The sequence below is a fragment of the Arctopsyche grandis genome, chromosome 2 (genome assembly GCF_051622035.1).
Source record: "Arctopsyche grandis isolate Sample6627 chromosome 2, ASM5162203v2, whole genome shotgun sequence".
NCBI classification, from domain to species: Eukaryota; Metazoa; Arthropoda; class Insecta; order Trichoptera; family Hydropsychidae; genus Arctopsyche; species Arctopsyche grandis.
In genome coordinates, this window is record NC_135356.1 from 1226139 (window position 1) to 1287743 (window position 61605).

A 61605-nucleotide genomic window follows, 5' to 3' on the forward strand; every position below is an offset into this window, starting at 1 on the left:
ATGGTTAACTTACAAACATACTCCAGACTATACAATTTATCATCAGCATTTCACATTTGTATTGAACATATAGGAAAAATATTAACAAAATGTATAGCAGTACATTGGTATTCACTGATTAAAATAAATTTATTTATCTAAAGAAGCACAAAGATTAAATTAATAAAATTAATTTGGTGACATTATTTTGGTGAAAATCAATGTGAGCAAAATACTAAAACAAATGACATATATGTACGAAGTTTTCATGCGTACAATTATATCAATGTACCTACGTATGGAAAGTTACATGTTTTTATTAAATTTTTGATAAATCGAATAGACAGTGAACCGCGCAAAATTTTTACAACCAAATTTTAGTGCATCTTTATAAACTAATTCAATTATATAGGACCAAAAGGCTCAACTTCTGATATAACAGATTGGTGATATATCATGCAATTTTATTATACATATGTATATGTATATCATGCAATACATGTTGGAAAATGAGAATTCTGCAATCGAGAAATGCATTAATTGATCACATTTGATGTAACCGAAACGGCAACATTCGCAAATATGGCGATATATCTACTATTCAACTGAAAACAAGACAGGGAAACGTGTGCACATATACTCGATACACTTTGTCAATTTTCAAGAGGAGGACAAGACAACGTCGACTTCATAACTCTGGACAACTCCAGTATCCAGAGCAATTGGTATGTCGTGATATCACCTGCATCGGATGTTTATAAGTCATGAAAACATATGATGTCGAAAGAACTCGCAGTATTGTTTTACACGAATGAGGACGAAACGTTTCATTAAACTGAGAACGAGAGTACGTTTCAAGTTTAAAGATTGAAAATTGTCCGTTTTGTGGACGATTTATTCAATTTTGATTCATCTTGTAATGAAAAACTCGAAGAAATATAAACAGCTAACGTTTCTCTGGCTTGTTTCAATAATGGATCACTTTGAAATATTTGGAATCTATGGAATTTCACAGATCACGATTTGATCAAGCTTGTACGCATATTTCAACAAGCGAAGAGACAGAGACACGAGTGCACGTAAACCCGTTACACTTTGCTCCATTTTTAAGGACATTGCATATCCAATCGTATCAAAAGAGAAAAAGAAAGTGACCTTTAAGGATTGGCTGATTGCCCTTGTAGTAAATATCACAACAATAGGGCTACAGAATCTACTTTTAGCAGAAGAGATTCATTGTTATGTCGATAATTGTCCGATTTGAACGTTCGACGATGACGTTTGTTTTCGTCAGATTATTTTTGTAGTTGCATACGTATAATTCAACTACAACGCTTCGTTTACTTGATTGGACTTGTCTATCTATGTATCGATTTGGACTTATCTATCTTCGAAAAGTCGAAATTTAAATACAAAAATGGTGTACAAATACTGTCCCAAGTAAGCTTGAAGCCCAGACAGCTCCTTCGTTATGGTGGCTATATAGATCGAAGCTTCCATCGACTAGATTCAAATATGTATTGAATCTATTGGAAACGTAAATAATACTCATGTGATAACTATGAACACAATGAATTGGGTAACTTGCTACTATAGAGTTTGCACCCAGCTGCACTAATATTCCACTTTAGTGAAACTTACAGACATACATACATATGTATGTATATATTTATTTATAATTTTTTGGCCCATTATATTTGAGGACGATCATACCATGTCATTAAATATCCTAAGATATCGTTTGACAACCCAGAGGACAATGGAGTTGCGGGGGAGCAACGCGACCGAAAAGACAACTCGGTTTCGTTGAAACAGTTATTACTAGCATCAAAACGAAAGACGCACTAAATTAATAGTAAATCGCATATCACATTATAATTAAATGAGTACGACTAGAAAGTTTCAAGAGGAGAACAAGACAACGTCGACTTCATAACTCTGGAAAACTCCAGTATCCAGAGCAATTGGTATGTCGTGATATCACCTGCATCGGATGTTCATAAGTCATGAAAACAGGTGATGTCGAAACGACTCGCAGTATTGTTTTACACGAATGAGGATGACACGTATCCATTAAACTGAGAACGAGAGTACGTTTCAAGTTTAAAGATTGAAAATTGTCCGTTTTGTGGACGATTTATTCCATTTTGATTCATCTTGTAATGAAAAACTCGAAGAAATGTAAACAGCTAACGTTTCTCTGGCTTGTTTCAATAATGGATCACTTTGAAATATTTGGAATCTATGGAATTTCACAGATCACGATTTGATCAAGCTTGTACGCATATTTCAACAAGCGAGGAGACAGAGACACGAGTGCACGTAAACCCGTTACACTTTGCTCCATTTTTAAGGACATTGCATATCCAATCGTATCAAAAGAGAAAAAGAAAGTGACTTTTAAGGATTGGCTGATTGCCCTTGTAGAAAATATCACAACAATAGGGCTACAGAATCTACTTTTAGCAGAAGAGATTCATTGTTATGTCGATAATTGTCCGATTTGAACGTTCGACGATGACGTTTGTTTTCGTCAGATTATTTTTGTAGTTGCATACGTATAATTCAACTACAACGCTTCGTTTACTTAATTGGACTTGTCTATCTATGTATCGATTTGGACTTATCTATCTTCGAAAAGTCGAAATTTAATTACAAAAATGGTGTACAAATACTGTCCCAAGTAAGCTTGAAGCCCAGACAGCTCCTTCGTTATGGTGGCTATATAGATCGAAGCTTCCATCGACTAGATTCAAATATGTATTGAATCTATTGGAAACGTAAATAATACTCATGTGATAACTATAAACACAATGAATTGGGTAACTTGCTACTATAGAGTTTGCACCCAGCTGCACTAATATTCCACTTTAGTGAAACTTACAGACATACATACATATGTATGTATATATTTATTTATAATTTTTTGGCCCATTATATTTGAGGACGATCATACCATGTCATTAAATATCCTAAGATATCGTTCGACAACCCAGAGGACAATGGAGTTGCGGGGGAGCAACGCGACCGAAAATACAACTCGGTTTCGTTGAAACAGTTATTACTAGCATCAAAACGAAAGACGCACTAAATTAATAGTAAATCGCATATCACATTATAATTAAATGAGTACGACTAGAAAGTTTCAAGAGGAGAACAAGACAACGTCGACTTCATAACTCTGGAAAACTCCAGTATCCAGAGCAATTGGTATGTCGTGATATCACCTGCATCGGATGTTTATAAGTCATGAAAACAGGTGATGTCGAAACAACTCGCAGTATTGTTTTACACGAATGAGGATGACACGTATCCATTAAACTGAGAACGAGAGTACGTTTCAAGTTTAAAGATTGAAAATTGTCCGTTTTGTGGACGATTTATTCCATTTTGATTAATCTTGTAATGAAAAACTCGAAGAAATGTAAACAGCTAACGTTTCTCTGGCTTGTTTCAATAATGGATCACTTTGAAATATTTGGAAACTATGGAATTTCACAAATCACGATTTGATCAAGCTTGTACGCATATTTCAACAAGCGAGGAGACAGAGACACGAGTGCACGTAAACCCGTTACACTTTGCTCCATTTTTAAGGACATTGCATATCCAATCGTATCAAAAGAGAAAAAGAAAGTGACCTTTAAGGATTGGCTGATTGCCCTTGTAGTAAATATCACAACAATAGGGCTACAGAATCTACTTTTAGCAGAAGAGATTCATTGTTATGTCGATAATTGTCCGATTTGAACGTTCGACGATGACGTTTGTTTTCGTCAGAATATTTTTGTAGTTGCATACGTATAATTCAACTACAACGCTTCGTTTACTTGATTGGACTTGTCTATCTATGTATCGATTTGGACTTATCTATCTTCGAAAAGTCGAAATTTAATTACAAAAATGGTGTACAAATACTGTCCCAAGTAAGCTTGAAGCCCAGACAGCTCCTTCGTTATGGAGGCTATATAGATCGAAGCTTCCATCGACTAGATTCAAATATGTATTGAATCTATTGGAAACGTAAATAATACTCATGTGATAACTATGAACACAATGAATTGGGTAACTTGCTACTATAGAGTTTGCACCCAGCTGCACTAATATTCCACTTTAGTGAAACTTACAGACATACATACATATGTATCATATATATTAATTTATAATTTTTTGGCCCATTATATTTGAGGACGATCATACCATGTCATTAAATATCCTAAAATATCGTTCGACAACCCAGAGGTCAATGGAGTTGCGGGGGAGCAACGCGACCGAAAAGACAACTCGGTTTCGTTGAAACAGTTATTACTAGCATCAAAACGAAAGACGCACTAAATTAATAGTAAATCGCATATCACATTATAATTAAATGAGTACGACTAGAAAGTTTCAAGAGGAGAACAAGACAACGTCGACTTCATAACTCTGGAAAACTCCAGTATCCAGAGCAATTTTTATGTCGTGATATCACCTGCATCGGATGTTTATAAGTCATGAAAACAGATGATGTCGAAACGACTCGCAGTATTGTTTTACACGAATGAGGACGACACGTATCCATTAAACTGAGAACGAGAGTACGTTTCAAGTTTAAAGATTGAAAATTGTCCGTTTTGTGGACGATTTATTCCATTTTTATTCATCTTGTAATGAAAAACTCGAAGAAATGTAAACAGCTAACGTTTCTCTGGCTTGTTTCAATAATGGATCACTTTGAAATATTTGGAATCTATGGAATTTCACAGATCACGATTTGATCAAGCGTGTACGCATATTTCAACAAGCGAGGAGACAGAGACACGAGTGCACGTAAACCCGTTACACTTTGCTCCATTTTTAAGGACATTGCATATCCAATCGTATCAAAAGAGAAAAAGAAAGTGACCTTTAAGGATTGGCTGATTGCCCTTGTAGTAAATATCACAACAAAAGGGCTACAGAATCTACTTTTAGCAGAAGAGATTCATTGTTATGTCGATAATTGTCCGATTTGAACGTTCGACGATGACGTTTGTTTTCGTCAGATTATTTTTGTAGTTGCATACGTATAATTCAACTACAACGCTTCGTTAACTTGATTGGACTTGTCTATTTATGTATCGCATTGGACTTATCTATCTCCGAATAGTCGAAATTTAATTACAAAAATGGTGTACAAATACTGTCCCAAGTAAGCTTGAATAAAAAATTGCAAGCTGGAATAAAAGCACATAAATGTAATCGGCCTGAGGTGCCGATCTTAGTGCTTTCATATAATGTATTTTATTAAATCATATACATACATGTACACCCCATATTATTAATTTTATTACTAGCATCAAAACGAAAGACGCACTAAATTAATAGTAAATTGCATATCACATTATAATTAAATGAGTACGAATAGAAAGTTTCAAGAGGAGAACAAGACAACGTCGACTTCATAACTCTGGAAAACTCCAGTATCCAGAGCAATTGGTATGTCGTGATATCACCTGCATCGGATGTTTATAAGTCATGAAAACAGGTGATGTCGAAACGACTCGCAGTATTGTTTTACACGAATGAGGATGACACGTATCCATTAAACTGAGAACGAGAGTACGTTCTAAGTTTATAGATTGAAAATTGTCCGTTTTGTGGACGATTTATTCCATTTTGATTCATCTTGTAATGAAAAACTCGAAGAAATGTAAACAGCTAACGTTTCTCTGGCTTGTTTCAATAATGGATCACTTTGAAATATTTGGAATCTATGGAATTTCACAGATCACGATTTGATCAAGCTTGTACGCATATTTCAACAAGCGAGGAGACAGAGACACGAGTGCACGTAAACCAGTTACACTTTGCTCCATTTTTAAGGACATTGCATATCCAATCGTATCAAAAGAGAAAAAGAAAGTGACCTTTAAAGATTGGCTGATTGCCCTTGTAGTAAATATCACAACAATAGGGCTACAGAATCTACTTTTAGCAGAAGAGATTCATTGTTATGTCGATAATTGTCCGATATGAACGTTCGACGATGACGTTTGTTTTCGTCAGATTATTTTTGTAGTTGCATACGTATAATTCAACTACAACGCTTCGTTAACTTGATTGGACTTGTCTATTTATGTATCGCATTGGACTTATCTATCTTCGAAAAGTCGAAATTTAATTACAAAAATGGTGTACAAATACTGTCCCAAGTAAGCTTGAATAAAAAATTGCAAGCTGGAATAAAAGCACATAAATGTAATCGGCCTGAGATGCCGATCTTAGTGCTTTCATGTAATGTATTTTATTAAATCATATACATACATGTACACCCCATATTATTAATTTTATTACTAGCATCAAAACGAAAGACGCACTAAATTAATAGTAAATTGCATATCACATTATAATTAAATGAGAACGACTATAAAGTTTCTAGAGGAGAACAAGACAATGTCGACTTCATAACTCTGGAAAACTCCAGTATCCAGAGCAATTAGTATGTCGTGATATCACCTGCATCGGATGTTTATAAGTCATGAAAACAGATGATGTCGAAACGACTCGCAGTATTGTTTTACACGAATGAGGACGACACGTATCCATTAAACTGAGAACGAGAGTACGTTTCAAGTTTAAAGATTGAAAATTGTCCGTTTTTTGGACGATTTATTCAATTTTGATTCATCTTGTAATGAAAATCTCGAAGAAATATAAACAGCTAACGTTTCTCTGGCTTGTTTCAATAATGGATCACTTTGAAATATTTGGAATCTATGGAATTTCACAGATCACGATTTGATCAAGCGTGTACGCATATTTCAACAAGCGAGGAGACAGAGACACGAGTGCACGTAAACCCGTTACACTTTGCTCCATTTTTAAGGACATTGCATATCCAATCGTATCAAAAGAGAAAAAGAAAGTGACCTTTAAGGATTGGCTGATTGCCCTTGTAGTAAATATCACAACAATAGGGCTACAGAATCTACTTTTAGCAGAAGAGATTCATTGTTATGTCGATAATTGTCCGATTTGAACGTTCGACGATGACGTTTGTTTTCGTCAGATTATTTTTGTAGTTGCATACGTATAATTCAACTACAACGCTTCGTTTACTTGATTGGACTTGTCTATCTTTGTATCGATTTGGACTTATCTATCTTCGAAAAGTCGAAATTTAATTACAAAAATGGTGTAAAAATACTGTCCCAAGTAAGCTTGAAGCCCAGACAGCTCCTTCGTTATGGAGGCTATATAGATCGAAGCTTCCATCGACTAGATTCAAATATGTATTGAATCTATTGGAAACGTTAATAATACTCATGTGATAACTATGAACACAATGAATTGGGTAACTTGCTACTATAGAGTTTGCACCCAGCTGCACTAATATTCCACTTTAGTGAAACTTACAGACATACATACATATGTATGTATATATTTATTTATAATTTTTTGGCCCATTATATTTGAGGACGATCATACCATGTCATTAAATATCCTAAGATATCGTTCGACAACCCAGAGGACAATGGAGTTGCGGGGGAGCAACGCGACCGAAAAGACAACTCGGTTTCGTTGAAACAGTTATTACTAGCATCAAAACGAAAGACGCACTAAATTAATAGTAAATCGCATATCACATTATAATTAAATGAGTACGACTAGAAAGTTTCAAGAGGAGAACAAGACAACGTCGACTTCAAAACTCTGGAAAACTCCAGTATCCAGAGTAATTGGTATGTCGTGATATCACCTGCATCGGATGTTTATAAGTCATGAAAACAGGTGATGTCGAAACGACTCGCAGTATTGTTTTACACGAATGAGGACGACACGTATCCATTAAACTGAGAACGAGAGTACGTTTCAAGTTTAAAGATTGAAAATTGTCCGTTTTGTGGACGATTTATTCAATTTTGATTCATCTTGTAATGAAAAACTCGAAGAAATATAAACAGCTAACGTTTCTCTGGCTTGTTTCAATAATGGATCACTTTGAAATATTTGGAATCTATGGAATTTCACAGATCACGATTTGATCAAGCTTGTACGCATATTTCAACAAGCGAGGAGACAGAGACACGAGTGCACGTAAACCCGTTACACTTTGCTCCATTTTTAAGGACATTGCATATCCAATCGTATCAAAAGAGAAATAGAAAGTGACCTTTAAGGATTGGCTGATTGCCCTTGTAGTAAATATCACAACAATAGGGCTACAGAATCTACTTTTAGCAGAAGAGATTCATTGTTATGTCGATAATTGTCCGATTTGAACGTTCGACGATGACGTTTGTTTTCGTCAGATTATTTTTGTAGTTGCATACGTATAATTCAACTACAACGCTTCGTTTACTTGATTGGACTTGTCTATCTATGTATCGATTTGGACTTATCTATCTTCGAAAAGTCGAAATTTAATTACAAAAATGGTGTAAAAATACTGTCCCAAGTAAGCTTGAAGCCCAGACAGCTCCTTCGTTATGGAGGCTATATAGATCGAAGCTTCCATCGACTAGATTCAAATATGTATTGAATCTATTGGAAACGTTAATAATACTCATGTGATAACTATGAACACAATGAATTGGGTAACTTGCTACTATAGAGTTTGCACCCAGCTGCACTAATATTCCACTTTAGTGAAACTTACAGACATACATACATATGTATGTATATATTTATTTATAATTTTTTGGCCCATTATATTTGAGGACGATCATACCATGTCATTAAATATCCTAAGATATCGTTCGACAACCCAGAGGACAATGGAGTTGCGGGGGAGCAACGCGACCGAAAAGACAACTCGGTTTCGTTGAAACAGTTATTACTAGCATCAAAACGAAAGACGCACTAAATTAATAGTAAATCGCATATCACATTATAATTAAATGAGTACGACTAGAAAGTTTCAAGAGGAGAACAAGACAACGTCGACTTCAAAACTCTGGAAAACTCCAGTATCCAGAGTAATTGGTATGTCGTGATATCACCTGCATCGGATGTTTATAAGTCATGAAAACAGGTGATGTCGAAACGACTCGCAGTATTGTTTTACACGAATGAGGACGACACGTATCCATTAAACTGAGAACGAGAGTACGTTTCAAGTTTAAAGATTGAAAATTGTCCGTTTTGTGGACGATTTATTCAATTTTGATTCATCTTGTAATGAAAAACTCGAAGAAATATAAACAGCTAACGTTTCTCTGGCTTGTTTCAATAATGGATCACTTTGAAATATTTGGAATCTATGGAATTTCACAGATCACGATTTGATCAAGCTTGTACGCATATTTCAACAAGCGAGGAGACAGAGACACGAGTGCACGTAAACCCGTTACACTTTGCTCCATTTTTAAGGACATTGCATATCCAATCGTATCAAAAGAGAAATAGAAAGTGACCTTTAAGGATTGGCTGATTGCCCTTGTAGTAAATATCACAACAATAGGGCTACAGAATCTACTTTTAGCAGAAGAGATTCATTGTTATGTCGATAATTGTCCGATTTGAACGTTCGACGATGACGTTTGTTTTCGTCAGATTATTTTTGTAGTTGCATACGTATAATTCAACTACAACGCTTCGTTTACTTGATTGGACTTGTCTATCTATGTATCGATTTGGACTTATCTATCTTCGAAAAGTCGAAATTTAATTACAAAAATGGTGTAAAAATACTGTCCCAAGTAAGCTTGAAGCCCAGACAGCTCCTTCGTTATGGAGGCTATATAGATCGAAGCTTCCATCGACTAGATTCAAATATGTATTGAATCTATTGGAAACGTTAATAATACTCATGTGATAACTATGAACACAATGAATTGGGTAACTTGCTACTATAGAGTTTGCACCCAGCTGCACTAATATTCCACTTTAGTGAAACTTACAGACATACATACATATGTATGTATATATTTATTTATAATTTTTTGGCCCATTATATTTGAGGACGATCATACCATGTCATTAAATATCCTAAGATATCGTTCGACAACCCAGAGGACAATGGAGTTGCGGGGGAGCAACGCGACCGAAAAGACAACTCGGTTTCGTTGAAACAGTTATTACTAGCAACAAAACGAAAGACGCACTAAATTAATAGTAAATCGCATATCACATTATAATTAAATGAGTACGACTAGAAAGTTTCAAGAGGAGAACAAGACAACGTCGACTTCAAAACTCTGGAAAACTCCAGTATCCAGAGTAATTGGTATGTCGTGATATCACCTGCATCGGATGTTTATAAGTCATGAAAACAGGTGATGTCGAAACGACTCGCAGTATTGTTTTACACGAATGAGGACGACACGTATCCATTAAACTGAGAACGAGAGTACGTTTCAAGTTTAAAGATTGAAAATTGTCCGTTTTGTAGACGATTTATTCCATTTTGATTCATCTTGTAATGAAAAACTCGAAGAAATGTAAACAGCTAACGTTTCTCTGGCTTGTTTCAATAATGGATCACTTTGAAATATTTGGAATCTATGGAATTTCACAGATCACGATTTGATCAAGCTTGTACGCATATTTCAACAAGCGAGGAGACAGAGACACGAGTGCACGTAAACCCGTTACACTTTGCTCCATTTTTAAGGACATTGCATATCCAATCGTATCAAAAGAGAAAAAGAAAGTGACCTTTAAGGATTGGCTGATTGCCCTTGTAGTAAATATCACAACAATAGGGCTACAGAATCTACTTTTAGCAGAAGAGATTCATTGTTATGTCGATAATTGTCCGATTTGAACGTTCGACGATGACGTTTGTTTTCGTCAGATTATTTTTGTAGTTGCATACGTATAATTCAACTACAACGCTTCGTTAACTTGATTGGACTTGTCTATTTATGTATCGCATTGGACTTATCTATCTTCGAAAAGTCGAAATTTAATTACAAAAATGGTGTACAAATACTGTCTCAAGTAAGCTTGAATAAAAAATTGCAAGCTGGAATAAAAGCACATAAATGTAATCGGCCTGAGATGCCGATCTTAGTGCTTTCATGTAATGTATTTTATTAAATCATATACATACATGTACACCCCATATTATTAATTTTATTACTAGCATCAAAACGAAAGACGCACTAAATTAATAGTAAATTGCATATCACATTATAATTAAATGAGAACGACTATAAAGTTTCTAGAGGAGAACAAGACAATGTCGACTTCATAACTCTGGAAAACTCCAGTATCCAGAGCAATTAGTATGTCGTGATATCACCTGCATCGGATGTTTATAAGTCATGAAAACAGATGATGTCGAAACGACTCGCAGTATTGTTTTACACGAATGAGGACGACACGTATCCATTAAACTGAGAACGAGAGTACGTTTCAAGTTTAAAGATTGAAAATTGTCCGTTTTTTGGACGATTTATTCAATTTTGATTCATCTTGTAATGAAAATCTCGAAGAAATATAAACAGCTAACGTTTCTCTGGCTTGTTTCAATAATGGATCACTTTGAAATATTTGGAATCTATGGAATTTCACAGATCACGATTTGATCAAGCGTGTACGCATATTTCAACAAGCGAGGAGACAGAGACACGAGTGCACGTAAACCCGTTACACTTTGCTCCATTTTTAAGGACATTGCATATCCAATCGTATCAAAAGAGAAAAAGAAAGTGACCTTTAAGGATTGGCTGATTGCCCTTGTAGTAAATATCACAACAATAGGGCTACAGAATCTACTTTTAGCAGAAGAGATTCATTGTTATGTCGATAATTGTCCGATTTGAACGTTCGACGATGACGTTTGTTTTCGTCAGATTATTTTTGTAGTTGCATACGTATAATTCAACTACAACGCTTCGTTTACTTGATTGGACTTGTCTATCTATGTATCGATTTGGACTTATCTATCTTCGAAAAGTCGAAATTTAATTACAAAAATGGTGTAAAAATACTGTCCCAAGTAAGCTTGAAGCCCAGACAGCTCCTTCGTTATGGAGGCTATATAGATCGAAGCTTCCATCGACTAGATTCAAATATGTATTGAATCTATTGGAAACGTAAATAATACTCATGTGATAACTATGAACACAATGAATTGGGTAACTTGCTACTATAGAGTTTGCACCCAGCTGCACTAATATTCCACTTTAGTGAAACTTACAGACATACATACATATGTATGTATATATTTATTTATAATTTTTTGGCCCATTATATTTGAGGACGATCATACCATGTCATTAAATATCCTAAGATATCGTTCGACAACCCAGAGGACAATGGAGTTGCGGGGGAGCAACGCGACCGAAAAGACAACTCGGTTTCGTTGAAACAGTTATTACTAGCATCAAAACGAAAGACGCACTAAATTAATAGTAAATCGCATATCACATTATAATTAAATGAGTACGACTAGAAAGTTTCAAGAGGAGAACAAGACAACGTCGACTTCAAAACTCTGGAAAACTCCAGTATCCAGAGTAATTGGTATGTCGTGATATCACCTGCATCGGATGTTTATAAGTCATGAAAACAGGTGATGTCGAAACGACTCGCAGTATTGTTTTACACGAATGAGGACGACACGTATCCATTAAACTGAGAACGAGAGTACGTTTCAAGTTTAAAGATTGAAAATTGTCCGTTTTGTGGACGATTTATTCAATTTTGATTCATCTTGTAATGAAAAACTCGAAGAAATATAAACAGCTAACGTTTCTCTGGCTTGTTTCAATAATGGATCACTTTGAAATATTTGGAATCTATGGAATTTCACAGATCACGATTTGATCAAGCTTGTACGCATATTTCAACAAGCGAGGAGACAGAGACACGAGTGCACGTAAACCCGTTACACTTTGCTCCATTTTTAAGGACATTGCATATCCAATCGTATCAAAAGAGAAATAGAAAGTGACCTTTAAGGATTGGCTGATTGCCCTTGTAGTAAATATCACAACAATAGGGCTACAGAATCTACTTTTAGCAGAAGAGATTCATTGTTATGTCGATAATTGTCCGATTTGAACGTTCGACGATGACGTTTGTTTTCGTCAGATTATTTTTGTAGTTGCATACGTATAATTCAACTACAACGCTTCGTTTACTTGATTGGACTTGTCTATCTATGTATCGATTTGGACTTATCTATCTTCGAAAAGTCGAAATTTAATTACAAAAATGGTGTACAAATACTGTCCCAAGTAAGCTTGAAGCCCAGACAGCTCCTTCGTTATGGAGGCTATATAGATCGAAGCTTCCATCGACTAGATTCAAATATGTCTTGAATCTATTGGAAACGTAAATAATACTCATGTGATAACTATGAACACAATGAATTGGGTAACTTGCTACTATAGAGTTTGCACCCAGCTGCACTAATATTCCACTTTAGTGAAACTTACAGACATACATACATATGTATGTATATATTTATTTATAATTTTTTGGCCCATTATATTTGAGGACGATCATACCATGTCATTAAATATCCTAAGATATCGTTCGACAACCCAGAGGACAATGGAGTTGCGGGGGAGCAACGCGACCGAAAAGACAACTCGGTTTCGTTGAAACAGTTATTACTAGCATCAAAACGAAAGACGCACTAAATTAATAGTAAATCGCATATCACATTATAATTAAATGAGTACGACTAGAAAGTTTCAAGAGGAGAACAAGACAACGTCGACTTCAAAACTCTGGAAAACTCCAGTATCCAGAGTAATTGGTATGTCGTGATATCACCTGCATCGGATGTTTATAAGTCATGAAAACAGGTGATGTCGAAACGACTCGCAGTATTGTTTTACACGAATGAGGATGACACGTATCCATTAAACTGAGAACGAGAGTACGTTTCAAGTTTAAAGATTGAAAATTGTCCGTTTTGTGGACGATTTATTCCATTTTGATTCATCTTGTAATGAAAAACTCGAAGAAATGTAAACAGCTAACGTTTCTCTGGCTTGTTTCAATAATGGATCACTTTGAAATATTTGGAATCTATGGAATTTCACAGATCACGATTTGATCAAGCTTGTACGCATATTTCAACAAGCGAGGAGACAGAGACACGAGTGCACGTAAACCCGTTACACTTTGCTCCATTTTTAAGGACATTGCATATCCAATCGTATCAAAAGAGAAAAAGAAAGTGACCTTTAAGGATTGGCTGATTGCCCTTGTAGTAAATATCACAACAATAGGGCTACAGAATCTACTTTTAGCAGAAGAGATTCATTGTTATGTCGATAATTGTCCGATTTGAACGTTCGACGATGACGTTTGTTTTCGTCAGATTATTTTTGTAGTTGCATACGTATAATTCAACTACAACGCTTCGTTTACTTGATTGGACTTGTCTATCTATGTATCGATTTGGACTTTTCTATCATCAAAAAGTCGAAATTTAATTACATAAATGGTGTACAATCAAATGACAATAAGACATTTTTAACTACATCAGTAAAAAAATTAGTTGAATATATTTGTGAAAATGAAAATAATGATAAGGAACAATTTTTGGATGGAACACAATATTAATATTATTACTAGCATCAAAACGAAAGATGCATTAAATAAATAGTAAATCGCACATCACATTATAATACAGTGAGAACGACTAGAATGTTTCGAGAGCAGAATATGACTACGTCAACTTTAAGTCTAGACACCTCCAATATCGAGAGCAATTATGATATCGTGACATCACCTTAGTATGTGCATTCGATGGTGATAACGATAAGTCATGATAACGCCGGATGCCGATATTACTCGCAGTATTGTTTTATACGATTAAGAAAAAATACTATATACATTAACCGATTGAGAATTGAGTGTAAACCGGACATTTGATTATACATATTTTGATTAATTTCATACAATGACAGACAGTGTCTTTAAGAATTTGAAAGTTTACTCACAATTAACCACCAATGTTTAAAAATTAACGCAATCTTTTCGAAGAACGAAGTGATTCTATGTAAATCGAGATTGTATTCTGTATCCGAAGCTGCAGCTCCAAAGACAAAGAAGAGTTTGAGAGCACCAAGATCGAATTTGTGATTGAAACTTTTTTCTTTATTATACATAATAAGTATGTAGATACATATGTACATATTTACATAGATGAAAGTAAAATATATTATGCAATTCTTACATACATTCAGGTTTTCTGTGACCTTACTATTTATGTATACACTAAACTATTGTCATTTAACTTTACATAGCATGATTTACTGATGAAGAACTCGTTATTGATTATATATGTATGGGTATAGAATATATGGATGCACAAAGGCATTTTTTTCTATCCTTAATATTTGGTAGATTTACATAGATACATACTGACATCGAAAATATGTATGTACACATCTAAGACAACTTGGTGACTTTCATAATTTGAAACTACATAAGTATATACACACATGTTTTAACACATGATACTTCTTGACTGTCATCGAATATTAGTTAAAACTACGCTTTTTTACAATGTTACAGCATACACACATATGTACATATATTCATTCATTGTAATAATGAGTAATGGAAAGAAATCATTCGTTGAAGTTTCTGCAACAGAAACTGTCCATTCATGTACGATCAACACATGGTAATTGGATTATTAGTCACATTGCGGTGGTCACAAAGACAATTTTTGCCATTAAAATCGCGAATACACAATATTTGGCACTCAAGTTCTCGTTAGTATGATAGTTATCGTTAGTATGATGGACTTTTCGGCTGCCAGATGTTCCGTTTTAGAGATTTTAGTGACTTTGTGACCAGTAATCACCGAACCGGTACACACATATGTAGTGTTATGAGACATTTTAGCTAAATTTCTGGTTGACAAAATTGAATCGACTCGCACACATGTAGAAATCATCCGATAACAATGAGGCATTCGAAAAATCACGATTAAAGAAATGACGAGAAATCTTGACTACCTTTTAAATGCGCTCGTTTTGTATTATGCAACATTTGATCTGCTTTTTTGAAGATGCGAAGAGTCTTAATTCTTCTAAACACGACAAGCTGCTTTCCATATTTAAAAAAATATTTACTGTTATTGATTGACTCGGATACTGTATATAAAAAAAAAACAAGTATACATGTAATACATATATTTATAGTCAGTCTTAGTTTTTTAAGGGGGTATTCTAGTTTAGAAATTTGAAAAAATCGATTTTTTTTTCTTTCATATTTTCAGAGCTTAAACCTTTAAGAACATGTTTAAGCGGATTTTTAAAATCCAAATTATTTTCGGAGATATCGCTGCTTCAGTGACGTGGCATCTAACCGGCGCGTAACCTTACCCGAAACTTTAAACGCGTTTTTCTCGAAAGTTCTTTTTTCGAGACGGTTGACATGGTATCTCAAGTTTTACTTGAAATTTGGTGTGAGCCTTCTCTATACATTACTCTATCGCACGAACTAGAACCATAACTAAATTTAAATTTTTACTATTTTTAAAAAATTCAGAAAAGTCAAAAAAACTGGTAAAAAATGGTCTTTTCATTTCAAACAGCCATTATTTTGCGAAAAAAAATTATTTCGATTGTAGCATTTGTTTGGATTAAGAATTAATTTTTTTTTATATCAGATAACTATGAGGGTTGGAATCGTGTAAACCAGGGCGCGCCATTTTTTTGACGCGCCCTTTTGACGCGCCCTTTTGACGCGCCACTTCATCAGCCTGTAACTTTTTGAATTTTGAATTTTTTTTTATGTACTCTTCAAACATTTATAAATAAAATACCTACAATTCATGCCTCTAGACTAGAATAACCCCTTAAAGTTCATTTTAATTTTATGCTGAATGTAGAACTTACTTTATTCAACTGAGTGCAAGGTCGAGGCTCATTTGCAGGACTCGGTTGCAGCGCTCATCCACTCCAAAGTTCTAAAAAATGCAAGAAAAAAAAACAGTGAGAGTTGCTTTCGGAAAATATTACAAGAGCCGGAAAATATTACTTGTATTGATAGTTAAACAAAGTCATATGAACCAGAGTAGGCTCAAAATCAGACGCAAACAAATTCGGCGATTAATAAATTTAAAATGATCGCCCAATAGTCAACTATTGCAGTGAAATTAGATTGTTTATCATAAGCCCACCGGTGCGCGCTCCTTCGTATTTAAGGCTAAGGCTAGAAATTAATTTTGGTTTCTTCACAGCGAATAAGAATTCAAAGTTGCCACTTTTTCCTGAAACTCCCATTCAAATCGCGACACGCTCGCAACTAATATTTGTAATTTGTGATTATCTGTACTTTAATTATAAAAAAATTCCGAAAAAATCCGAGAATTTTATGAAATATATAGGCAAGCCAAACTGTCATACATATTATACATATATACATATAATATATTGACGAATTGAGACTAGAGCTTCTAATTTCTCGACTTTATTTGATTCTCAAGATTCCAGAATATCATTTATTCGGAATATGTAAATATTTAAATCTCGAAATTCGAGAAACTCATTTTGTTGGAATATTTGAATCTCAAGAATTCCCTAAAAAGTTACTTATAATCAGTGGCGGCTCGTCCATACGCACTGCGGTACTGCAGCACCCCCAAGGAAATTGAGAAAAAAATTATATTATTATATACATAAATGTATGTATATTATATGAAAATATCAATAATATTTAAGCGTGTATTAAGCTCGCCCGCACACCGATACATCCAATAATGATCATATATCGCGGTACTAATATCAGAAAGTGAGGCATCGTTTATGATTTTGTGCAGTACGGTTATTGATGGAATTGCTCAAGTGGGCGAAGGGGGGGGGCGCGAGGGCAGCTAGAAGCTTGGTCTGTACTGCACTCCCAACAGTGCTATACACATTTCTTGTTAAGTTCGTGTGCGCGCCGCGCTCTCGACATGCTCCTCACTTTTCCTCATTTCTTCTGCACCTTTTGTCTTTCTTTCTACACCTCTTACACTTTCTTCCTTTCTACACTTCCTTCTACACGTCACTCTAAGTATTGTATTTAAGATGGTATAAAAATCAAGAGAAGCTGAGCCAATGTTTTCAAGAACTTAAATATTCTTCCGAAAATACTGATAAATACTTTATATATATATATATATATATATATATATATATATATATATATATATATATATATATATATATATATATATATATATATATATATATATATATATATATATAAAAATGTCGCAGTTTAGTACGTAGCAGTTAAAGAGAAAATATCTTTTTTTCCGTTATGCACAAGAAAAACTAACTGTATAATGTGTCTGCAGTCTGCACTCGGAACTATCCTTCCTAGTAACAGTCAAAGAGAAGTTTGATAAAAAAATATATGTAGATTTACACCGTTGACGAACGACCCTCGGACCGAATTTTACCGAAAACGGTCCGAAGGGTCGTTTTTTTATAGATCACTATCAAGCAAGGATAAATACTACCATACAATTTCAACGACGAACGGTCGAATGTATCGTTTTCAAAGGACTATACCACAAACGCGATATTTTTTCTATATGTTTTGAACTATCTAAAAATAAACCCCAAGTCCCACATTCACCGCTGTATGATTTCGCCCTTACTTGAAGAGTGTCAAAAATTTAAACTAGCAACGTAAAAATATCAACTAACACTATTGAATTCAAATTTAGCAGCTAGTGCATTTATACAAATAATCATTTGAAATATCATAAATTGAGGTAATATATAAAAGAAATTTCATTCATGTCACTATTACATAAAAAAAAAAATTTGAAACCCGTTGTTCCAAAATTGGGGTGACACCACTGCATACAGATAACATATCATCGATGGTAAAACAAAAATAAATTATTAATTGCAAAGTTGTCAACAGAATGTTACGTGTTGGGATGGGACCAATGTTTACCATGCTCAGTGGTAAAATCAAATTGTGCATTCAAAGATTTTTAAACTTTCGTTATATTGATTGTGTCACGTTTATGAAATAAAATCTTCCCGGTCAGTGCAACTGCAGATATGTATACATAAATATGTATGTATATGTTTCTCGAAAACGCAAACGGTTATGTGCGTAGTACATAGTTGCGAAATACAATATTTTCCCCAAGCAAAAATTGTATTGAAGAAAATTTGGTGAATTGAATATAGTTTACATAACAATTTTTATTTGTTTATTGACTCCGAAAGATTCAAGATTTTAAATTTTAAAAAATTGCCACCCCCCCCCCCCCTTCTTTTTCTCCCAGGACAAATTCACAGTTGGTTGAATCTCAAAAAAGACAATCAAATGATGCACCAAATGGCGCGCTCAGCCAACCGATTCAAAATGGCGGTAATACTTCATGCTTAATAATGGCTTTTACCAATATTATACGCTTACCAAATAGTATCTAAATGGAAATGTTCTCTTTTTTTCAATTTAAGAATTATGCCCTCCATCTTTTTATATTTATTATAAGCGGCCATCATTTTGTTCTCTACATCGAAAGAAATCAAAATATACTGATTGAATCATTTTATGACGCCCAGAAGTACATATATATTATACATATATAATGCAAGGGGACTCTTTTATTATGTTCGCATGACAAGTCCGTGTGACAAGAACAGAAATTTCCGCCGCGCCCCACTGGTGTCTACACACTTAAATTCGTACCCTTAAATTGTTCATACATGCTATGAATGAAGGGCGAGCGGTCGCACCATTTACTTGCCTTCATTAAAAAAAATAATTGAAAAAACGTGGAAAATATGAGCGATTTTTAAAGCAAAGTACTGTTACCTTTTTTCTGATATCGACCCTGAACCATGTTCATTGTGGTGTAATTTTTGTTAAAAATTTTTTTAGATGATTTTTGACGATATGAAAAATAAAATTTCATAAAAAAATGTTCAAAATGTCCCGTTTAAATGGCTTCAGATTTCTGCGGCCCACCACTGGTGTAAACGTACATACACATGTATGTATATACATATGCTTATTCGAACCCTCAAAATAAGGCAGCCAATAACACAAAGGAAAAAAAGTACAGCTACAACTACATACAATTGCGGTTGCTTGCAATGAACAAAATTGCAAAAGAAACCCAAAATTCCCAATTTAAAACAATACAACTAAAAACATAGATAAAGTAAAAAATAGGAATTTACCACATAACGCACCCAAAAGCCGAAACAAAATGCCACCGAATATTGTAGAACGCCCGCTATTGTGAATGCGTAATATGATACAATCAAAAAGAAACGCAGAAATGACGTTAACAAAACGCACAACCAAAATGGCGACAGGAAAAAATATTTTTGATTTCGCAGTTGCAGTCGAAAATACCTGTATGTGTGCGGCCCCATCACTGTTGAGCTCCATTGTCTTCCACAAAGCAGGAGACTTGCCAGCAAGATGTTCTCTCGCTGAAGGCTCGTCTGGATCTGACCTGCGCCATGGGGTGGTCCTGAAAATTTACCCAGACACTGTATCGATTGAAGCAACCCCGGCTTTCCCCCCCCCCCCTCCCCTCTCACCGCCCCTTGTTGCCATGAGCTCAGATGCGCATGTCAACATAGACTTTTCTCCCCTACAGGCAAGTAATCGATTTAATGGCCGGTGTCACATGAAGGTCACGGTTAGTATAGGTCTGTTACTGAGAGTTGTCGCGAACAAATGCGCTTGCGTAGTGTATGTGAATAGGTGTATAGCATGCTGTCACACTGAATCCAAAAATAAAAGTCGAGGAATACCTGTAAAAATCGCAAACAAAGAAAGTGCAAACTGCGCAATAAAAAATGGCCGAATCAAATTGAAACCGATGTACAGACATACAATATTATACAGCGCCCGTTATTGTGAATTCGTCGAGCGTAGACACCGCTTTACAATCTTAAAAGTAATCGCAAAAACTATGGAAACAAAATGCATAACCAAAATGGCGACAATATATTTTTTTGCAATGGTAAGGATAAATACCTTAGTGTGTTGACCATCACTGGTGAGTTCCATCGTCTCCCAGGAAGCCATTTTCAGGACATCTCAGGAAGCGGTCGGTAGTAAGATGTCACCTCGGCAAAGTGTCACCTCGAACTAAGCGCATTTACAACCTTTGAACAATACACGGCCCCCTCAGGCTCCGGTGACCCCTGATATGTATACCCTGCAACAGCGTTTCCCAACCTTTTTTGACTCGCGTACCACTTGGTAGTACATAATGGTAAGGAATGTGAAGACAGGATATGTAGCATATGAAGATCTGTTTTGGTAAGAAATTTTGTGGAAAAAAAGCTATTTGCGAATTCAAGTTATTTATTTATAGAAGCGTGAACGCGGTAAATTTAAAAATGCACTTCAAAATCCATGCCGGATCTGGGGAAAACGTATAAATTGCCAGATTTTCGATCATCGACTGTATATATTGACGTCGACGTTGACTAATTAAGATAATGTTTATTAATTACTAGTTGTTTTACTCGGCTTCGCTCAATATTTGCAATATCAACAGCTTAAACATGGCTAATCTAATAGAAAATATTTATTTTGTTTTCGAAGTTCCCAAAAAAAGACACAAACTTACAAAGTCTCTTTCGAAATTATATATTTGATATAAAAAATATTTCTATTTTTATGATTGTAAATCATTCATTCCTGCATATCCGCCATTACTGTTTTATTTCGCGTACCACCAACCATCAACCGCGTACCACCAATTGGTACGCGTACCACAGGTTGGGAAACGCTGCCCTACAATATCGATCGAAACGGTTGCTTGCAGCAAGTAACCGCTCACGATAGGGTTGTCACTTCTGTTATGTGGTAAATATCTTACAAACCTATGTACTATGTATTTATAATATATAACTCTTTTTTCTCACGTATTATCTAATCTTAATTATTTAAACGCCCGTTTAATTGATATTTTTCTCTTAATTTTGATATCTTATTATTTACGAAACTTTCAATGCCTTAATTGTCTCAAGACTGTTATTTGAATTGTCCCACTACATATTTGTAATCTCAAATATTATTATCCCTCTTTATCTGCATATCCATTCAACCATTTCTCGATACCTTCACAGGATACATATGTCAAATATCCAAAACTTAAAATATTGTTTTTATTACACTGAGCAACAAAAAAATTACCAGAGCGGAGACTAACCAATCTTTACTAACTTTGACCCACTGAATTCGAATATGATAATGATTTTTGTTGGTTGGTGATCATTTACGATATATGAGCGTTTAAAAAATGCGCGATTTTTACAGTTTTTTGGCCTTTGCTGTCTTTAACTCAAAATCTAGTATTGCTGTGCTCAAAGTGAGTATTGGAATCAATAGTCAGATGTTTTTCCTATTGATAGTGATATTTTGTTGCTTTAAAATACTTTTTACGGATTTTTTTTCCGTGCTATTCAAATTTAGTAAAGATTGGTTAGTCTCCACTCCGGTAACTCAAAAACGTGATTTTTTTGTTGCTCAGTGTTATCTTTATCGCTATAGCTGCGTTTTTCTCACGAACTGTGTTACCCTCGAATATCATTATTCCTCTTAACCCTTTGAATTCTGACCAACGCCGATTGGCGTTTTACCAATGTAAATATTCTTGTTTATTTTTAAGTTTGTAAAAAATAAACAAGAATACTGCCCACTAAGCCTTTCCTGGTAGCATCGAAAAATAAATTCATTGAAAATGGCTGGTGTAATCCGTGTCAATGTTTATAAAGACTGGTTTACACCGGAACTTCTGAATTTATAACCACACAGAATTTTTCGATTGAAACCCCAACTGCCGAGTATTTTAGATTGTGGCTTGGCATTTAGATTGTGAGCATTAAATTTTAGCAACAATGAAGAAGATGTAACTAGTTTTGGAAAAACACATTCATTAATAGACTTCTTTTGTTTATTTTATATTGTTTCAAGATATATTAAAGAGTTTAAACACACATTTACAAAACTCGAAATCCTCAGCGGCAGATATCTAGTGTTTGTTTGGATAAGCTACACTTTTTATACCTGCTTTCTATTGGATTTCTAAATAATTCTAGTTGGAAATGTTGGCGAAATTTTAAGCGTGGCGGGCTTTCAACAGATTAGTCGTCAGCACTCAAAGGGTTAATCTGTATGACTAATTGTGTGTTTCTATTAAACCATTTCGTGATATCCCCAAAGGACAAATATATCAAATATTAAACTTACGCATGAATGCCAGTTGTTTTACCAAAATTCTGTCATTGGTTGAAATTAATATCCTTGTTGTATATCTACTCATGTCAGCCATATTGAACCCCACTTGTGATTAAACTGCCGAATTAAACTGGTAACTTGTAACTAGTAATTTTGTGTTCGAGACTTGTATCACGCATCTCAAAACATGTCTGCATAGATCTCGTCTACACAAAATGCTTCTTTTGGAAAATAAAATATAAACATTATTTTTTTTTATAAATTACATATACCATCTCCTACTCGTCCCCGTAACACTTCATTTCAGTTTATAATTTTGACTTTCCACCTAGTAACTAACTAAGTTTATTCATCGAGATAGTGCAGAAGAGATTTCTTCGGCACTTGCATAACGAGTATGGTATTATCAATATATGTACATACATACACATGCTGAATTTAAATATGAAAGCTGGAATATAGAATATATATTTTCCCCACATCACAGAACATACGTTTCAGTAAAAAAAATTTAAACAGGCTTGACCTATGACAGTGACAGTACGACATGGTTCAATCCGGAATTATTGGCAACCCTATTCCAAATCTACAGCTGGATCATCTGCGCAGATGCGAATCAATATGTACCCAAAACAAACAGAAATGGCGGACATGCTCCACGAATGAATTATTTACAATCATAATAAGAATCCAAACTTCGTCACACGACAAAATCATTTCCGAACTAAGAAGAGGCTAGTAAAATATAGAAATATTTTTTATATAATTATTAAACATTATCGCAATTAAGTCTTCGACTGTCAATTGTACATACAGTCGATGATTGAAATTCGGGCAATCGATACCGTTTCTTTCTTTTCCGGTATGGATTTTGGAGTGCATTTTTAAATTTACCACGTTAGCGCTCCAATAAATATGTACATAACTTGAATTTGACACTCGAGAACAGCTCGATAACGATCTTTAACCCTTTGAGTGCTGACGATCTGTTGAAAGCCAACAACATTTCCAACTAGAATTACATATTTAGAAATCCAATAGAAAGCAGGTATAAAAATTATAGCTAATCCAAACAAACCATAGATCACCACCAAGTTCTGCTTACGGTTAAATTTTTATTACTTTAAAGCAGAGGTTCCCAAAGTGATCCGTACGCACTCCCGGGGGTTCGTGAGGACTGCCAGGGGGTCCCTGACAGGAAGAAAAATAAATTACCACTTACACGAAAACCATGTGAAACGTATAAGAGGTTAGTAAAAAATGGGGGTCCCCGAGATGTAAATGGGTATCCACGGACCGGAATCAATGGAATCAAATTTAATAAAAATAATGCGGGTTTTAATACACAGTACAAGAAGAATTGATTGGATTAAGCACAAACAAAGAACTTACAGGTACAGTTTAGAGAGGGTTACCAGCATTTCTGGCTGCAGAAAGATATCCTTGTTGCTTATCCTGTATTGTGGGCTATCGCAAGTAAGTTTTTGATAGCATTTCCTACTTCGTACCTCGTGGAAAGAGGTTTTAGTGCAGTTACCAATTTTCTTACGAAAAAAAGAAATCGGTTGCAAATCACTGAACGTGGAGATTTACGACTGTACCTTACGAATTTGAACCCAACTATTGACCAATTGATATAGGAGCATCAGGTTCATCCCTCTCATTAACAGAATTTATTATTTTATGTAAGAATTTTATTGTGTTTTGATTTGTTCATTTTCATTAAAAAAAAAATCAATAACGATAAGAATAAAAAATATTCATATTTTTTTTTACAATTTTCCACTATACAACAAAACCTATCACAGTGTGTTCATATTTGTATTTAAAAAAATTACACTATTACTAATTTCACGAAGGATAAAAGGAAGGGTCCACGAAGGATAAAATACTGGGTTAGGGGTCCACGGGGAAAATAAGTTTGGGAACCTATGCTTTAAAGCGCTATATACATTTATTATACACGTCAATTGTCACGAACATAAAAATTAATGATATAAACATCGGACATAATTAGGGTTGTCAGGCGTCCCGATTAATCGGGATTGTCACCAGTTTTAAGTCCAGTGTCCCGGTATCCCGAACAAACCTCTCGGGACGCCCAAATGTCCCGGTTTACTACTTTTTTAAATTCCCACAGAAGTTTTTTAACTCAGAATTAACATAAAATATAAACAAAAAGTCGATGTCTGGACCAGAAAGTCTGGTAAACACTGCAGCAGTGAACTATTTGTCTCTATCTTATACTTTCTGGAAGACTACGTGTAGAAGGAAGACAAAAAATGTGCACCAGGCATCAATCAATTTGTCTTCAATCGATAATTGTCTAACACTCAGAATGATTCATCACATGCAGACGCGGAGTAGATACCGTCAGAACAGAAAACTAAAAGATTTCTGCTATTTATCTAATATTGAATATAAAAAGCTGAAGAAAAAGCACAAAAACCATATTAGATTTTTTCACTAATCCTCTCAGTCTATCTTTGTCTATCTAAGTCTATCTTTGGTTTATTAATTGAAATTGTAGCACTTTTCATTTACATATATTAAAAATAGAAGGAAAAAAAACAATTATAGATATTCTAAATATTATCAGTTCGATTGAAAATATATCTATAGAAAAGTCAAAGATCTAATTTTTTGGGGGAGGGGGGGGTGTCCCGGTTTGACTTGCATGAAATCTGACAACCCTAGACATAATGCAAAATTGCAATGCAAGTAAATTTTTTTTCCAGGTAGCATTGAAAAAAAATGCATTGAATATGGGTCGTGTAATCCGTGTCAATGTTTATCAAGACTGGTTTACACCGGATTTGCTGAATTTATAATTATAGTAGAATTTCTCGTCGGAAATCCCTAGCTGCTGAGTATTTTAGATTGTGGCTTGGTATTTAGAATTTGAGCATGACATTTTAAGAACGATGAAGATCGAACTAGTTTTTGAGAAATACATTAATTAATAGACTTAGAATTTGTTTATTTTATATTATTGCAAGATATACATATTAGAGAGTCTAAACACACCTTTACAAAACTCGAAATCCTCATTGGTAGTTATCTAGGGTCTCATACTTTTTTAAATAATGCAATAATAATTATGACTGATGGTTGTATCAAAAAGTTATTTTCTTTGAATTTTTAATAGATTTTTATTTATCATAAAATATACTTACAATAAATTGATTCTACATATATACATGTATGTATATAATAGTTATTAATCTAACGATTATTATCTATTTACAAGGCTTTTATTATTCGTTTTCGTTTTGATGATAGTAATAAAATTAATAATAGGAGATCATGCTAGTTTGACATGCATATGTACCAGTGGTTCTCATGTGCAGCCATCAACGCTTCATAAAGTAATATTTCACAATTTTATTTGTTATTTTTAGCATATTATGTAGTTTGATTAAAACAACTTCGGAATTCAAATTCAAAACGTAAATTTATAGTGTCTTCAATCTATATCTGGAACATGCTATATGCTTGCATTGATTTATTTACAATATTGTATTATTGTACATAAATTTATTTTTTTGTAGTTGTTTATAATTCGAACTATGTATGTAATACATGTCAAAAATTTATAAATAATTTTACAAATAAAATAGTGAAATATTACTCTATATAGCGTTGGTGGCTGCACATGAGAACCACTGATCTAGTCACATATCTGCACTCAGATTGACTGAAATTTGATACAAAAACATTTTTTCGGGTTTCAAAGTATTTTTGCACACTCCACTTCTCCGGAGGTTTTTCCTTAGTCTGCAAATCGTACGACTCGTTGATCAATGCAAAACTCCTTAATGGAAGATCGGTTGATGTAGTATTTTTGTAAATAAACACTCCAGAGATGATTTCACGAGTACCGGTCAATTTAGACATTCAAAGATACATAAATTCACAACAAGCTGAATGTGAGTAAAATTGTTCAAAACGTAATTATAAATGACATGTCAAAACTCGTCATCGTTCTGATACCTGGAAAAAAATCATAGGTCAAAAATATGGGTTTTTCGCGATTTTCAACAAAACGGTAAGTTTTATTATAAAATTACATCTGACAAAAATTGTAGATTATAAAATTATCTATAAAAAATGTATCAGTACTTTTTTTTCTAAGAGCCACCGTTTCTGAGGTATAACGATTCAAAAAATTGTAAAAGTTGTAATCGTCATAATATGCATAATACTTTGAGATATAATAAAATTATAACTTTGAGAATATCAGGTAAAATGAAACCCAGCCCCCTAATTTATACGCTAGTGTAACCTTGAGACAACATCTGTCTCCCTTTTCAGAGTTAGGCCATATATATTTTTTTTTTGTTCTGATACTGGTCCATTCATCTAGAGCAGGTCTGGGCAAGCTTTTCGGATGAAGGGCCACTTTAGAAATTAAAAATGAGCGGCAGGCCGCAAGTAAAATACTATTTTTAGATATACATTATTTATTATCGTGAAAGAAATTAAAACATAATTTTTTTTTAAATTTCATACAAAACAACAATTTAATTTGACGAATGAAACTGTTTCAGATTTTTAACAGTTTTTTTAATTTCAGGAGAAAGTTTTGTGGTTGAAATTCTTAAAAATGCTTGTAAATTTTCATCTGTGATGCTTGATTGTAAAGAATTTTTAATTAATATGTTTTTTTACATATTTAGGTTGATCAAAAAACCACCAACATTTTTTGAGCAAAATCTCTAAGTTTGTCGAATTTTTCCGTATTAAGGGCGTTGTACAATATGCAAATTTCTTCATGACGGTGTAATTCCCTTAAATCATCATCGCACTGTAAATATAATATATAATCTTAATTTATAGCTCCGTCTCGCCACTTAAATCGTCGATAATTTCAGCATATTCTTCAAATTTATTTTCTGTTACCTTCAGCAATTTCACGGTTGAAAGGTGGTCTACCCGTTTAATCAAAAAATGGTGAAGAAACAGTCGTAGTTTTAATTTAAATGCTTTCAAACTTTTCACCATATCGTGAACATATAAAATTTCCTCTTGGAACACTGTGATGAAAGTATTTAAATGTGTCACGATGTCCAAAGTAAATGCAAAATCACACAGCCAGTCACATTATCAGTTAATTCGGGGAAGTCGATACTATTTTTCATTTCTAAAAATAGAACGATTTCTTATTTTGTATCCCATAATCGCCGAAGTATTTTTCCTAGGCTAAGCCATCGAATATGATTATGATCAATAATATCTGTGAACTCAGATTCAATAACTTGAAGGATAGCAATGAATTGTCTGTGTTTCAAGCCACTCGATCGTATTAAATTGGCAAGTTTAATAATACAAGATGTCACATGTTCAACTTTTAACACATTTTGGCACAATACTTGTTGATGTATGATATAATGAATTATAATTAAATTTTAATCAGGACAATTTTCGAAAATTTATCCAGGATTTTCTTTATCCAATATTTTTAACCGTCAAACTTGGTGTTCTGTCAGTTGTTATTTTTTTTAAGCAATTAACAACTTTTTCAAAAATATCAGCTCCTGTTGTTTGATTTTTAAGTGATTCCAATGATAAAAGCTCTTCAATAATTTCAAATTTAGAGTTTCATCCGCGTATGAAAATTAATAACTGTGCTGTATCTTTTCGGTCATTACTTTCGTCGAGAGCTATCGAGTACCATGTGATCGATTCTAATATGTATGTATGATAATTGCTTATTAAAGTTTGTATTCTAGTTTGCCGTCTAGTTTGACCCAAATTTGAATTCTATCTTATGTCAGAAACGATAAACCATTTAACAAATCAACAAAATTTTTTTAGATCAGAAAAATTAAGCTTTTTTTTAATTTTGCTCGCGGGCCGCACCAAATTAGTTTGCCCAGGCCTGATCTATAGTCAAATTAAACCGTTGATTATTTGAGATTTTTTCCAACAATTCGGAAATAATTTCCGATTTTACGACTTCATAATGTTTCTGCACTAATTTCATGACATCACTTTCATTTTTGGGCAATTTATATCCTCGATATGTTATCGACTCCCTGATGAATTCGGATTTACATAGTTATAGCTCATATGGATATTCCATCTACAGCGGCCAATTTTTCAACAATTTCTTCTAGGCTTTTTCGATGGATAAAATCAAAGAGTCAAATCGTTAAATTAAATTCGTCGATTTTTAACGGGATTTTCAACCATAGAATTAATTTACGTGTCACTGTCTCGTTTTTCATTTGGATATATATGTATTATGTGTTTTAAGATATACTTGAATTAAGAACAGTTTTTTCTGATTTGCACACGTTGCAGTTTGCTTTATGCAGTTTGTTTTTGATTAAGATCCCGCTACTGGCAGCAGTGTGAAATTATCCCAAATTTTCCATGTTTTCTTTTGTGACATGCTTCACTAAAAATACCAAAAAAAATAAAAATAATTTAATCGATCATTATCTAAATATAATAGTATAAGTATGCTCAATCAATTTTCATTTATTTTATATACAGAAACGTTTCATTTGATAGTTTATGTACCTTTAAATGACTGATGACGGTTCGTGTGTTGAAATTAATAGCGAAAAGTGTAGTTTTTTCCTTCTTTGGTAATATATTATAATATTCAAAATTCAAAACATTTTTCAATAACTAAATATATGCATTTTACATAAATAATTTGAAATATCGACATTGTAATGTGAAATCGACAAGTAATGTGAAATATCGACAGTAAAACAGAATGAAATATTGTATGTTATAAAAATTAATAACATATTTTAATCAGGCTATTTGTTTACTGAAGTTAAAATTATTAACAAATAAATACAGGTCAATATCAATATTCTTAAAACAATTACATATGTATATCTCAGCAGAGGAATACCAATATTATCGGCAAATTAAGCAAATATGTGATTTTGTGTCCCTTTATTGCTATCATTATTATTATGGAACTTTGTAGTTTTCCAAAAAATATAATGTTAAATATACTTATAATTCGGTCAAGAATAAAACTGATTTTTTTAAGAGAATTACAAGAAATAATTAAAGTACTTACCTTTAACGAAATCAGGTATGATGAGAATGATAACAATGTCTAAGGCAAAATACTTTAGGGTTATACGCATCGCATACTTATTCATTACACTGTTCGACATGAAAAATCGTTTAGAGACGAGATATGACTTTTTTTATAGATCTGGTAATAAAAAATGTTGATTGGTTCGAGATTCGGAGATATATCGGAGATCGGTCGTTGTCTCAAAATCTGTCAATTTTCTGTTCAAAATGAATATTGGAATCTATAGTCGGGTATTTTATCTTTCATTTGTAGTACTTTTCAGCTTTCAAATCTCTCTAAGCAGTCGTCCAGTTCAAATCAAAAGTCAAAAGTACGTATTTTCACTTGGGATTTTTTCCCACTGTTATTACTATTTTATATTGAGTATTTTCTATTGAAACATGTTTATTGGAATAGTTTTCTGGCTGCATTATTTTTTTTTTCGTTTAAAATGGTTAATTGGAAATGTGCTGAATTTTAAATCGGTAAAATTACGAGCTATAAACTCGAACTAGTGGATCGCTGTTTTATGTTTATTTGGATTTGAATATTTTTAATGTGACTGAAAAAGATTTTGAATTTTTACGTTAATACTTGAAAATTTATATACCCGGATAACCTACTTAGTAGCACATGCTCGCTTTATTGAACAAACGGGTCACATTGAGGAGAGTGCCACTTATAGAACTCAATAGGTTCAATAGTTTCCTTTTTTTTTATTTTTCAATTTTTTGCCCCCTTGAACTCATCGTTTGATTTTGCAGCTGCTAGTCGCAGCTGCAAATTTTTTTCCGCGCCTCCCTACCTTTTATTTTTTAATATATATAATAATATATACACGTTTTAAATAATAAACCTTTATTTAAAAAAAAATACTGAACACTACAATAGACAGAATAATAAAAAGGTTTTGCTATAACATAAATTTATACGAACACGTATATTTATTATTATATTAAATTACTAATTAAACTACATCTATCACATCAAAATTAAATGCGAATGATGTTGTTGTTTTTTGGCACAAAGTTTATCAAATCTTGGGGGCAATATGGAGAGTGCCACTCGTAACTCCTTTTCGGTAGAAACACTTGCATTGCTTTGCAATACAAAGATTCATACTCTCCACTAAGATTCATCCAAAATTTAATTATGGTTTCATTTTGAAACTTTTGTTTTAGTGAGCTATCGCATGATAATTCTATCAATTTTTCTTTTTCGATAGTTGTCAGTTCGAATTCGCCTTCTTCATTGTAGTTAAATGGATTCTGTATACACAAAAACTTTGAGAAATCAAGGTCTTTGAAATAATTGGAAAAATGCAGCACTAAACCATCCAAGTGGTAAGTAAAAAGATTTTTACTTGTTTCAATATTGGCTGTGGCCCAGAAATCTTTGGAAAGTGAAAACATATCCAAATCATTCTTTTGTAAATTTGATTTCCATAACTTCAACTTTTTAATGAAAGCTTTTACTTTGTCTTTTTGAACAAGTGGATGTATTTGTGATCCCTGCATTGATTTATTTAAACACCTCAATTTTCCAAAAATTTCAACCAAATAGGCAAGTTTAACAATTTAATTATCTAGAGGTTTTCTTCGAGAAAGGTTGCTAATTAAATGTGTATATAAAAATGAAAATAAACATTCATGCATTGAATTTTTACTGTTAAGCTACGATATGAAGTTTTATTTATTTGTAGATATTATGGTATGAAAATTATTTTTTTATTAAAAAGTTTTGGCGCCTCCCCTGGCAATAGTCCGCGCCTCCCGTGGGAGGCGCGCCTCCCAGTTTGGAAACCGCTGGTGTAGATGGATATCACAAAAATTTTAAATAAAACAACTTTATGAAAATAAATTTATAATGTAATTCAACACACAATAATTACATGGAATAATTACAAATTTTCCAAAAATGTGCCACTCAATTTTTTATTATATATTTTAATAAATGTAAATATAATACAAATACCACTTAGTCTATTTTTTTTTCTTTTAAAAATATGGAAAAAAACATAAAAATATGAATGAGATGTTGAAAATCTATTGAAGAAAAAAATTACTGTTAGTGGTGACTTCTTCTTCGATTCAACGGTTTGGAACAGCTCTTCAGCGCTCATATCAGTCCACGACAACTTCTTCCTTCCAATCCATTTTCTACCTTCTATTTTTCCCATGATAATCAAACGGAAAAATTCGTATTTTGAACCCTGTATCATGCGTCCGAGGTACTCCATCTGTCTCCACTTGATGACAGAAACAAGTTTCCTGCCTCTCCGTATCATGCTGAGGACAGCTTCATTTGTGACTTTTTTGGTCCATGGGATCTTCAGCATACGCCTGTTGACCCACATCTCAAAAGCTTCGATACGGCTGATCATTCTGGTCTTCAGAGTCCTCGTTTTGCATCCAGATAGCAGCACTCTTTGCGAATCTCAAACGCGTACGAAGATTGTGATGCTTGTTTATTGTTGATGAACACTGTTCTAGCCATCTCGATGTGGATTCTTAAGTTTTCATCTGGGTCAAGCTCTTAATTTAACCAAGTTCTCAGGTATTTAAATATTTTAACTCTTTCTAACACCTCTAGATACAACGTTTAGATCACCGGTGTCTGTTTGCATTTTGTCAACTACATAGCATAAATTTCGTCTTCTTTATATTTATGTGCAGACCTCTTCGATTGCTTTCTTGATTAACAGTATATCTTTCTTCCATTCCAAAAATTTTCATTCAAGAGAGAATGACGAAGATGAAATAATGGATTTTAACGGTTCAGTGCCATTCCCGTCAATCAGTTCACTACGACAAAATGAGCAGAGTGCTTTAGAAATCAGCTGCGATTCCAAATCATCCACGTAAAATAGCTGAAACAAAAACAAACCGACGTTGTTGTTTTATGGTATACTCGTACATATTTAAGTCCCCATTCAATATTGATATAAACCTTGTAACAATGAGGGCAATACTGTATGTGTAAGTCGGGCATAACGTTGCGAAAAAATAACGTTTCCAATGGTTTTGGACGATTGATGACTATCACAGATAATGGCTGTAATATTTTCAAATCTTCTCGGTTGCACACAACTTTACCATTCTTATCATCCTATAAAAAAACATTGAAAATATGAATTAATTGACCTCACTTATACATATATGTTATAATTATGTACTATATTTACTTTTCATTTGAAATGCTAATCGTTGAGATACTATTAAATATTTACTTACTTCAAACGATTTGTTTGAGAACACGTCTTTGAGATTAGACAAATTCTCTATTCGCAATATCTGAGAATTTTCTTGGTCGTTTGGCCGAGCTTCGAGAGAAGACACATCAGATTCTATCAACTGTAAAGCCTCCTCCACGGTTATGTCGTCCTCTATAGTGAATGCGACCAACGGTAATATTTCTAAAACATTAATAACCACTTCTATACCAAATGAAAAAATGAAAAATTTCACATAACATCAACTAACCGAATGTAAGAAACGAATGGTACAAATTATGTCCGCAGTAGTTGCAAACTGTTGAAAGTGGTGTGAAATGATGTTATGGAGGATGAACGAATGAGACGACTGGCATGTTAATGCACGTGTTTATTATATGACAGCTGAAGACAGAGTGAGTAGTAGCTCTCCGAACCCAGCCGAGTTGGTTCCCACTCGCAGGAAGGCAACCAAACTCGACCATGTCGTATAAGCGAGCCGCCACATCACTCCCCCCCCAGCATCAGCGATACCAAAATTACAAAGAAACAAATTTTACCAAAAGAAAAAAATTATTGTTACACAAAGAGAAAAAATTATTACGTGGGGAGAAAAAAATTGTTGACGTGGGTCATCCGCTGTGTACATAGGTGTACCGCCCTGAATGGTCGGTAGATTCGAGGGCGGTGACGTCGCGAGCAGGACGGTGGCTGGTCCGATGGTCGCGCGATGCGATGCTGCGGCGGCGCCGCTCTTCCGAGGCTGATGTCGGTTGGTGGGGCGGCGGGGGCGGCAGGGGCATCGATGTGGTTGATGATACTCCGAGCTGGACTGTGAGTCGTTGTGGCTCGTGGAGGTGTTGTAGCGCTACCGCCCGTCTCGGCGTGACGACGCTCGTGGGGACGGACGGGGCCTTGATGATGATGATGATGATGATGGTGCTGAGGTGGTGTATGTCTTGTGGTGCTGGATGACCGTTCTATGTGTAGTGGATCGCGCATGACTCCACATCCAGCTGTCAAGATCGTCGTCTCATTCGCTCCCCCATTTTTGTAAGCACCTGTCATCGACGTTGTGGCTGGACGTCGGTAGGTAGGTAGGTAGATAGGTAGCCGTGTCTGCTCGTTTATTGTCACCCGCGGGCCGCGACGCGTGTTGATGGCGATGGGGGCGCGGCGGGTAGCTTCCCCGCCTGGCTCGGCGAGGCAGGGATGAGCGGCATGTTGAAATTGATCGAGGCTGCGTGGCTCGATGTCGGGGGTCACCAGTATGGAGGATGAACGAATGAGACGACTGGCATGTTAATGCACGTGTTTATTATATGACAGCTGAAGACAGAGTGAGTAGTAGCTCTCCGAACCCAGCCGAGTTGGTTCCCACTCGCAGGAAGGCAACCAAATTCGACCATGTCGTATAAGCGAGCCGCCACAATGTGAACATCTGTAGCACAACGGCGTAACCTCGTTACTATCGTTCAATCCAGCTCGTGAGAGCAATGTCAAAACTTCTACATTTTCCTGCAATCAAATAAATATCACAGATGGTTACTGATTTCTGAAAAGGATGGTATCAAGAAATCAATCTACATATGTAGAGAAATTAGCAACAAAAATAATGAATATTTAGAGGAAGAGTATTTTCAAAAGCTAATTTTGTGATCTTTCGGATCTTCACCAGAGCGGAGACCAATCAATCTTTACTAAGTTTAACCCATTGAATTCGAATATGATGATGATTTTTGTTCCTTTCTTCCCGTTTAAAAGATATGAGCGTTTAAAATATGCGCAATTTTTACAGATTTTTGAGTTTTACCGTCTTTAACTCAAAATCATTGTGGGTCACACTAGTAAAGATTGAATAATCTCCGCTTCGTTCATTTTTTTGTTGCTCAATATTATCTAAGATTTTCTTTTAAAACATTTTAGTTCAAAAGAAATACTAGAGCAACATATGTATGTAGAAGAAAAGCAGCTCATGAAGCAGACAACAAATGATTTTTTGAAAATAACACTTGTCTGATATATAATATTTTTTATGTTGGGTTTGCGAAACACTATTAACCCTTTCAATGCTGACCAACGCTGATCAGCGTTTTGCCGACAAGTCCTTGGGCCTGAAGAATGCCAATGTGCTTTGTACATTTTGCATGCATAAAATAAACAAGAATAATACCTGTTAAGCCTTTCCCGGTAGCATTAAAAATCAGTCGTGTAATCCGTGCAATTGCTTTGTCTACGTTTATAAACACTCATTTACACCGGAATTTCTGAATTTATAACCATAGCAGAATTACCCGATGGAAATCCCTAATTGATGAGTATTTCAGATTTTGCCTTGGTCTCTAGTTGCACATGGGAACAATCAGATTGGACCGAATAGGTGATTATTGGAAGAAGCATCACGTATTTAATATACCGGTATTATCCCAATACATGTCACGCAATCGATTTTTATTCATTTTAAAAGCATTCAATTTTAACAACAATTAAGAAGATCGAACTAGTTTTGGAAAAATACATTCACTAATAAACTTCTTTTGTTTATTATATTTTGTTGCAAGATATATTAGAGAGTCTAAACACACCTTTACAAAACTTGAAATCCCCGGCGGTAGTTATCTAGAGTTTGTTTGGATTAACTTCAATTTTATACCTGATTTCTAAATAATTCTAATTGGAAATGTGGGCGAAGTTTGTAGCGTGGCGGGCTTTCAACAGAAATGACTTCAGCATTCAAAGGGTTAAACCGTTTTAATTTATTCACCTGTATCTTAAATGGTACTTTCAAGTTCTGAATTTTGTCCAGCATCTGACGAGCCAGTTTGTTTGCGCCTAGTAATCTGCCTTGTTTTGCTAAACACAAATATACCGAACTGAAAACCGTCAAGGCGCAATATCTTACATGATTTTCAAAAATGAAATAATGCTAAAAATAAACTCTACATAAGATTGAAAAGGATACAATAAAGAAATGCCTTTCGGCGGATGAACATTGTTTTCGACGAGCGAAAGAACAATGGAAAAGACTTCGATAATGGTTTGATGTAGTTTATTGAAATGTAAAATTTGCACGTGGTGGTTCAGCGGAGCGTACGGAACACAAGTTGTCCGTACGCCGTCTGCTCGAACTCTGTCGACCGTCGCGTATTTCCGCTTGGGCCGACACTAATGCCAACTCGTCAATAATGCCAATCGACAATCAGTTAATAAGACTGTTTGCCACACGTCATTACAAAAGTCGGAACATAGTCCCACATAGGAAAACTGTTGAACAATACAGTTATTCTACAGAGTTACAGCATTACTGACGAGTCGTTTACAATAAATCATAGCTCTTAAAATAATTAAATAGAGGGTGAATAATGAAACCTTTGCCTCATCCAGTGTGAGGATAAAATCAATTTATTGGTTCAGTAATATTTCAACTTATAGGTATACCTCTGGTGAATGTTGTTTCTCTTTACATTAAAATTTTTGAAATCTCCTTTGAAGCTGTGAATAAGCATTACAAGATAAGTTTACTTTAAAGAAGAGAGAGTGGACTGTATATGGTTTAAAACTTAAGCATTCCTCATCTTGATGTTAACTTAGACAATACAATGTTGACACTGTTACAGTTGTCAAGACAGATCAGCTATTACCGATCAACTAAACTTGATTAGTGAGTGTAATGCTCCTAAGTTAACTTGATTTCATCAACAAGTAGCACAAACATTGCTAAATTAAAAGTAAATTGGAAAGTCATTCATTCATTCCTACAAGCAGGAAATGAAGGCGAACTATGATTATAGATGTCTCTACGTTACATCGAAATGTTCAGTATTATAATATTTACTTATTCTATGATTCACATAAATACTATAAACAGTAAGAGTTAACTTATGTTTTCATAACAAGAAACATAAGACCTGCGGATGACTCCCGGCAGGTTATAATTAAGTAGACATGAAATAATTTAAGATGCTCCATTAAGTGTGGCTTGGAGACTAACATTAACAAATCATGAATCTAATTTTAACTGTCAAATTTGAACAGTTTATTTTAAACTCGGATATAATCCTTCCGAGTGATGACATGAGACAAGTCTTATATTATAAAGACAAAATGATTAGATTAAATTCGGAGATATATACTGCCGAATGTTAAAATGAAAATAGCTTAAATTATACACACAACACAATTAAAGTGAATTACGGAGTACTACTATTAACATTGACTGATTTAAACTCATGATTACATCTAATAAGTAATATGAGTTGGGGGTAGTGTCTTCGGGTTAAACTAAGCTACCGAAGTTGACGGAATTGAAGCTGCTGTTTCTCCTCCCTCTTGCTGATCTTCCTTCCTGTCAAGTGGTCCTTGTGGTAGAATCGGCAATGGCGCCACTAGATGACTGGACCGACGAAACTCTCCGCTGGCAGTAAAGACGTCGACGACTCGAACTCTGCCATCTGGTCCGGGATACAATTTAGTGACTCGACCCAAGACCCATCGGGTTGGCAGCATGTGTTCCTCCTTTAACAGGACCATTTGACCCACACTCAGATTGTTGCTCGAGTCCTTCTTCCATTTGTGTCGTAACTGCAAAGAATGTAAATATTCCGCCGACCAACGTTTCCAAAATGCTGCTGTGGTCAATTGTATCTGAAGCAGATTGGCATGGACATTAGTGTTATATTTAACCTCCATTGGAAGAGCGAGTAAGGATCTGCCAATTAAGAAATGTCCAGGTGTGAGGGGTAAAAGGTCTAGTGGATCCGAAGACAAGGGACTAAGAGGACGGGAATTCATGCAAGCTTCTATTTGAGTCAATACCGTACAAAATGATTCGAAATTTAAGGTGGTGGCCTTTAACACCTTGTTTAAATGAATCTTCATGGATTTAACCGCTGCTTCCCACAGCCCTCCCATGTGAGGCGCCCTTGGCGGGTTAAACTTCCAACGAATCCCTTCGGAGGCTACATACCGTAGTAGCTTCTCCTCATGAGGACGTTCGTAAATTAATTTTACTAAATTAACGAGTTCACGACTTGCACCGACAAAATTAGTAGCATTGTCGGAATATATCGTATTGGGCCTGCCACGTCTGGCTACGAATCTTCTTAAACAATTTAAGAAATTTGAACTCGTTAAGTCTCCGACAAGTTCCAAGTGAACTGCCTTACTGGAAAAACACACAAAGACACAAACGTAACCCTTAATTATCTTAGAATTCTTATTGCAACCACTCTTCACAGGAAAAGGTCCTGCGAAATCTATCCCCACATGACTGAAAGGAAAATTCGCAGTGGTACGTTCAAGCGGGAGTAATCCCATTAATCTATTGTGTGACAGTGGTTTATTTCTGAAACAAATGACACATGAACGCACCACTCCTTTGACAGTATTATGTCCGGCCAATGGCCAATAGGTCTGCCGCAATAACGACAGTAAGGCTTGAGTACCCAAGTGAATATATTTCAAGTGCGCATCTCGGACAATCATGTGTGTAAGTTTATGCTTATTTGACAAGATAATGGGTGACGTTGATAGAGTTGTTCCCAGAGGAAGTCTACTTCCAACACAAATTAAATTCTCGTGGAATAGAGGGGACAATTTAGCTAATTTACTGCTACTGGGAATTGGATGTCCCTTGCTCAGCAAACGATATTCCAATGGAAATGATTCCATTTGCGATAACCTTATCAAATTATTTAAAGCATCTTTTAATTCTAAAGCGGACGGTTCGTTATTTTCTTTAACGTTTAATTGTTTATTCCTTAGTGGCCGACGAACATATGATAAAACTCGAAGGAGTCTTGGAAGATGAGAATGTTTATCTATCCAATTATTTTCCCTCACAAGGGTAGCGTTAGTGACTACCCTTCTCTCTGGAAGATCTATTGTGATCTCAGGAGGTCTTCGAGGCCATCGTGATTCGTCTAATTTCAACCAACTAGGGCCGTCCCACCATAACGAATTATGATTTAATTCTGATGGTTGAGTCCCTCGAGAAATTAAATCTGCTGGATTGTCTGTAGAGGAGACATGGTACCACTCAATGGGTTGAGATATTGATTGGATTTCGGCCACTCGATTGGCAACGAAGGTGGTCCATTTACATGACTCTCCTCTAATCCAATGCAATGCGACGGTTGAATCCGTCCAATAATATTTTTCATTAATATGAATTGTTAATTGGTCTATTGTTGACTTCATTAACTTTGATAATAACATAGCGGAGCACAGCTCTAAACGCGGAATAGTTACAAAACTGAGCGGAGCGACTCTCGAACGAGAACACACAAGATGACATTTGGAATTTCCCAATTGATCAGTACATTTTACATAAATACAAGCACCATAAGCTTTCTCGGATGCGTCACAAAATCCGTGTGCCTGTATATTAATGACATTATTTAGTATTATCAATCTAGGAATTTTATAAAGTTTCATGACTGTATTGGATAATTGACAATCTTTCCATTTTTTGAAGATTGTCTGAGGAATGAATTCATCCCAACCAATGGTTTGTTGCCAGACAGATTGCATTAATATCTTATAATTAATTAACAATGGAGATAATAGTCCTAATGGGTCGAAGATCTGACTAATTACTGATAAAAAGTTTCTTTTTGTTATATTTTCAGTCTCGACTTCGGTTTGAACCTTAAATACAAAAACGTCTTCCCGCGGTTTCCAAAATAAACCTAAAGTTTTGTGTGATTCGTTAGAGAAGTTAAAATCTGAACAATCGTCAGCTTTAACATCCGTGATTATATCGGAGTTGTTCGATGTCCATTTGCTTAAGGGCATACCGGCTGATAATAATATGGTTTCCAGTTGAACCTTTAATAATTTACCAGCTTCAATAGTATTAGTTCCCGTGAGCAAATCATCAACATAAAAATCACGTTCGATCACTTTACTAGCGATGGGATATTTGTTTCTATTCTCCTCTGCTAACTGATTTAGACATCTAGTAGCTAAAAATGGGGCTGAAGCAGTTCCGAATGTTACTGTATTAAGCTTGTAATGCTTGAATTTACTCTGGGGATCTGTTCGCCAAATGATTCGTTGTACATTTTTATTTTTCTCTGCTATTTGAATCTGTCGGTACATCTGCTTAATATCCGCAGTAATCACGTATTTATGGAGTCGAAAGTTGAGTAGTAAACTTAACAAATCTGATTGGACACTAGGTCCCACCATCAAAATATTATTTAGTGAGATATTAGACGTTGTCTTTGCGGACGCATCAAAAACTACACGATATTTAGTGGTAAGGCTAGACTCCTTAACCACGACGTGATGAGGTAAATAACAATGAACCTCATGTGCCTCCGGAGGTTCACACTCTGACATATGTCCTAAATTTATGTACTCTTCTAAAACTTTATTGTATTCCATTTTTAAATTATTATTGGCTAAAAAACGTCTTTCCAAAGTTTTGTGTCTTTTCTCCGCAATGTGCAATGAACTTCCTAATACTACCGGGGAATTTTTATATGGTAAAGCTACACAAAATCTACCGTTTTTATCTCGTGATGTGTGTGTTTGGAAATGTTCCTCACATCTTTTCTCCTCAAGAGATTGATGTTTTACCATAGGAACCTGGTCGATCATCCAAAAGTTTTGAATGTGACTGTCTAATTGACTTAAGCCTATGTGGCTCTTCCCTGGAGCATTATTTACTTCGGGATATGGACCAACTATTGTCCATCCGAATTCGGTATCCTTTAAGATAGGCATACCTTTTCCTAACTGGATGGTTCCTGCTTTCATAGCATGAACGCAAATCTCGGCGCCGAGCAAGAAATCGATTGGCGTCGGTTTATTCCAAAGGGGATCTGATAACTTGATTCCCGCTGGTATTGAAATTAACTGTTGATCCAGTTTCACAGTTGGAATTTCGCCAGTAATTTCTGGTAATACCAAACACAACACTTTGGTTGAGTAATTAGTGGTTGAAGACCTTATGGTCACCTTGGTGATGTGACGAATGCTACTTTCTTGATTAGCGATACCTACAATTTTTTGAGAGATTTTCTCTAACTTGAAGTTATTCTTCTTAGCGAAAGATGTGGTAACATAGTTGACTTGTGAGCCGGAATCTAATAATGTGCGACCCTTAACGACCGTTCCATTGGACGTTATAATGTCTACTTGTACCGTCGGTAAAATTATCTCCCTTTGAGAGAAATGAGTAGAATGAGCATTAATTGACTTCCTTCCCGTATTATTGGAACTAAATGTATCGTCCTGATGCAACAAAGTGTGATGGTTTTGTTTGCACCTTAAGCAATTATAGTTAGACTTGCAATTTGTTATCTTATGCGATGAATTTAAACATTTAAAACACATGTTATTAGATTTAACGAATTCATTTCTTTCCATACTGGATTTTGCTTTGAATTTATCACATTTGCCTATGAAATGATTATTTCGACAGAATGCGCATGCGTTTACCTTACTTGATGGGTTTTTGTTCGCGACATGAGTTCTCATGATTCTTTGACGACTATGAGGGAATTCCTTCACCGTAGTTACAGATGCAGTAGATTGTAATACATTACATCTATTCTGCAAGAATGTCTCTAAACTTTCATATGGTGGCATTTCTCTGCTAACCAGCGATATTTCCCAGTCTCTTACTATATTAAAAGGTAATTTCCTTAGAACTAAACATGTTACCCATGGATCTAAAATTTCTCTCGCGTAACCCAACGATTCAATGTTTTTAATACACACTGTTACCTGATTCAATAGATTTCTCAATTCGATATGTGATTCTCTTGTGATTAATTTTAAGTCACAAAGTGAATTAATCCTAGTTTTGAGATTAAGTCTTGGTAAATTATATTGCTTGTCTAAAATACTCCAAGCTATTTCGTAATTGTCTGAGCTAATATCTAAACCTGATACAGCTGCCAAAGCGGGACCGATTAAGGATTGATGCAAATATTGCAATTTCGTGACATTCGAATATTCCGTTTTGTTTCCTATTATATTCTTAAAAGCTTGTTGAAACGATTGCCATTCAGATGGATCTCCCTGAAATGTGGGAATGGTTAACGTCGGTAACTTATCTCTAGCAAATTTAATTGTTGCTTGCTCTACCTTTAGTTTACTATCTTGAAAGGATTGGCAATCTAATGCTGCTTTAAGATTTTTAACTGTTATTGTAATTGCATCGTACTCTTCGTCTATTTTGGCCGCTTTCGGTATGTCTGTAAGGTTATCTAAATATTCGTAATGGAGTTTTCGGACATAATCGTATGCTTCTTTAATGGTTTGATACTGTCCTTCATCTAATTCGGAGGATTTATCTATTTTTCCTTTTAGTCTTTGTACCGCGCCTGAATACCTTAATTCTATTGACGTCATTATAACTTCTACTTTATTTTCCTTCGCTAATATTTCTATCGATTGAGTCTGACTTCGAGTCTGATGTATTCTAGAGCTTGACCTGTCTCTAATAGGTTCTACGTCCCTAGTTGGATTTCGACCTTTATGCGACTTGGAAGTCGAAGCTTCTATTTCCTCGTTTTCAGCACTTGACATTTGTTTCAGAAAGTTGCACTATTTCGTCTCATAAATACAGTTGTTCTCTACTATAGCTGTCAATTGAACTATTCGTAGAGATAAGGTAATAATATTCAATGATTAACCGTGAATCTTAATATTCTACTTTAACTATTATCACCAGAATCTATCCAACATATTTTGGAAGAAATTACAACCCTAAATTGGTGGGTGCTTGATTTAAACCACTTTGGGGCTACAAGTCTTGTGATTTATTTTAAATCACCACTGTTTCATCACACATTATGAAACAAAGAGATCTACCGATGTATGAATATGCCGGTATGTACTTGATTTAATCCACTTTGGGGCTACAAGTGTAATTCCACATTTATCGTGGAAGGGGGGGGGGGGGAGGGTGTTTCTACACACATTAAGAAACAAAGATCTACCGATATGAATATACCGGTATGTACTTGGTTTAAGCCACTTTGGGGCTACAAGTATAATTCCACATTTATCGTGGAAGGGGGGGGGGGGAGGGTGTTTCTACACACATTAAGAAACAAAGATCTACCGATATGAATATACCGGTATGTACTTGGTTTAAGCCACTTTGGGGCTACAAGTATAATTCCACATTTATTGTGGAGGGGGGAGGGGGGAGAAAGTTTCTACACACATTAAGAAACAAAGAGATCTGCCGGTATATGAATATACCGGTATGTACTTGGTTTAAGCCACTTTGGGGCTACAAGTATAATTCCACATTTATTGTGGAGGGGGGAGGGGGGAGAAAGTTTCTACACACATTAAGAAACAAAGAGATCTGCCGGTATATGAATATACCGGTATGTACTTGGTTTAAGCCACTTTGGGGCTACAAGTATAATTCCCCACGTGCTTTGCTAATTTTACACTACATCTGATTTTACACTTTTAATACGAATTTCGATGCGACCGATGAAACATTCCTTCGTAGCGCGATATTATTTTATACAATCGCGTTAATTAATTGTTATACTTTAAAACATATTTTTAAAAACTGACCTACCCACATGATTGCCTTTTGAACAGATTGCCTGAGATTGAATACATTCACTTACTTGAATATCCTTTACGATGTTTATGTGATCGTTCCGATAATTTTGGATTACCTCTGTGTCCCATGCGTCTTTGTAGGTTATGTTTTTATTTATATATTTTCTGCGTCAATCACGCGGTCATGTACCTCTGTACATCAATCAATATATTGCTGAAATAGAAGCAAACATGTTATTAGTATTGGAAAGGTATGGATAGTAACAAAGGAACGATACCGATTTCTTAATTGACATCCATTTTTTCTCGACCACGTTTTTTCCTATTGGTTTGTCCTTTTGGTGTTGTGGCCTAGGTTACTGGTGTCCGGTTCGAAGTGACCATCATGGAAAAGACTTCGATAATGGTTTGATGTAGTTTATTGAAATGTAAAATTTGCACGTGGTGGTTCAGCGGAGCGTACGGAACACAAGTTGTCCGTACGCCGTCTGCTCGAACTCTGTCGACCGTCGCGTATTTCCGCTTGGGCCGACACTAATGCCAACTCGTCAATAATGCCAATCGACAATCAGTTAATAAGACTGTTTGCCACACGTCATTACAAAAGTCGGAACAAACAATTTTAGCCGCGTTGAACAACGTTTCCGGTTGGCAAACTGAAAACACTTCGTGTATAGACTGATGCACAATATGAAAAGTAAAGTAAATTGTTGCATATTTTTCATTCTCATTATACGATTCTATCCAATTCTGTTGTTGACTGTAATTGAATAGAAGAAAAATGTTAATTTCAACTGTCGATAACAATAATTTCAAAGCTTTTCGAATTAACCCACTCAATATCGTCCACAGTTTGGGAGATTTCTAAGGATTGTGATGCAAGCAACCAATGCAAGTAAGCAGCGTCGTTGAAACGTTCTTCGGCGATGGCATTTTGTATAAGAACTCCCAAAACTCTAGCGGCTGATTCCGTCTGACCGCCCATGTGGTATGCTGAAAATATCACATCGATAACACAAAATAAGAAACTATTATAGAATAAATACAACTCAAATGAAGAACATTTAGAAATTCTCGATTATGTTCAATATAACCAGCAGAATAGACTAGTGGTTAGCATATAATGCTTTGAACAGAGTGGTCATGGGTTCAAATCCGAGTTTGCCAATTTATCTGATTTTTATTGAAACGGTTCCAATAAATTGGCAACCTTACCAATTTTCTCGTAAAATCTCGAGTTTTAAGCAATCTCGAATTTCACTGAATTGTATAAAATGCTGCAAATTTACAAATTTGACCATAAATGGATGTTAATTGATATGTATTTACATACTTTGTATAGTACTTGTATCAAGTGTACCTACAATGTGTCTGGCCAGGAAGGCGCATTTGGGGTTACCTGCTAGGCCTTCCTGGTATGAATTAATAAAAAATAAATATCAAGGTACAAATTTAAATGTCTAGTAGTACATAAATTCATGTAACCATGTACGAACCTTTATGAGCTTCGATAAAATGATTGTCCCTAGCCATTTGTTGTGCATATGGTATATAAACCTCTTCCTTGTATTCCGGATTCTGTTTGACCAATTGAAACGCTTGTAGGAATCTCGTCGTCGTCATCGTCATCGAAACCTTCGAGAATATTCCGCAACAACAAAATACATCGAGCGGAACACCATCAAGTATTCCAGAAAATACTACGCCTCGACGAAAGCAAATTCCTCTTGTACGCATCAACAACTAAATGCTCGTACGACCACTTCCATCAAGCATTCCAGAAAATACTACGCCTCGACGAAAGCATTCCTCTTGTACGCATCAACAACTAAATGCTCGTACGACCACTTCCATCAAGCATTCCAGAAAATACTACGCCTCGACGAAAGCATTCCTCTCGTACGCATCAACAACTAAATGCTCGTACGCATCAATAACCACTTCCATCAAGCGTTCCAGAAAATTCTACGCCTCGACAAAAGTGCATTCCTTTCTTACGCATCAACAAACCACCACCATCGATCAGGCGATTCAAGAAACACTATAAAAGGAGGTACAACCCAAACAACGCCAGTCGACCCACAGCAGCAAGCGTCGACACAAAGCAGCAGACCAGTCGACATCCAGCTCCTGACCAGCCACCACTTCACTACACGGACTTGGAAGATCAACCAGCCGACCGAGCCAGCAACACACTGCCGTATTCAGAGACTTGCTGAACATAGCCGAATGCCGAGCCAGCGACACTCTACCGTATCCAGAGACTAGCCGGACATAGCCGAATGCCGAGCCAGCGACACTCTACCACATCCAGAGACCTCTGAACGACATACTTTTACCAACAATTAACCATACTTGTGTATACGTGTTACTACCAAATAAATACCACATTCAACATATAGTTGTATTAATACCGAACACAGACGAATCTGTCTACAATACATGGCGGACTGGTGGTGAAGAAGACCTTCACAATAAGACTAGTTCCCATACGCTTGCTCCCAATTTTCCATCTTAACTGCCATCTTGACCATTGCATGCTGATCTCCCAATTTTTGATACAGCTCGGTCGCCGACTCCAAGTGACCGATCGAGATCAAAGCCTGAGCCACCACATATAAATTATCGCTCGCACCCTTATCGAGATTACGACCCGTTTCGACCAACCTAAAACATAAATATGTATTCTCTAAAGGTTCACCGCACACTATTCGTTTAAATAATAACTCACATGTCGTTCTGTGCCATAATATTCGCCGCACTCTTTATGTCTCCGGCTGCCAAAAACATCTCAGCAGCCACACGAGGCTCGTTTATATGCTGAGCCCATTCAGCTCTCTTTTTTATAAGATCCGACACATCTTCCGAATCCATGTATTCCTACAAATATAAAATAGTTCTCTAAAAACAGGGTCTAAAAGGATGTAGAAAAAAGTGAAAAAAATTAATATATGTATGTATATATAAAATAATTGACAAACTCGTCCATCTGTGGATTATTTCTTAATTTTTTTGTTTAATAATTTTAATATACAACTGTACAGATATGAAGAAGACAAACTTGAGCCTTGTGGAACAGTCTAAGATCCGTGTACATTGTGAGGGCTCGGTGTGATTGGCCGTTGGATCGGTATAGCCGTGCAGCGTCGATAAACTTTCCTCGGTATGCATAAACTTCAGCTACCGAGAGAGCTTTGGATGCATTATCGCCTTGATTTAACATTTCCTAGAATAATAATAGTACAAATTAAAACCGAGCTTTTTATTATGCTTTCAATTGTATTCAATTAGGGTTGCCAAGTGTCATGGACAAAAAAAAAGAACATTTAACAAAAAAATGTTTAGTTATAATTGTGCAGGTTATTATTTAAGTGAAATAGTACCAAAAATGCCATTATTTTACAAGGTAATCGTAATATTCCACCAGTACAAGAAAGATTATATCTATAAGGCTAAGAATCATAATGTATATGAAAGAATCATAATTTCACAATAATTTTTAAAACAAATTTACACAAAAGTCCAAATATCTCAAAGGAAATATTATGTTACTTCCACTTTCATAATAACAGGAACATACATACATATGTAGTTAGGAACTTGAAAAGTGCGCTTAAAAATGAATTGTTGAATTTAATCATCTTCATTCTCACTCTCAATTTCATCACCTCTGTTATTATCCATACACTGTATTTATCCATACACTGCTAATTTGGTGCAAAAGTTTCTTAGTTTCTTATAATATAGTACGGACTGTGTGAAATTATTGTCAAAATTGAAAAAGAGGACATTATGGGTGTAATATAAAAAAATATAGAGAACAAAAGAATTGTGTTACAAAAGACAATTCTTAAAAAAAGACCTGTTGGCAACTCTACATATATTCAATGTCTCTTACTTATTTTTGTAATTGACCTGTTAGGCCTAAATAAAATAAAATAACAATAAGTATATGTAAGTATTACAACAATCAAACCTCTAACACATCGACCAATTCGAGAAATAAAACATTCTCGATCCGTTGAAACGCCTTTTTGGCCACGCTCAACGACAATTCTTCCAAAGCCGCAAAACCCAAACTCTCCCAATCGGAATTCGGAACGCCCAGACAGCCAATGTTGTACGCCTCACTAAAAAAATGAACAAATTTTAAAACGCGAACGATTTCGACTGACAACGAAAGACACCGTCCATACTTGAACATGTGATTTTGTATGTACTGATGCATCGCATGAGATAGAGGCACGTTTATCGATTGCATGGCATTGGCCTGCAGACAGAACACGTGGCCTTTCTGAAATCCGACAACTGATCCGATCACCGGCTGCGAAGACTCAGGAAAGGGGACCAGCTTGATCGAAAGCATGCCGCCGCCGGAGAAACACAGCAAATCCTCATACGTCGCATGCCAAGACACCGAGGAAGCATTTTCCGCCTGTTTAACAAACTTTCATTATACAAAACATCACTCACAATTATTGGAAAAAAATTCATACAAATGTGCACAACGCCTCGAACATTAACCTTTCCAAACTTCAAATAATACAAAATAAATCCCTAAAAACAATTTATAATACGCCCATATATACTAACTAAATAATATTCCGTTTGTTACAGACATTAACAACAAACTAACCAGTACAACAAAATGTCTATACCCTTCAGGTATAACACACAGATTACCTAAACACAATCTGCTTTAAGTCATCGACTTTAGAGAGTCTTTAATTAAAATTATGTATTAGATGTATTATGAGCATTTTATTTTTAAATGCTTTTTATTATTACTAAATTGTGTTCACAATACATCTTATATCTATTTTAATATCTACTGATCATTTTCTATTTTACAATTTTAAATTAATTTTGTTAGTAATCATAGTATTATGTTATTAATATGTACAGCGTAATAGGAAAAAAAGAGCTCAAAAACCTATTTACAATCCTCCAATTACATATACATATAGCCAGCAGTATGGTCGGTGGTTGCGTTTATGTTTAGCACCGAGAGGTTACCGGGTTCGATCCCGTGCTAATCTTTAATACTGCTGACTGTCAGACTTCGATATTTGTGACTCCAAGTCGATCGTTTCTTATCAGAGTTTGCCAATTTATCTGATTTCATTGTTGAAACAATTCCTCCATCAAATTGGCAAAAATCGTCGTACCAACTATGTCACAAATATCTGAATTTGATTTATGTACAATATTGTGATTAATTAACTGTTAATTTTGTGTTCTTCAGCCTCTCGAAATACAGCGATTTATGTAATAAAAATGGTGCAATGTTTGTAATTAATTGTCTAGGAAGGCGCATTGGGGTCTACCTGTTATGCCTTCCTCGTATATATGTATGTATCTATGTAAAATAAATAAATAAATATACAATGAGACTTACGGTGAAAAGAAGTTGCTGCGTAGCTATCATATAAACATGACAACAACAGCTTTCGTCCACGATTGCTATCATCGATTTAGAAGAGCTCAAGTCGAAGCACCTGATCGCTGATTCAATAGTCACCAACACTTCCATGGAAGCTTCATCCAGGTCGACTTTCCATATCTATAAATACAAGATAAATAGTTGAAAACTTTAAAATCAATAAAATATTATAATGGACTTCCATTCAATCAACAATTTGATACAATTAAGTCAACCTGTTAAGTATTAAATAACATTCTCAATAAACGTACAAATGTACAGATATTATGTACCAAAGACAAAAAATCATCAAATTCAATTTTTGTATGTTAAAAAACGATCAAGTTGCGATTCGAGTACTGCAAGCATTTTTTGCTATGTGTTACGAATGAAGAATTCGATACAATGTGCTAAATATGGATATAGAAAATGATCTCAATTGCCGTTACGAGTCATTCCGGTTAATTGAAAACTGCCAAGCGATGCATTTCTTCGGTAAAAATAACGCTGACCCACGTTAGTACAAGTTTATACACATTGCTCTGAAAATACATACGTATATAACAAATAGATATGTAAATTGCGGACCTCTCCATTGGCGAGTCCCAACAATAGTGCTTCTTTATTTTGAACCGTAGTAACTTTCACGTATCTTATCGAAGCGGGCACATTCCACGATGCCAGATTCTTGCCTCCGATCATCAACAGCTTGGCGTCTTGGCACAGCAGAAGAGCACTGCTTGTCGCCACCAGCAACGAACATTCGGCTTTCTGGGGTATCTTCTCCTTGACGCGATACAGCATACCGTCAGTATCGCTCTGCTCATATATGACTATACGCTCGGGCAGTTGTACCTGTATGTATAATAATTTTCTTAAATCACAATGACTCAAATCATATCTTTAGAGCACATGTTTTAAATATTAAAATCAATCGAAAGATTGAAATTTGTAGTTGTCACAAAAAAACGTGACGTCATTTAAAAAAAATACCGTTGTATTGTGTATATGTTACAATTGAGGTGTATCTTCCAGTTGTAATATATTTCGACTACATACAATAATAACATCACAGCTGTCAAAACTCAACTGTTATATTACAACTAGGGATCCCAAATCTAAATATTCGAATACTTTTTATACGAACTTATTTTTTTTTTTAATTTCAATCTACAGCACATTTAGTTCTATTTTATGTTCCAGATAATGATTCTCTTAAAATTTTATCTTAATAATATCTTGAACTTCTTAAAACTACTATTCGATATTCGAATATTTGGGATCCCTAATTACAACTGGCGCACATTGTTGAAAGTGTATTTGCGCTTGCAATTGTATTCGTATATGAATGACCTAAAACGCCAGTTGGAATATATTACAACTGAAAATACACTTCCGACTGTAACATATATGTATGTACATTCACTTCAAAGTACAATATGTATATATCATATACATATGTATGTACTTAGATAAAAATGAAAAAAAAAAAACTAATGAGACATGAGCTTGTTTGTTATTAGACAACTTATCCAGTCGTGGTTTTATCGAAGACAATTCCACACATAATGGATCATGAATATTCACACTATTAAGATGTTTTGTCTTAATTAAACTCATGGTTGAGAAATCAGTCTCGCAAAGGTAAAAGAGTTTTCAGTGCACGGTATTAAAGATCTGGGAAGATTTGTGCTTTCAATTTGATTCAAAAGGACGCAAGTGAAGTTGTGGTTTCAAAACACTTTTTTAATTCTTCAATTATTTTATCTTCTAAATTAACCAATATATCACTCCATGGCAAAAATGGATGAGATGATGCAACGTTATCCATAAGCTATTGTTTTAATTTGTTATTTACTTGTTTGCCGACGGACGGTAATGGGCCGCAGACCATAGTTTGAGTAGCACTGCTCTAAGGACACTATACATATTTAAGTCTGATATTGAAGTTGAGGCTTGCTAAAATAGAAACTCACGGCTAAACGATGTTTATAAATAGCTATCTTCTGCACCTTGTCGTGGCACTTGATTTTGACTTTGGTGCCCGACGTCAGGTGGTGAATTATGACGTCGGTTAAATTCTCCCGGTATGCATACTTCTCGTGGTACAAGCCGTGTACTTTATTGAAGACGATTTGATAGCACCATAGTGTGCCGTCCAAGCATCCCAGAGCCTGTCGGATGACAAATTGTTAAGGGCAACCAACTTTTTGAAATAAATCTGTCAAGTTAGTCTGTGGACTCACTATAGTGTTGGTGTTGTCGCAGTGCTCTATGGACCAGACCCATTGTTGGGAATTTTTCAGTACAGGAACGCCTTCAAGGGTGGTGATGATCCAACCTTTTACGCCACACACTAAAATCAACTCGCCCAGTCTATTCAAACACACCGGCATCAAACCTGAAAATCAAATCAATTCACATTAAAATAAATAGTTAATTATAGCCAGCGTTGCTCGGGCAGGTGAAAGTTGGAAAAAAAGTATACAAATTCAGCTTTATATTAAGTATAAAAATACGATCAATAAATAATTCGCCGAGCAAAAGCTGCTTAATTCGCATTATACATACATGTCTGTATTTATTTATTTATTGAAAAAAATCAACAGACAACAAATGTAGAAATGCATAAAAATAAAGAATAAATGTAACAAAATAAAATAACATCTGGGCCCAATTATATTTTTTTACAAATTACATAAAATGGTACATAGAGACAAACAAATGAATAAAACTAAAACATGACTAAATAGAACAGTACATAACTAAACATGAAGTGATGTAATATTGGATAAAGATTACATATGTATATAATAGAAATAGAGAATGAATCAACCAATCAAGACTCTCCTGATGGCAGTCCTGATTTGATGCAAGGAAATACCGAATAGATCAACATCATTCAGCTCCCCGTTAAACATACGATAAACACGCTGTAGATAGGAATATTTTAGGGAATTGGTTCTGAAAGTATCAAGTGAAAAGAGTGTCTAGAATACCTAACTGGGATCCTGAAATCAACCTTACTCCGGACATCGGGACAACCAAGAAAACCATTTAGGAGTATAAAAAGGAACGTAGCATCAGAGAGTCGTCGTCTGATAGAAAGACTGTTAAAAGTATGGGCGTAGATAGGAAAACGGTAGCGTAAGGATTTGATAAATTTTAGTTGAACTTTTTCAATACAATTAAAATGGGATATATAAAAAGGTGAACAAGATAATTGAGCCAAATTCAAGGTGAGACCTTACAAGGGAAAAATAAAGTAAATTAAGTACATGAGGATCATCAATGGGTTTAGTTGAGCGGAGTAGGAATCCAAGAGATTTATATGCTTTATTAGTAATGAAGGAAATATGTTCAAAGTAATCGAGTTTATTATTAAAAATAACACCAAGATCCTTAATAGGATGTATTTAGAATTGAATGGTTTAAATGGTAATGATAAGTGACATTAGATTTTTTTCTGGTAAAATTTTCAAAATAGAACATTTTTCAGGATTTAGAAAACGGTCACTATTTAAACAATATATAGCAAATCTATCCAAATCTTTTTGCAGTTTATAACAATCGTCTATAGTGTAAATAGGTTTATAAATTTTTGTGTCATCAGCATAAAGAAGTATGGAAGAGTTTTTAAAGATGTATGTATGTAAATAGTGTCGCTTCAATTACAAGTAATCATACAAAAATTATTCAAACAGTAATGAAACGAGTGCAATTATAACACATAACGCAAATTACCAATAGGACGATCCTTCATAACTTGCTGACCGGACGCGTTGTAAAACGAAAGCGTCTCCGACCAATCTCCGACCAGAAGAGCACTCTCCGTCCAAAGCACCGACCACACGGGACAACCCTCTCGACTAATTTTCAACCTCTCTTCACAATTCTGAAACACACAAACAAACACTTGTTCATATTTAAATTATCTCGGAAACCATTCAACGATCCTATCACTATCAAACTGCAAAGTCTGATCAAAGCAAACTGTCTGTATTTACATAATTGGTGAGTAGCTGAATAACTTAAATTAGTCAACAAGTTATACATATTATTATTTGCTCGGTAATTCCGTATCGCTTCTATGGATGCAAGTATGTATGTGTATATTTATATTCATATACACATAACTGCTGATATTTATGCTTCTAGATATCTACACGTCTATCACTACGTACTCATCAATTGCCAATTCTATTTACGTTTTACAATTTATCTTATTTTTATTACATTGCTATATTTTATTCTGTGTACTTTCCATGTTCCTTATTTCCATGTGCTTTATTTTCCTACTCTTTTCTTATTTTAAATGTTTGAGCTTTTCTTTTTTTTACCTAAATGTGAAAATTATTAATGGTTTACTTAACATAATTATATTTTTTTTACTATCAATCTATGTAACTTAATAAACTGTAAATTTTCCAAATAAATAAATAAATAAATTATTAGCCACCGATTTAACATAGTAATCTATTTAATTGTCAGAAATATTCTAGCCGAAAATAGCAGTTTATTAGCATAGTGCACTCACTAGCAGAGCTATTGCATACCAGTAGAGAGGTCAAGTCGACGGTTATTAAAAAAACACAGAACGACCATCTCCTATTAGAATTTTCCAATTTTTCTATCTTAATTGTTGTGACGAATGCAATAAGTTGTTATCTTCTTCCTCAGTTTCTCGCAAATTCGAATTATATTCGAATCTTACAAATGCTACCTACATACATACATACATACATAATGTTACAGTTTCGATTCCCACTACAGCCCCGCTGCTGGCCAGACCTTGGTGTGTGACTTGAGGTCCATCGTTTCTTATCAGAGTTTGCCAATTTTTCTGATTTTCATTGAAACGGTTCATGTAAAATTAGCATCTCCTTTCCTATCTCTCTTGCTAATCTCAAGTTATTCAGCGTCTTAAAATTCGACAATTTGATTATAAAATGCTGCAAAAATTTCTCCATAGATGTCACTGTGGATGTTTATATGAATTCGCATTGTATAAAATGCTTATATATTGTATTTAAAGTACAATCGTAGCAAACCATATGTGTCACTTTGGGGTAATTCCTGTCATGGCACATATGTATGTAATAAAATAAGTAAAGCATTCGCTGTGTTTTTACTGAATTTCAAATATTATATAACTACTGGCCACTTATGTACATAACTTATAAAATTAAAGCAATATTACCGTAACCTCAAAGCGAAATTGAGATAAGTTCACAGTTTGGTCAAATTTGATCATTAATGCAGTTTTCTTCCCATTTTCATATTCTTTTTAGGCATTATTGGCAACTTTTCAAAATAGCATCACATTTTTTACAATACAACAGACAAAAAGTTTTAGTTTTAATTACAAATTACATATGAATTCAATTCAAAATCACACGTTAAAATTCCAAACAGCTCAAATTGAAATACATACAGTTAATTGTAGTACAATTGTAAAGAATTATCATTTTTACATTCAGTCCCCTTGATTTATTTCAATCTTTAAAATGGTGCCCTGATTAACCGTATCTTGTAGACATACATGTGTACATATATACCTTATCCCTTATTGAAACAAAGCCGTTAGACAAGCCTACGGCCAACAATTGCCCGTCCAACGACCACGAGCAACATGTGATTCTCCGGGACCCGTTGACACGGTGTTTCTGTACAGCCTTAACTTCATTAGACCAAAACGCAATGTCGGAGACGGCACACGAGGTCAACTGGTGAGTTATTGGATTGTAGGCCAAACACTGCAGCGGTTCGTTGTGTCTGAAAAGATAACATATTATGTCATTTGATTCGCACTACTCAAATCATGTACACAAATACGTACGAATATTTAAGCACTCCTTCAAGTTTCGACGTCCAGATTATGACTATCTTGTCGGCGCCCCCCGATGCAAACTTTCGACCGTCCTTAGCATAAGCTACGCAGTACACAGTGTCCTTGTGGCCTCTCAGCAGCCTGATCAAGGAGCCGTCTTGAGGATCGTATACCATGACCCGCTCACTAGCCGCCACTATCATCTGGGTACCATCGGGACTATAGCACAGACTCTGCACGCTGAAAACAATAAATAAAGGTGCATACTATTTATGTATATGCAATCAATACAAGTATTAAAACTAGGCTGTACTTTCGATCGATATGGAGTATGTTGACATTTTTGACATTTCGTCATACACTCCAAGGCTAGCCTGCCATTTTAAATAATTAGTACAAAGCTTATTAATCAAGATATGAGCATTGTGAGTATTACCAAGAGTATTCAGTCTTTTCCGCCTCGTGAATCTTGTTAATCCACTTGGGAACTGTACGCATTTTTATTATTTTGAGCCTGATGATATTGTACGAAGCGAGCTTGTGTGTTGTCTGAGTTGTCACTGCCGTTGCTATTGGTTACAAACTCGACTCTCTGCTCGGCACCTCTTTTGAGGAGTTTACAATAATAAAGCTTTTAGAAACTAACAATTTTGTATATATTGTATATATTTCTTCGAACAAATCGAGTTGAGTTGAACAAATAGTGCTAAAACTCATCTTCTTTGAGTGCTATGTCCTCCAAAAGGTTGGCTACCACATATGTATCATACATTTTTAAGTTAAATCCCAATGCGCCTTCCTGGCCAATTAATTAAAAACATCGGTATACAATTTTTAGAATAATTTCAACAAAGCATCATAGAGACACCTATGGATAAATTTTGACAAATTTTTGATAAACTTACATTTTCGGAGCATTTTTTTTTTATATAAATCGTCAAATTTCGAGATACTTAGAAACTCGAAATTTACGAGACACTTATGGACAAATTTGCAGGATTTTTATACGAATCAGTGAAAATCGCGAGAAATGGGTAAAGGTTGCCAATTTGTTGCATATATCCTAACCACTAGTCCAAGCTGCTGGTTAATTTGGTTTAGTTCAACCGCATTAAAAATTAATGGGCTGAAATTGAATGTACGGAAATATTATTATATTTTACTACTATGAGCACCGAGTTGTTACCGGTGGCTTAGTCTTTTACCAGCAGTTGAAAGATTGGTAGTTTCGACTCAATTAAATCCTACTTTCCCTCCCAAAAATCGATCTCTACTGGACTGTTTTTTTCTTTCAGATATCTGGGGTTCGTTATGAACACTTGCTCGATTTTTCAGCCTGCTTTAACCTTTTGAATACTGACCAACGCCAATCGGCGTTTTGCCAACAATCCCATGAGCCTGAAATACACCGATAGTCGTTGTTTTTTGAGTATGTAAAAAATAAACAAGAATACTACCCGATAAGCCTTTCCAGGTAGCATTGAAAAAAATGCATTGAATATGGGTCGTGTAATCCGTGTCAATGTTTATAAAGACTGGTTTACACCAGAATTGCTGAATTTATAATTATAGTAGAATTTCTCGTTGGAAATCCCTAGCTGCTGAGTATTTTAGATTGTGGCATGGTATTTAGATTGTGGCATGGTATTTAGATTGTGGCATGGTATTTAGATTGTGGCATGGTATTTAGATTGTGAGCATGACATTTTAAGAACGATGAAGATCGAACTAGTTTTTGAGAAATACATAATTAATAGACTTCTTTTGTTTATTTTATATTGTTGCAAGATATATGTACATATTAGAGAGTCTAAACACACCTTTACAAAACTCGGAATCCTCATTGGTAGTTATCTAGGGCCTCATACTTTTTTAAATAATGCAATAATAATTATGACTGTTGGTTGTATCAAAAAGTTATTTTCTTTGAATTTTTAATAGATTTTTATTTATCATAAAATATACTCACAATAAATTTATTCTACATATATGTATGTATGTATGTATATAATAGTTATTAATCTAACGATTATTATCTATTTACAAGGTTTTTATTATTCGCTTTCGTTTTGATGATAGTAATAAAATTAATAATAGGAGATCATTCTAGTTTGACATGCATATGTACCAGTGGTTCTCATGTGCAGCCATCAACGCTTCATAAAGTAATATTTCACAATTTTATTTGTTATTTTTTGCATATTATGTAGTTCGATTAAAACAACTTCTGAATTCAAATTCAAAACGTTAATTTATAGTGTCTTCAATCTTTATCTGGAACTTGCTATATGCTTGCATTAATTTATGTACAATATTCTATTATTGTACATAAATTTATTTTTTTGTAGTTGTTTATAATTCGAACTATGTATGTAATCCATGTCAAAAATTTATAAATAATTTTACAAATAAAGTAGTGAAATATTACTCTATATAGCGTTGGTGGCCGCACATGAGAACCACTGATCTAGTCACATATCTGCACTCAGATTGACTGAAATTTGATACAAAAACATTTTTTCGGGTTTCAAAGTATTTTTGCACACTCCACTTCTCCGGAAGTTTTTCCTAAGTCTGCAAATCGTACGACTCGTTGATCAATGCAAAACTCCTTAATGGAAGATCAGTTGATGTAGTATTTTTGTAAATAAACACTCCAGAGATGATTTCACGAGTACCGAAGCAAAGCATCCAAGACAGTCAAGTCAGAACAAAATTATTGTCGATTATATCGCAAACTCCTTCATCTGGAAAACACATTTATAAATTTTGTTAAAAATGTTTTTAATGTATTATTATGGTTAGGGTTGCCACCTTAGACCCAAGTCTCACCCGGTGATAGTGACAAAAAAAATATGTATTTATATTTATGTACATATACCTTATTCGCTCAGTAATGCATTTTTGTACACAAGATATCGCCAAACATTTCATACAAAAGACATGAGCTACATACCTGTCACATGGAGACATAACCTTGAAACCCGAAGCCCGGAGACTTCGGTGGCAACCCTAATTGTGGTTTACTTATGCATGTAAAACATTAATACTCTACCTATCCGTGCTAGAGTAATCCGCTCGCCGCAGTGCTGAATACCAAACTTCCGTTAGCACAAGACTTCGGCCCCGTCCACTGTCGGTGGGAGCAGGTAAATTGGTCGAATGCAATACACCTAAATCAATTCACCTAATGCAATTCCACTAATGACGCTTTTACCGAAAATCTATTGACCTAATGGTAAATTCACCTAATATCTTTATACCGAAGGACACATTCACCTAATTTCGAGTTTCAAACCAGCAGTAGCCGAGTTTCAAACCAATAGTAGTAAATTTTATTATTTAGTAATTTTTCGACGCGATATCAATAGATGGCGTAGTAACATAGACAGATAAATGTTATAACATTTCTTTGCAAATAGCCCTTAAACTCTATATACACCATATTGCGCCCGACAGAAGATTTAAAAAGGATTTCCCACTTAATGGCGAGTGAACTAAATTAAGGACATTGAAAAAATTAATTGCTTTTGTAGCTTTGTATTATCTTTTGCTATATATACTATACTATATTATATAGCAAACATTGTACATATTTACAATAAAATTTATGATAAAACAAAGTAATAAAAAGGAATCAAAAAAGATATACAGATTTTTTTTATTGTACATATATTAAAATTGGCTTTCCAATCATCAATATTAAAAGAAGGTGAGAAGAAAACGCATGTATAATAGACAGACTAGTACAATTTCTACGATTGATACAATTTCCATAATAAATAATTAATAATTTTAAATATACGTAATAAATATAAATTATGATGAATACATAACAAATATAAATCAGTTAGTAATTTATACGTAGATTGCAAAACACAATGAAATATAAACAATAATAACAAGACAAGAAACAAGCAATACAATAAATAATAAATAATTTATTAATCAAGTTACAGAAATAAACCAATTTATAATAAACATTTTCATGTAATAAAAACTCATGAGTGGTATTACAGATGGTCAACTTATTACAGACAACACAGAACACATATATTATTTTCAATATATGAATAATCAATATGTAAAACAACTGACGTTAAAGAAAATTTACTATTGTATCAAGTCATGTAATAAAAATACTCTTGTGTGAAGCTATGGAAGTTTTTTACAAAAAATTTGGTACGTATATAAACGAAAAGACGTTTGCTTATTTCAATGACCAGCTCTTCTCCACCGATCATGGTATTTGGTTGTTCTATTAGTGACACCACACAGACCCTAAGTAAATAATGATTTCAATCAATAACTGTAGCTTGTGACATGTCTAATTGTTTCGCACAAAATTTAATGCTTATCAGCTCATTCATACAGCGATAAATAAAATTTAACATTGGAAAGAGTTTAAAAATTTGAAGCCACATATTTTTTCGAAATCCTTTTTTAGTTCAGAATTTAATATCACATTTATAATTGGGTTTCAAGCGTGGAGCTAGGATTCTAAACGTACATTAAATCCAAATTTCAGTTCTAAATATACTAGAACGAAAAATTTAAAAATAGCATAGTATAAGTAATATTTATCAATAAATTATGGAATTCAGCATTTTTAATCTTGACATATTCTCTAACGCAGATTGCCTCCCTGCGACGATAACTGTGAACGAAACAGCTCCCATATCAAATTTTGCTAACACAAATGTGATACTGTTCCATTAGTTGTCGCATAAATCTACTAACAACAAATTTAGGATATTCTTGGCTCGATGAGTAGGACCAACGGGTCCTCAGTAGTTTCCACAGTTATTCCAACCCTTTCCTCTTCAGAAATAGTTTTCCAATGTCTAAAAAAAAAAATCATTACCTTAATTGATCCCATGTTATCAAAACTTAATAAATAAAATAAGTAGGGTGAAATTGATTATATTGAGTAATGAAATGTTTCGTGCTATTCTAAGATAATGTGATTGCAATTGCGAAATATAACTTCACTTAAATCATACGTGTACTTCATATTAATGGTTGTGGTTGGTGAGAACAACTGCGGGAAAGCTTTGCTAGCGTTTAATTATTACATTAAATAAAATAGTGAATTTGGCATTTTTCTAAAGTACAATATTCTAAATGAATTATTACTGGTATGAATTATTTCAAGTTTTATGGAGTGATTTGGCATACAATATAACTGTATATATGAAAGTATTGAATTTTGACATGTTACATTTCAGCACAAATAAAAGTTGCATATTATATATTTTCTTGAAATGTTCATTATGAGTATAACAAAAGTACATTTAAATGATAAAAAAGAGCCTCGTAAAAAAGGCTTCATTTTGACTATAGAACAAATGTACGACTTTTGCCGTGCAGAATCAACAAGACTTGAGTATGCATTGCAAAAAATATTTTGATTTTTCAATGGAGAAGTTATCTGAATACCAAAATCCGACATTTTGAGCAATCCAGATGTTAGGGTTTTTTGCAGACACGGGTTGTCCCTTATATTTAGATATGAATTTCTCTAGTCCACCGTATTCGATTTCCTGGTCTTCTTTTAAGTACTTTTACAACATTTTCACTGTTCTGGTAGGATAAACAATCTGCAGTATTATTAATGGTATCTGCATCTAAAACAATTCAGCATTATAAATAATTGTACTAGTTCAAGAACGTATTATTTACACAGTTTCATTATGATTTTATTGATGTGAATAATTTATCTCCTGAGTGATATCACATTCATAATAATATAACATCATCAGTGATTATAATTACTTATAGCTAATGATGATAGAGTATGAATTAAAATATGAATAGAATGAAAAATCAGTCCCACCGTATCTAAAGTGGGAGGTATAATTAATTCAACATTCGTGTACATATTTTGATTGGCCAGTATCGCAATATCCTGGGCCCTGGGAAAATTTATTCTGGGTCCTATGACAAATTAAAAAAAAAGATCTTAAAAATATATTTTAATGAGTTAAAAATCTATCAGAAATATTATAAAAGTACCTATATGTTAGTTGCTATTTTTTAATTTAAGATGTCGGCTGCTCTGCTGTCCCTTTCTCCATCGTAGTGTGCGTGGGATGCGTGATGTGGAAAAAAGGGAGGAAATTGTAAACCAATGAAAACAGGGCGTAAATCTGTTTATGTATTGCGACTGTATTAAGTTATACAGAGATCAAGCAGAGCAACCGAGGAAAGGGGGGGAGTAAACAAAGAAAGCAGAAAGCACGCGTGCCTTTTGAGGTTAGCCACGCGTAGCTGGCTAGGAGTTGTTGAGTAGCTGCCTTCTGGACGACAACTGAGACAGACCCTCTGATGCTTCCTCTGGCGCACACCGCTATACTGGCGATACTGGAGCTGGTCGCTGGTCGCTGGTCGCTGGTTGCTGGTCTCCAAGTATCGTCACAACCCATCACCAGTGGCCGAGCTGGTGATTTCGGTGGCGA

General features: G+C 34.7%; 1 protein-coding gene and 1 long non-coding RNA gene across 2 annotated transcripts; both read right to left on the reverse strand.

Annotated features, from left to right (window-relative positions):
- Positions 1-16138: 16138 nt before the first annotated feature.
- On the reverse strand, positions 16139-20990 carry LOC143922924 (uncharacterized). The gene is made up of 3 exons (XR_013261670.1): positions 20875-20990; positions 20242-20362; positions 16139-16834 (listed from the first exon to the last, which is right to left on the reverse strand). It is a non-coding gene; the product is annotated as an uncharacterized LOC143922924 (long non-coding RNA).
- Positions 20991-32870: 11880 nt separating this feature from the next.
- Positions 32871-55703, reverse strand: LOC143922812 (intraflagellar transport protein 122 homolog). The gene is made up of 23 exons (XM_077446142.1): positions 55584-55703; positions 55157-55387; positions 54876-55092; positions 53062-53212; positions 51564-51718; positions 51294-51491; positions 49906-50172; positions 49294-49458; positions 48092-48330; positions 47872-48025; positions 46957-47121; positions 46627-46775; positions 46389-46562; positions 45392-45504; positions 44732-44888; positions 44498-44655; positions 36313-36376; positions 36115-36223; positions 34790-34868; positions 33622-33669; positions 33373-33554; positions 33089-33247; positions 32871-33008 (listed from the first exon to the last, which is right to left on the reverse strand). The coding sequence occupies exons 1-23, from the start codon at positions 55643-55645 to the stop codon at positions 32871-32873; spliced, it is 3534 nt and encodes a 1177-aa protein (XP_077302268.1). The 5' UTR covers positions 55646-55703.
- Between the last annotated feature and the right edge of the window lie 5902 nt (positions 55704-61605).

Bases quoted from the DNA above. Each gene is read 5' to 3' on its own strand.
- LOC143922812 (XM_077446142.1), bottom strand. From the start codon at position 55,645: ATGCGTACAGTTCCCAAGTGGATTAACAAGATTCACGAGGCGGAAAAG. The intron at 51,719-53,061 runs GTAATTTGCGTT...TTTGATTTTCAG, and splicing joins TATGAAGGATCGTCCTATTG to GTTTGATGCCGGTGTGTTTG. The intron at 48,026-48,091 runs GTATGGACGGTG...TCATTTTTTTAG, and splicing joins ATACAAAATCACATGTTCAA to TGAGGCGTACAACATTGGCT.